Below are 72,089 nucleotides of genomic sequence, written 5' to 3' on the forward strand. Positions count from 1 at the left end.
AATGCGGCATTATCATGGGGTAGGGGAGCCGTTTTTGAGGCATGTACGCTAAATTCCGGTGTAATTTTAAAGATTCCTCTTGCAATGTTCGCAATAATATTACAGAGGATCACAACACTCTTATGCGAATTGTGTAACTTTCATGGAAACCCGCGGCATTTTGGTGACTTTTTCACGGTGCTATCTCAGCACTTTCGCTATATTTTGTTTTTACTTTCACGCACCTTTCGCAATAAAATCGCATCTCCATCGCGAGATTTCGTTATGATGTTTCGCGACAAAGGGGAACCTGCTTATGAAATGGAGTGTAGTCCGGTTCCTAAGTAACCAACACAGCGGGATTGTTCCATCTCTTCGCCTTTGGTCATTAAACGCGACTTGCTAACAGCCCTAATAGGTCCTTAACAAGTCGTTATGATCATTTATACATACGCAGTTATGTTTGGAACCGTTAGGGATGATTGCCTGTGATTTAAGTATTAGGTACAGAGGCTGCGAGCCGTTCACAGAAAGAGGATGTGGAGCTTTCAGGTGCGAATGTTGAGTGCCGGGATTCCTGTTTGCCGTTATCACAAGTGATGATGTTTGATGGGAATACCGTTAATGTTCAATGGTTGCTTTATAATGAATGGAAAAACTGGGTAACGCAAAGTTGTAGATTTGCCAAATCTATGTCGGCTATCTTGACATTCCATTTTACCTTGAATGTTGATCTCACAGTTTCGTTTCCGCGTCAAGTGAAAAGCAATTCGATTTTAGCACCTTTGCATTCATGTTTTCAGATAGTAATAATCCCAATAACGATAATATTAAAAAATAGAATAATAACTATAATAAGAATAATGCTGCGGCTGCTGATGAAGTTGTTGCTGCTGCTGCTGATGAAGTTGTTGCTGCTGCTGCTGATAAACGCAAATTTGTACATCTTTTATTTCACGGCATAAGGTGTATCATGCCCAAAAAATATTTTATTGACTTCAAAGATTCACGAAACCCGATTTAATAAAACTTAATAGGGTGGAGGGAGGTTCGTGAATGACTCACATGTTTACAAGAAGATAACCTTCCCGACACATTAACTCAATAATTTATCCTGATGATTAACATAATCATAAAACAATGTTACTCGCCATGCCATAGAAACAAAAAAAAAACGACCAACACTAATGAAAAACATTTTGTAATTATTGTTTTAACGCATACATGATAACTAAATGCTTTATCTCATGGAGGGGGTACAACCACTGGAGGATAATTTGAATGGAAAAGAAAATATTACCAGTTATTTGACCTTTTAATCTATGAGAACGTTCCCATTCCGCTTCATGCCTGCGGGACGGTCAGAGCCTGTTACTAATCTGATAATGATTTGTGGCAAAAACCGCAGTCGTTACCATTATTTTATCATTCATATATAATTGTTTGGTTGAGCACGGAGCAAGTTTATTGCCCAGGTCACACACATTTTAGTGGATGGTTGAAACAACGCTCCCTCCCCCTTCCTCCCACCCCCGCCGACAGTGACATCATCGCTCCGAGGCTCTGCATCAGAGGGGACCTTCAGTCAGCTAGAACTGTCGGATCAAAAGCCTCTTAGCGCTATACGTCACCACACGGCATGGAGCGCCAACCAACGCCAGCATCCTACTGGGCATCTGCGATATATCTTCATCTACAATTACCTTCGTAACCCGTGTACCTAACTGCCAAAATGTTGCCTAGTGAAAGTACAGCCATTGACACTAGTCTTCTGAAGAATTTCAGAGTCAAAATGTCAATAGATTTTCTCCGCAACCTCAGTGTTTACAATAGCTCTGGGATCTATATTTTCAATGACAATGAGGAAGAACCTGTCATATTTACGCCGGAGACGAGAATTGTTCCCGCTTTGTTTCTGATTATTTTTGTTGTTGGGCTTATTGGAAATGGCCTGCTTGTGTACATCGTCGTCCGCCACGCCGCCATGCGCACCGTCACCAACTTGTACCTTGTGAACTTGTCAGTAGTGGATATTCTGTTTTTGGTGGCATGTGTTCCTCTAACGTCCGTTGCCTATGGAATCACCGACTGGCCTTTTGGAGATGGTCTATGTAAGTATTATATTCATGTTAAAGAATACCTTTTTTCACAGCACGCTGGGGCTGTCGGTTAGCCTAGTGGTTAAAGCGTTCACTCGTCACGATGAAGATCCGGGTTCAATTCCCGACATGTGTACAATGTGTGAAGCCCGTTTCTGGTGTCCCTCGCCGTTGAAATTGTTGGAATATTTCTAAAAGCGGCGTAAAACCATACTCACTCACAGCACGTTGAATGGTATTAGATAGGACTGAAAAGAAAACGTTTGTCGCAATACGATCTATATCTCAATGGATAGATCGCGATAGGATATAAACCTCAACTGATATTTCGAAATACGATATATATCTCAATGGTTAGATCGCATTACGAATAGGTCGTGATACTATGTAAATCACAATGGATTGGTCGTGATACGATGTATATCACAATAGACATGTCTTGATACGATGTATATCTCAATGGATAGATTGCGATTCGATATATATCTCAGTGGATAGATCGCGATTCGATAAATATCTCAATGGATTAATCGCGATTCGATATATATCTCAGTGGATAAATCGCGATTCGATATATATCTCAATGGATAGATCGCGATACGATGTATATCACAATAGATAGGTCGCGATACGATATATGTCTCAATGGAAAGATCGCAATACCATGTATATCACAATAGATAGGTCGCGATACGGTATATATCTCAATGGAAAGATCGTGATACGACGTATTTCGCAATAGATGGATCGTGATACGATATATATCTCAATGGATAGGTCGCAATAGGTCATATTTAGTGACATTTCATTATCATTGGAATGGCTGTGAGTGAATATGGTTTTTCGCCGCTTTTAGCAAAATTCCAGCAATATCACGGCGGGGGACACCAGAAATGGGCTTCACACATTGTACCCATGTCGGGATTCGAACCCGGGTCTTCGGCGTGACGAGCGAACGCCTTAACCACTAGGCTACCCGACCGCCCATGGAATGACCGGTTTTCGATTAACTCCGCTGTGAACATCGCCTAGGGATTCTCAAACGTTCCAAGTAATCCCAGTTGACAATCCACTTTTATACTACATGTCCCCTTCGTGAGCATTAGTATATCGTTTTGTATCGATCAACCAAAAGCTTATGGAGGTTCGAATCTCCACCTTTTGAAAAGTACATACGGACCGAAAGCCAGTGACATTAATCCCACATTACCTCGGAAATACTCATTCTGTACACCCCCTTGTCTGACTGTCAAGTGACACCACTCTCACTCTACCAGGCCGCCTCCGTGGTCTAGTGGTAGAGCGTCCGCCCGGAGAGCGGAAGGTCCGGGGTTCGATCCCCGGCCGCGTCATACCAAAAGACGTTAAACGATGGTACTTGTTGTTACCCTGTCTGACGCTCGGCATTAAGGGGCTAAAACAAGGACTGGTCGACTCGGAGTCAGTATACCGTGTCTGAGTGGGGTATTCATGTTAAACTGTGGCATGGTATCTCAGTGAGCTAGCACTATAAATTGGCATCAGTCCGGACTAGAACAAGCAGCCACACAAACACACACAAGTACATGCTCGTCGCTATATAAGTGCAATAATCTTGGACGCGACGTTAAACCCCATTTCACCACCATCACCTCACTCTACCAAACACAACGACGATCCTTACAGACATATTTCCGTATCCGCGGCTGTCACTGGTATCAACATAATATTTATATAACCTGACTTGTCGTGTCATGCCCTTTGTGACATCATGGCATTTATGAATGATGTTTTTCACAATTTTTACATTCTTGATTATTGTTTTTCAGTTTATGTGAAATGTTTTCGTGAGCTACGTGGCTCCTTCGTACTGAAACTAAATATATCGCAGTACGGGAAAACCGAAATCGTTAGTACTGTTCCTCGGTACATGCGTAGCTTATTGAATTCAATAGTTTATAGATCCGGGGTTTGATTGGCCTTCAGTGAACCATGCTTGTCATGGTATCCCAATTGCGTTGATCGATGCTCATAATGTCAATCACTGGATTGTCTTGTTCAGACTTGATTATCGTTGAGTGCAGCCGGTCCATATTCATACATACCACACATTGGCAGCCAGAGGGTTTTTAAGGACTGGTAACCTTAAGTACGTTTCGTTAAGTACTGCCGTTAAATCCTGGCCTACAAACGTCAACCAATAATGACCTATTTCTTGCCATCTGCGGAAAGAGCACTACAATTCAAGTGTGGAAGTGCTTTCTGATGTGTCTCAAACGGTGAACACATACAGACCAACACTGATGGGGCCGTAAGAGGCAACTGTGCTTGTGAGAGGCGACTAACGGGATCGGGTGGTCAGACTCGCTAACTTGGTTGATCCATGTCAGTGTATCCCAAATGCATAGATCGATGTTCATGATGTCACTCACTGGATTGTCTTGGTCAGATATCTTTTCAAACCGTCCGGGTGTCATATCGCTAGAATATTGTTGAGTGTAGCGTTAAACAACAAACAAAAAAAATAATATTTCCTCTCACTTCTGATACACGGAAACATACATTTTGGTTGTTAATCTTTTTAATAGCATATTTATATTTTTATACATTCATTCAGCTTCAGAAACTGTTTGAAGCATAGATAAACATTTCCTTCCGTGTCTCAGTGTTTACTGATTGTGTCCGTTGTTTTCTCATTTATTTATAAACCTTGGATCATTTCAATTTGGAAAGAGTGAGTGAGTATGGTTTTACGCCGCTTTTAGCAATATTCCAGCAATGGGCTTCACACATTGTACCCATGTCGGGAATCGAACCCGGGTCTTTGGCGTGACGAGCGAACGCTTTAACCACTAGGCTACCCGACCGCCCCTATTATTTGGAAAGAACTTCTGCTTAAATTGTTATTTCAGGTTACTGGTATTTGGGCTCTAGGGGGAACAGGTGGCCCAATCGTCCAAAGCGCTGTACAGAGTTACGCCCCTTGGGCTCAGAAGAATCCTGTGATCGTGGGTTCGAATCCCGGCTCTCCCCAATTGTTTCTAGGTGTGTTAGCACCATACCCGTGGGTTTCACCACAGTGAACATCTGAGTCCTGCATCACTTCGGGCTTTTCCTCCACATTAAGCTGACACGCCGTGACTGAAATACCGTTCACAGCGGCGTTAAACCCAACTCACTCACTCACTAAAAAATTAGGCATCTGTTTGTGTGTTGTCCCACGTGTGTCACATGTGGCCATTACTCACAACATCGATATCCATATCGAGATTACAGTAAGCGAGACGTTTCACTGTTGTGCTTTTTGCCATGCAGTAGAGTTAACTGAATATGCGATGCCTGCATTCTCTCAGAAAATATGGAAACGTGAGATCGCGATCTCCATAACATGCTTGCCTCCCGAGTTGACCCTATTCGCCGCTATAATACAAACACAAGTGGTGAAATATCTCACCTACTCTCATCAATTCGCAAAATATACACTGCATCTGGATTCACGATAGACGTAGTATATGACAAGATATTTCATATTACCCTTTTTACACGGTGAAATCTTGAACATATCTGATAACGTTGAGCTCTTTATAATAACGTGACTTTGAACAAATTGTTTTTTGTTTTATCCTCATAAAAGTGGAAAGTTGTGAACCGTGTGAAAAATAATCATTTCCTGGCAGACTACTTGTATAAAATGTCATCATCTGATATTTTTGTCGAAACTGATACCGAGGCTTCAGTAATCTCCTGGGCGGACTTATTGACCGACCACTTTGTATTCTGGGGGTCATTCAACCAACCAATCATTCAACCATCCAGTCACTCGACCAATCACTCAACCAACAAATTAACCAATCAACCTACCAATCATTCAACCAACCAATCAACCAACTAATCATTCAACCAACTAATCATTCAACCAATCATTCAACATCCAAACACTCAACCAACAAATTAACCAATCAACCTACCAATCATTCAACCAACCAATCAACCAACTAATCATTCAATCAATCATTCAACATCCAAACACTCAACCAAACATCTAACCAATCAACCATATAATTATTCAATCAATCATTCAACCAACTAACCAATCAACCATCTAAGCATTCAACCAATCAACCAACTAATTCACCTACCAATCACTCAACCAACCAACCACCTATTCAACCTACTAATCAATCAACCAACCGACCCCTCATCCAGCCTACTACCCACTCACTCTCGAATCACAAATTAATATGATTATTAAAATAAAATAAATCTGCATACAATCAGATGGGTGCCACTATCATATAGCTGCAATATTGCCGAGTTTGCAATACACACATAAGTCTTATTTAATTTTTCATATTATATACACACTGATGATAAAAGATAATTCGGTTAGTTCGCACGTACAATACACCTGCACAATGCACCTGCACATTACACGTGCACGCCAACTGTGCAATCTGTACGTAACACCTGCGCGACAAATGTGTGATCATCGTTGACAGGGGTTAAATGATCAGTGTCCATCATATGTTGAGTGTGCTTCGTTTTTAGGCAGATCTGACACCAGTTTGTACACACTGTCAACCACTACTTACACGTTAAAGGGGCGGTCAGGTAGCCTAGTTGTTAAAGCGTTCGCGCGTCACGCCGAAGACCCGGGTTCGATTCCCGACATGGGTACAATGTGTGAAGCCCATTTCTGGTGTCCCTCGCCGTGATATTTCTGGAATATTGCTAAAACCAAACTCACTCACTCACTTACACGCTAGGGGAACGTCTCCCACACTCATATCACATACGGTTGTTACAAATGGAGGTCAAGTGAAACGATGATGAATATTAGATTTGTTTTGTATATTGATTTATTGCTTACACAAGAACTACTTGAATTAAATTGGTCAATGGCGTGTTAATAAATTGCTATGTACCCTGCTACAGCAGCGGTTAAGCGGAAACAAAAAAGCTCCGCAGTAAAACGAATGGCGCGTACCTATAAGTACATCACGTACCTTAAGTGTTTCTAAACCCATTGCTAATGTGTGCCTCATTTAGAGCATTTTGGTATGAAGATGCCGGGGATCGAACCGCCTACCTTCCACTCTGTACAGGCAGACGCTCTGTCCACTGGGCTACGGAAGCGGTGAATATCATTTGATAAAAACAGCTCTCAGCGTGGTTCCAACAATGTAAAATGTGTGTGTGTCAGCTAGTGTGTGTATGTGTTATTTATTTATTTAGTTAGTTAGTTAGTTAGTTAGTTAGTGTGTGTGTGTTGCTGCCTGCCCAATCTCATTACAATCAGACCTCAGTTCTCGCTACCGCTACGCCGTGATAAAACTGGAATACTGTTAAAAGCGGCGTTAAACCCAACTCACTCACTCACTCACTCTCGCTACCGCTAAACAAAGATCTGAGGACATCCCGAGATCAGGTTTGTTGGCCTGGATACGTCTGAGGCTGTAAATGGGCCTGTTACAAAGAATTTTGTACGTATCAGTTTTCCATGACGCCCTCATCATCATCATCATCATTATTATTATTATTATTATTATTATTATTATTATTATTATTATTATTATTGTTGTTGTTGTTGTTGTTGTTGTTGTTGTTGTTGTTATTATTATTATTATTATTATTATTTATTTATAAATTACTAAATGTCTGGAAAACAATAGCATCACGGTGCTGATGTCCTTATTTGTAAGTGCCAGTGAGTACAATAACATCCAATAATATATTTAACATTAATAGAAGCAGTGTAACGTATTTCATCGTGATGATACGAATGAAACATGAATGAGAGCGTATTCAGCCTTCTGTGTTTTGTTTTAATGAAAGACACAAACCAATATTAGGATCTAAATGTTAAATGTCAATGCAATAGTGTAGCCCTAGCAATGTTAGTTTCATATTCCACATAGATAGTTGCAATTTTAGTTTCATATTCCACATAGATAGTACCAATGTTAGTTTCATTTAGGGGGCGGTCGGGTAGCCCAGTGGTTAAAGCGTTCGCTCGTCACGCCGTAGGCCCGGTTCGATTCCCGACATGGGTACAATGTGTGAAACCCATTCTTGGTGTCCCCCGCCGTGATATTGCTGGAATATTGCTAAAAGCGGCATAAAACCATACTCACTCACTCACTCATTAGTTTCATTTACCATGTAGATAGTTGCAATGTTAGTTTTTCATATTCCACATAGATAGTATCAGTGTTAGTTGACAATGCCAGCGGAAGATACTTCATTTCGTTGAATGTCAGAGTAAAACAATCAGAATGTTTACTTTAATCATTAACGCTTTTGTCATCTTTATCTTATCCAGTTTGTCGTTTATGCCCAGTGGAATCTGTTTCGGGGGACAGATGAGTCTTGTCATTCTCTGTCGTTGACGTCTTATATGTAAATGAAGCGACAAAATCCTTTCCATATCTCTGAAATTGGCAGAGTCGATTGTACGATTCCGACTATATCATTAGCATGTGTTTATGAATCACTATCAACTAGTAATGATACCAGGTGTTCGAAAAGGTGAACGCAACAGCACTCATTACAATTTGAAAAGGTGAACGTATCCTGCCCCACCGGTGGCACTCGTCCCAAACACATGCACAGACAAGTCAATTGTTCACCTGAAAAACACACCGTAACATATGGTGCAAGTCAAAATAGGGAATTGCATCGGACATCATTTGTGTCACTGATGCGTCAAATTTAGAAATGTCCTCCACATGTCTACCATGAACTTTTGAAAACTTTACTGAGGCCTTGAGTGTTGTAACCTTGATCAAACAACTTCTGAGCAAGAGTCGTATCACGCTCTCTGAAATCTTGGTGGAAAGAGCATGCTCGATTGTATCTCAAACGTTGTGAAATGGAAACACCAAAGGCTGGAACTGCTGGAATATATTTTCGACATGAAGGGAAAGTTGACTATTGGAAAGTTGAAGTCATCCCTCTTGTCATACAGTCTTGTGGGGTCTTGTGGAAACTTCTTGGCCAAATTACCTTGTTTTTTCTTTGCCTATCAGACCAGAAATTCCGATTCATGGGCGTAAAGAAACAGATCCGCAAGAAAGGGTAGGACAATTGGTGCCCATGGGATGCCTATTTCTTGCCTAAATGTATTACCCCCTCATATAAAGAATGGAATGTGTAAATTACTGATGGCCCCTCCCTAATAATTGTTTTTCAAAGCAAAAAATTATAACCTTCAATTTAGGTTGTCAAGCAGTAATTTACCAATGTGACAAATTAATTAATCTTCCTCATCCATGTACAAAGAAGACCACATAATTCACGTAAACGTTGTCACTATGTAGAAATCCAGGGTTAATCATTTTCTTATTTTCTTTATTTCAGGTAAATTTGTAAACTACACAATGGGTGTCTGTCTCGCCGTCAGCGTTATGACCTTGGCCGCCACTGGCCTTGACCGGTACTATGCGATTATACACCCTGTAAGATCAAGGACGTTCAGGTATTTATTTGCATATACAGTTGTTTGTCACTCAAGTGTTTAATAGAAACATGATTTTGATAAATCTTGAAATATGGGGTTGGGGATTTGGGAGGTGGGGGCACGGGTGGCCAAGTCGTCTAAGGCGCCGCGATTCGCTGTGCAGACTTGCGCCCCTTTAACACGCCAGAAACCTGTGATTGTGGGTTCGAATCCCGGTGCGCCCCGATTATGTTTCTAGGTTTGTCAGCACCACACCCGTGCTCGTGGCTTTCACCGAAGTGGTAAACGTCTGAGACCTGCATCACTTCGGGCTTTCCTCCCACATTAAGCTGACACGCCGTGATATAACTGGAATACTGTTAAAAGCGTCGTTAAACCCAACTCACTCACTCACTCAATTGAGTTTGAGGTAAGTGTACTGTTTCGCAAGTGCGGTAAATCCTTGAACTTCAATATGTCATTTAAGAAGATTGAATTCATGATTTGGGCACAATCCTTTGTACGGTCTGTGGTATGTATATAATCGTTAGCTATATTCCACGTGTGACAGGTATATTTTAAAAAACCGATAAGCGACTATGGTGTGTGTCGAATGGCGTGTTATACCTACGTCAAGCTGAAATGCTTTGATGTCAAAGGGTAATGCAATGAACGTGTAGCCTTCAAAGCAACGTCCAACCCAATACTGTCACTCAATCTCACGACTATGATCAACAAGCGTGACGACAAACACCACCACACGCATCACTGAGTTCCCACGAGCTAATTCATTGTAAGTTGATTAAACTCAGAGTGGTAATTAAATCTGTGTCACTCGTTTGTCAACATGCGTGCCACCAATACAACCTCCTTATCACGAAGACTCAGACCATATGATGCTCCATTTTGTTCGTTTATCTCAATCACTTATTTTCATTGATCTACATGCATCCATATACAATTTCCCCCGATATTTGATTTTATCAGTGGAATCTGTTTCGGTGGATTATAGAGCCTGGTCGTTAACGTTCTATATTTACCTTCTGTTATGTACATAACTCCAGTCGAAGATTATTCTATTTACACTGAGACAATGTCTGAATTTCCAAATAGCACTCATTACAATTTGTAAACCAAATCTGGACATACGCAGAAGACCATGGAACGTACTTTAGGAGGTGAGTGAGGTTGGTCTTATCCTGCTTTTTGCAACATTCCAATATCATATGGGGAACACCCGAAATGAGCTTTACCCATTTTACCCATTTGGGGAATCGAACACGGGTCTTCGGTGTGACGGACAAACGTTTTAATCACTAGGCTACCCCACCGCCCCGGAACATACTTAAATCATTCGTAGTTACAAAGTATATCCTGTTGAGACCATCTTTGCATGTTTCAGAACCTCAAAGCGAGCAATGGCAATAATGCTTGGCATCTGGGTGGCATCGGTACTGATAATGGTTCCAAGAGCATTCCTATACGGCCTCAGCGAACTGTGGCACTTCCACGACATGAGGATGTTCTGCAACCGCCACCAGGGGGCGCACGACCAGATTTGGATTGTGCGGAGGAAGGTGGACTCCATCTTGATGTTCCTGGCGATGTTCCTTCTCCCCCAGGTCATCCTGAGCTTCTGCCACTGTAGGATTGTACGGAAACTATGGACAAGCGTCAGACCAGGGTCAAGACCAAATGACATATCCCTGACTGCCCTTAGAGCTAGGAGGAAGATAGCTAAAATAATATTTGCAATTACTGTAGCTTTTGGTGTTGGCTGGTTGCCAATCCATATCGTACGACTTCACGAAGATTTCATTGGCTCGGGAAACAAAATAATTTTCAAAGACAGGGAAGTATTTGCCCTTTGTTTTTCCTATGGAGCAAATGCGATTAATCCAATAATATATTGCCTGTTGAGTGGCAACTTTAGGTATCATTTTAAAATGGCCATAATGTGCAAGAGGCATCCTAGTAGGCGAGTGAGAAGATTTCTTTCCACGTCACAGCGCCCTATGCAGGAGATTAGGAACTTTGACGTCAATCAACCAGGACGTTCGAACAGGCTAAGAGACCAAGATAAGCACTGTTGTCGCAATGACCACCTTTCGCCTGCTGGCTATAGCCACCGAAGGAGTCGAACTCAAGCTATGGCCCGTATTGGACTGGATGGATGCTATGTTCAACAACCACTTTTTGGTGTGTCTTTCCAGCGAATGGATTTACCCTCGGTAGTTTAAAGGTTATCAAATGCATATGTGTTGTGTGAATGAATGACAACCAAAAGAAGAATGGACATACGGTATTATAAACGACCTGCAACAGGTCAGACGGTGTATGGCGTTGACAATCTGCAGTGACAGTGGGGCCGGTGGTGGTGTGTGTGTTTGTGTGTGTGTGTGTGTGTGTGTGTGTGTGTGTGTTTGTGTGTGTTTGTTTGTGTGTGTGTGTGTGTGTGTGTGTGTGTGTGTGTGTGTGTGTGTGTGTGTGTGTGTGTGTGTGTTTGTTTGTGTGTGTGTGTGTGTGTGTGTGTGTGTGTGTGTGTGTGTGTGTGTGTGTGTTTGTGTGTGTGTGTGGGGGGGGGGGGGGGGGACATTTGCTGTGACATATTGCATATGCACTGTATGTTATGTACTACCAGCTGGTCATACGGTGTTCGGTTGTCTTTAAAGTCCGAACTGAGAGTAGGGCGATAAGGCAGTTTGTTTGTTTGTTTGTTTGTTCATTTGTTTGTTTAACGCCGCACTCAGCGATATTCCAGCTATATGACGGCGGTCTGTAAATAATCGAGTCTGGACCAGACAGTCCAGTGACTGACATTATGAGCATCGATCCACGCAATTGGGTTGCGATGACATGCATCAATTAAGTCAGCGAGCCTGCCCACCCGATCCCGTTAGTCCCTCTTACGACAAGCATAGTTGCCTTAAGGCTAGTTAAACAATACAGGGTAGGGTGGAAGGATTATGTTTACTGTCTCATTCATTTGGTTCAAGTCTAAAAAAATGATTCTATTGTACCATCTGTACGAGCCGAGAATTGGGTGGTCAAAGTGTGTGACCTGCCTCATTGTGATCCCCATAGTTGCTCATGCGTTTAATCACTTGTTTGTATGGTTCGGACTCGGTTACTTACAGGCCGACATATTGCTGACATAGAGCTGACAGCGGCTAACACCGACCTTAAAATAATCGCTGGATATAACCCCCCCCCCCCCCCCCCCCGCCCTCCCCCCAATTATTTTGTAGTTGTGATATACATTCCGAATACCCGTGTGTATTTAAGCAGCTCATAGCGAATTGGAATAATGAGATGCTTCTAATATTTGACAGTTGACCGGGAACAAGACTTTTGTGATGTTCAATGTGTATTGTTCTGTTGTGCTGAATGTTAAATATTGTGTTGTGTTGAATAATAATAAAACATTCTGATCATTTGTGTAGCGACACGCTATTGATTAACTAATTGTTATATCTTCATTGTTATAGACCGACCCTGGTCTTGTGGATAGAACGTTTTCCCGGAGAGCGGAAAGTTCGGTGGTTCGATCCTCGGCCGCGTCATTCCAAAAGCCGTTACAATGGTACTTGTTGTTACCCTGCCTGGCAGCTTAAACCCAGCTTACTCAGTGACTCAAGATCACTGGTCCACTTTCATACATACCACACATTCGCTGCCAGACGTTTATTAAGGACTGCTAACGTTAAGTATGTTCCGTCGTATTTACTGCCGTTAATCCCGGCCTAGAAGCGTTTACCTATAATAGCCTAATTCTTGCCATCTGCGGAAACAGCGCTACAATTCAAGTGTGGAAGTGCTTTCTGGTGTGTCTCAAACGGTGAGCACGTACAGACCAACACTGATGGGGCCGTAAGAGGCAACTGTGCTTGTAAGAGGCGACTATGCTTGTCCTAAGAGGCGACTATGCTTGTCGTAAGAGGCGACTATGCTTGTCGTAAGAGGCGACTGTGCTTGTCGTAAGAGACGACTATGCTTGTCGTAAGAGGCGACTAACGGGATCTGGTGGTCAGGCTCCCTGACTTGGTTAATGCATGTCATCGTATTCCAATTGCGTGGATCGATGCTCGTGATGTCAATCACTGGATTGTATAGTCCAGACTCGATTATTTACAAACAGCCGTCATATAGCTGGAATATTTCTGAATGCGGCGTTAAACAAACAAACAAACAAACAAACAATGCTTGTGAGACTGGGCAACACCTGGTCAACGCGTTCTTGGCATAAGCTGTAAATGCTAGGTTAACTGTGTTGTACCTACACGTGTTTCGGTTAACAGAAAGACATTTGATCAACCCACGTAAATTTTATGTTCTGTGCACTTAAAAGAAATGATAAAATGATGAATATAATTTTGCGCCGCTTTTAGCAGTATCCCAGCAACATCCAAACAGGGACACGTGAAAAGGGACCTCACACATTGTATTCATGTGGGAATCGAACCCGGGTCTTCTGTGTGACGTGCAAACGATTCACCAACAACTTGGCTATCCTACCGCCACTGCACGAAATGCTATACATCGTTCATAGGGTATATTATCAGGAAAGTGTCAGAATAATACATGTGCTTCTCACACGTCGCGTAGCATCGGTGCATTAAGCCTATTGTGAATTTCGGGTTTATGGAATATTGCTGAGTGGGGCCGTAAACAAACAAACAAACAAACAAACAAACAAACAAATAAACAAATAAGACGATGTCCTTTTCTGGCATCAGCTGACCCATATTTTTCAACCTTGCGTTGGCGTAGAATCTGGGATTCGAACCCATGATAAGTGGATCCTATAACGGGACGCAACTCGGAACAGCGAACCAACGTCACTCAGATGTATATCACCCCCAGCCTTCTCAATATTGTAGAGAGCATTCATAAGCACACATCTTCAACAAAGAGCAAAATTAAAACAAAGCATTAATACATGACTAGTTTAGACATTTGATGCAGAGTGAAATATACATTGACGTTTTGACCCATGTGATCGTTGTTTGCCAAGGCAGTAGCTATTGCAATCTCAAATTAACCTAATCAACTGGAGTGTTCAAAGGCTATTATCACCCCTTTGCCACAATGAGAGATACTGTGACGGGAGATCACACTTCAAATGGCAAACAAACAAGAGCGACGCGATAAATCGCAAAGAACAATGAAGAACGAAGTTCTATCATGTTCTATCATGACGTCATTTCTGGATAATCGACCATGCGCTCGCAACTTAATGGCGTCATATATTGGACGACGCTATTTTTGAGAGGGGGGTGTCTGGTAACTTGTTCCCCACAGATGTAGCTGGGCTGCGCAGATAAACGCAGTGGCCGAACGATCGCTTCCAAATATGGGAGAGATATGACAATATGTATTTGGACAAAAGGTTCAGATAATTGACGTGAGGATAGTGAGAATATGTGGGAAATACTAAACGTAGCCAACCTGTTCGTGAAATGGACTTTTCCGACATTTCCGAGGTCGGATCCTATTCAAGTCATCATCATTATAAGAATTTGGGGACATACATATGTATTTTTAAAACTTGTACATTTAAGAAACATTCTTAAAGAGGCTGTACATAATGTTGATATTTCATATAACAAATAAACGACTCGTGGTCGTTGTTTATCGTACAATAAAACACAGGGAGAATAAACGTAACCAATCGGGGCTGCGGGGCTCATGGTTTATTCTCCCTTCTGTGTTTTATTGTACGATAAACAACACACACTCGTCGTTTATTTCTTAACTACCGTGTGTACATCTTTATCATTCGACCACCACAGCAAGCCCTCCTTTACAATGATTCTTTAAATACTTCTGTTCCCTACGGTGGCTCATCAGGGACATGGAGTCATGGAGGGATATATATTTTGATTTTTCAGTTACTTTTATCGTAACCTTTTGCAAATTAACACAATTTGCCATACCAATATGTGATAAATCATGTATAAAAACAACCGAAAACATGGAAAATGTACTTCCAAGTAGCTATTGAATCGCTGAAATGTGAAGCGAAAATGTCAAAAACAAAAGCGAAAATGTCAAAAACTAAAATGATAATACAGAAAACTATTTCCACCGCGGATATAATATATTGGAAATGATTTTCTGTATTTTCATTTTAGTTTTTGACCTTTTCGTTTTTGCATTTGACATTTTCATTTTAGTTTTTGACCTTTTCGTTTTTGTTTTTGACATTTTCATTTTAGTTTTTGACATTTTCGCTTCACTTTTCAGCGATTCAGTATCTTCTTTATATATGACTTATCACATATTCGTATGACAAATCGTGTTAATTTGTAAAAGGTTACGATAACAGTAACAGTGAAATATCAAAATATTGGAAAACAGACTCCATGTCCCTTATGGGCCACCGTAGTTCCCCAAGATGAAAGGTTTGCTTTAATGCACAATACAGCTAATTGTCCCTGGTCTGTGAAATTAGTTTTTATTTATCCATGGTACATATGTAGTTGAGTTAGTATGGTTTTACGCCGCTTGTAGCAATATTCTAGCAATATCACAGCCGGGGACACCAGAAATGGGCTTCACACAGGGACGGGGGAGTCAGGCGCGACTAATTAACAGGTAAACATTCTTGTTACATCTTGTAACATATTGATACGGGTGGTAGGGTAGCCTTGTGGTTAAAGCGTTCGCTCGTCACGCCGAATACCCGGGTTCGACTCCCCACATGGGTATAATATGTGAAACCCATTTCTGGTGTCTCCCGCCGTGATACTGCTGGAATGCTGCTAAAAGCGGCGCAAAACCATACTCACTTATTTCTGTCTCATAACTTTCGAAAGACTTTCACGTTAAAAGAACAACCGTTCAAAACATGTTTTCCAAGTCTGTGTTGGTGAAAGGTGTTTGCAGGATTAGGAGTTATTAGCAAACAACAGGATTAACACACATGTTTTGGCAAATAAATAACATATTTTTAAGTGTGAATATTTCTGAAAAAATAATAAAATATGGCTATTGGCTGTTCAACTGGTATATATTCGTATATGAGCCATGCCATCTATTTATGCTGGTGCCAATCTCTAAGAACGGGGTTTTTAGTTTACAAAATATATGTCAGCGCAATATAATGAAACTGGATACACTGGACAATTGGATTTGACCAAAACATTACAAACGTTATCAAAACGTTACTAGGCTGTAAAACGTCGCTGAAACGCTGAAAACTTAAGGTCCAAAACACAACTGTGCGACCCGTATCAAATACATCAGCATCGAATAACCATTTTTTGTGTGTATCATAATAGCCATTATCAAACATGGGTGTATAGTTTTTTTGTCCGGCAGTTCTTGTCGATGTTGCCAACCGCATTCCGTGTTCAGTAGACCTTCCAACAATTCTACATTCTTAGCCACTCGAGTCCACAGATTCGTTCGAATCCGTTTCAGACCAGTCACACTTTTTTATCTAGCATTATGATATGAATAGGTTATGTACTAATTCATCCAGTGTATTAATCACTCACTCATGCGCCAAAGTGTTTGGAGGACTGACTACCTGTCAGTGTTAATGAGAGAATTTATACACGTTCCATTCCAAAGTGGCCCCACTACGATTCGGAGTTAGACCTATACTTGTGGCCTGAGTCGCCTAACGGATCGGAGACTGGTTGATTGCGTGTCATGGTACCCCGACGGCGTGGGTCGTTGTTCATAATATCAATCACTGGTTTGTCAGGATCAGCCTCGATTACTTACATGCTTTGTTTGTTTGTTTGTTGTTTAACGCCGCACACAACAATATTCCAGCTATATGACGGCGGTCTGTAAATAATCGAGTCTGGACCTGACAATCCAGTGATTGATATCATGAGCATCGATCCACGCATTTGGGACCGATGACACGTACATGCTTACATACTGATGGGACCTGTGAAGATTCGGGGTAGATAGGTCTTCAGCTTCAGCTACCCTTGCCTGTCGTACGAAGCGACTAACGGGATCGGGTGGTCCGGCTCGCTCACTTGGTTGTTGCATGTCATTGTATCCCAATTGCGTGGATCGATGTTCATGATGTCGATCACTGGATTGCCTGGTCCGGACTGGATTATTTACAGACTGCCGCCATATTGCTTGAATATTGCTGAGTGCGGGGTTAAACAACAAACAAACAAAACATATTGATGGAATATTGGTGAGAGCGCGTTAAACAACAAACAAGGAAACTCATGATAGTTCATGTTCTGTTATAAGAACACTGACATCACACGGTTTCATAAAAATGATATTAATTGCAATCTTTGTCTCTCCGGGAGGGCAGACATCAGTTAGAACCATAATTCAGAATAACGCCGCGTTTCTGATTATAACAAGTCAATGAAATTCGCTTTATTGTCCTGAAGCTTGAGACATCACGTGATCAATATTCACGCACAGTGTCGCATGGGCACAGATGTGCTGGCGGATTATCTGCTGTGAAATCCGCTCTCATGAGAATTGATGCAAACAGGCCAAGAGTCAATTGTACTGGCGAATCATTCCACTGATCAACAACAAGTCTCGGGATATTGGCCTCAGTGCCCTGGCGTCAAATGTACCCATACGTTTGTATGCAATACAATACATGAAGATATATATGACAAAGCCGCATCTAACATACATCATTCAAAATTAATAAAAAATAATTTCTTTACGAATCCGCAATCAAAAGGAATCTCATTGACGTCCCCGTGCTGTCGTGAATGGAATCGTTTGTCATTCGGAGATATTACCAAATTGTTACGTAAACGCATTACGCCCGAAAGAAACCTTTAACCACAAGCGACGAGAGATTGCCGTGGTATTATATTAGAAGCCTATGAAACCCAGTTAATGCTGACTGTGTTTACGTTTTCTTTGATGATTCGCAATCATAACTGACAATAACGCTGACACTCATTGCTATTGAAGCGCCCTCGGGCGGGAGAGGGCAATGGCTGATAACGGTAAAGAGTGGTATAACGGTAGATAGAATCTGGGACAGACTCGATGTCTCTGGGACACGCTATGGAATGACCATCTATGTCTGTGAGTCTGTTTTTATTGATGTCAGGTCATTGAGTTTGCACAATGTTTTGGCGAACCGTTTGGGCTTTGGGCCAGATAATCATGAGTTATTTTGTTTGTTATTTGTTATTTTTTCTTGGTTAAAATGAATAAATGGAGGAGGCTAAATAAATACAAAATAAATAAATAAGAACTCTTTCCACAATCATAAGTAATATTTGCTTAAAACAGAGACATTCGAACGATTCCGACTATATCAGAAGCAAGTGTTTATGAATCACTACCAAATGTTGATGGTTGAGTTGAGGTTAATTTCTTAAAGAACGCTACTGAAATAAAAGCTAAAACGAAACTTAAAAAATTAAGATGTAGGTGCATTAATTTACTGATTTTCCTCAAAAAAATTAACAGTAATAACTAGAATGAAAACATTAAGATATTATAACAATTCTCTAGATTTCAGTGATTTGTTTTACAATATAATTTTATTTTGGGACATTTTGGGAATTAACACGTGATCGTGGAAGGACCCGGATCTATCAAAACTTCACGAGCTAATTAGCTCATTAAACCACAATAGTTCATTAAACTTAATTAAACTCGTTTATGTTTCTTGAATTAGTGGCGGTATTAAAACAGGCTGCTCGAACACTAATATCAACACTTAAAGATAATGATTCAAAAACAATATTTCCTTTGCGTGTTTGTTTGTTTGTTTGTTTAACGCCGCACTAGCAATATTCCGGATATATGACTGCGGTCTATAAAAAATCGACTCTGTACGGGAGAGCCAATGCTTGTCGTAAAAGGTGACTATGCTTGTCGTAAGAGGCGACTAACGGGATCGGGTGGTCAGGCTCGCTGACTTGGTTGATGCATGTCATTGTATCCCAATTGCGTAGATCGATGCTCATGATGTCAATCACTGGATAGTCTGGTCCAGACTTGATTATGTACAAGACTGCCATCAAATATCTGGAATATTGCCGAGTGCGGCGTTAAACAACAAACAAAAAAGCGATTTATTTATAATTTAGTTAGTCTTGTATAAACGTAGTTACTTATTTAGAATGTTTTTTTCTGAATATATTGGAAGATACCTGTATCAACAACTTTTGGAAATTATGGTTCCAACACGGTGACTGTAAACAAAAGCACGTGCGTACCTGCACTAGAGTGGCCATGGCTAACATTGACTAAAACGGTCATTGAACTTTCTGGACATATGTTAGTGATCTGGATTAAAAGGTGACTATGCTTGTCTTAAGAGGCGACTAACGGGATCGGGTGGTCAGGCTCACTGACTTGGTTGATGCATGTCATCGATCCCAATTGCGTAGATCGATGTTCATGAGATCAATCACTGGATTGTCTGGCCCAGACTCGTTTATTTACAGACCGCCATCATATAGCTGGAATATTGTTGAGTGTAGCGTTAAACAAACAAACAAACAAACAAACAAACAAACAAACAAACAAACTACTCTCAGTTCGGACTTCAAAGAAAACCGTACACTGTTTGGCCATCTTCAGAAACACAAGCTTCACAAAAGTCCGGCGTTAAACAACAAACCAACCAACCAACTATTGCCGAGAGCACGCGTCTGAGGAGTGTGCAGGATAGAAGACGTCGACTTCAGATGGCTTTTATGAGATTTAAAACCCGATTCTAAGGGATATTTATCTCTCAGATTCGGCTTTTAAATCTCATAAACACCCGAGGGTAAGAGATTTATCTTATTTATAAACCAAAAAAAAAGAGACTCAAAACAACATTTATCAACATTCTTATGTTTCAAACATACTGCCATGAACCTTAAGAAGCGGCCGTAAAATATCTGTTGTAGGCGTACAGTTACTTGAAAAAGACATTCTTAAAAGCATTGTGATTTATCAGCGCTTCTGTAACTTATTGGTATACTCACCGGGCGACAGATACGAAGGTTGAATGTTCCATTCGCTGGAATATGAAGAAAACGTTGGTTTTACATTTCATTATATTGTGTTCACATGCAAAATAAATCTTATCGAGAAACATTCATATATTACATAATAAACGGATGTTGTATTGACAAAATCCCGGGGTATCATATAATATTATATAACATATATCCCTGGGATGTTATATCAAAGCCAAGGGATATTATAACATCCCTCTTCGTGATTTGGGGGCACTGCGCCATTGCGTTTACCTGCGTTGCATAGCTAAATCTATGGGGACCAACATACTTGACTTCCCTCTCAAAAATAACAGAGTGAGTGAGGTTTTACGCCGCTTTTAGAAATATTCCAGCAATATCACGGCGGGGGACACCAGAAATGGGCTTCAAACATAGCACCCATGTCGGGAATCGAACTCGGGTCTTCGGCGTGACGAGCGAACGCTTTAACCACTGGGCTACCCGACCGCCCCTATATATCGTTATAACCACGAGTTACTTTACGTGAATGTTTTGAACACAAAGCGGTGATAATGTGATTTATTGCATGTGTGGTGACGTTTCCGACAATATGTTATAGGGAAACCCACGCACATTGTCAAAGGGGAATAATCAATGTATGAATGCCGTTGATAAAAGGCATTGTGATAAGTAGGCGTGGAGACATATTTATAAGATGGTGGCATGGTGTTGACGTCGCTTTCAAGATAAGGGACCAGTCATTTTTTAGAGGGGAGGGGGGGGTCAGAGGGAATCAGGGGAGTGTCACCTAAATATATAACAGTCTCCAGGGGAGGGTTATAAAAAGATATAAACCTATTTCGGGAGGGTCATGCATAGAAAAGTAGGTTCATTTGTCTTTTCAGGGAGGGCCTCCGACTACCCACCCCGAAATTAATAACCGGTCCCTTATAAATGGCTGCTTGTACTGATCCCGACTTGTGCCGGTTTTATAACACTAGCCCCAAAGGCTGGCCTTTCCTTGTTTATCATCTTGAATGCTGAGAGCGAGGCAGGAATTAAGAGAGAAGATACATAACATATATATTCCGTTGCATAAATCTGTTTCTTAATCAAACTGAGGGCGCCATGCTTGATCTAATCGCTTGTTTGAGCATTCGGGTCCCCTCGGCTTATTCCGTTACCTACGTAATATATGGGATCCGAATGAGGTGAACGTTTCGACGTGCAGGCGTACACAGAGGCCATAAATGAGGCCACCTGTTGATGCCACGTGCAGTACAACGTGCCCCCTGGTAGCAGATGGCGTCGTCTAACGGGAACAAACCCGTTGGCGGTTATTATTGTGTACATGACTTAGTCCTTCGCGGTGAGTTAAACAAATCTGAATCAGAAAGATCACTGCCAAGTGACGTGTCTCATAAGAAGCGTAGAAAGCATATTCGTCAAATCTAATATTTTTCATTTTCTTCGAAAATCAAACTGGTAAATAAATTAGTTTGGATGACATTTTTTAACAAGGAGTATTTTGCTCTCATTCATCCATTGTCGGTCAAAATGGCACAGTCGTATAGGGCGAAACAATTTGTAATATAGAGTTGCGTCCCTTTGGCATGCCAGTAACCTATGATCGTAGGACCCAATCCTGGTTGGCCCCGAGTATGTTTCTTGGTGTGCCAGCACTTATACCAAAGTGGTAAACGTCTGAGACCTGCATCAATTCGGGCTTTCCTCACACATTAAGCTGACACATGATGATGATGATGATGATGTTTCAATACTACCCACTCACTAATTACTTCTTGTTGTCAATCACCCCTTTCATGGACCGCCATCAAATAGCTGCTATCTAGATGAACCACAAACAAGCAAACAAAACTTCAACAGACCTCAGTTATTTGCGAAATAGGAATAGTCAATTACAGCCAACTTTAGTTTTGAGAAACAAATCCAAAAGTCACGCCGTTTTCTGTATCGGCAAGTGTTTCGATTTATTCACAATGTGACGACGGATTAATAATAAAAACGTGTCAGTTATTGATAACATTATGAGAAGACTAAAATACTACTACTACTACTACTACTACTACTACTACTACTACTACTAATAAGGCTGTACTCGTCCTTTCATATTCTTTTGGTGTTGTTGATTGGACGAAACAAGAAATTCATGGTATTGACACCCTCACACGAAGAATCATGTCAGACAATAGATCCCACCACCCTCCCTCTTCCCCCAATCGCTTATATTCACCAATCATTACAGGAGGACGTGGTTTGATTGACGTTGGGGCTCTTCATGATAGAATTGTTTTGTGCACTTTTGCACACATTTATTTGTCTGATGATCCTCTTGTGAAGCATGTCAAGACTCATGATGAAAACAAGGCATTCCACAGTTTTCTAAAACGAGCCAAGGATGTGGGACATAATCTCAATGTTGATGGTTCTGTACGGCTGGATGGTACATAAATGAGTGTCAACCAAGCGAAGTGCCATATAAAGTCGGCCCAGACTCAGTTTTTAAAGGAGAGACTATCTGAACGACCACTGCATCGAGTTTATGTGCAGTGTGTTGAGAAGATCAGCAATCCTGCAGAGTCTTTCGCTTGGATGAAGTCGGCTGGCCTGAAAAGTGAAACAGGAGGCTCTCTGTTTGATGCTCAGGACCAGTTACTTCCCACCCGAAACCGTCAATGTGTGATTTTGCATCAAAATGTAAATATGAAATGTAGATTATGTTATGAATTTAATGTGACTGTCCAACACATTGTCAGTGGTTACAATTGTTTTTGGAATAGGCCCATTTACAACCTCAGACGTATCCTGGCCATCAAACCTGATCTTGTCCTTTTTGATAAATCAAATGAAATAATTTATATCATGGAATTTTCTGTCCCCTTTAACACTGATGTGATTGACAAGATTGAGGAAAACATGGCAAATATGCGGACCTCGCTTTCGAAATGTCACGCTTGCATCCCAAGTACCAAGTTGTCCGACTCCCCATTGTTCTCGGTGCCTTAGGTTTGGTACCTCCCAATCTGTTGACTGACATCGGGAGAGTACCCGTGTTTGCTTCCAGGAATACAGCCCTTCTGACAATCTGGATAATGCAGAAGGCTGCAGTGTTGGGGAGTCTTCACATTCTCCGAAAAGGTCTGGGTGGGTTTGACCAGGCAGCGCTTCCTGGGAGAAGTCCCATTCGCTCTCTGGGCTGCGTGTAGAGGGGGCAAGGACTCATAATAATAATAATGAGGAAATACGTGCATGTGTTTGTGACGGGTGCACCCATTAGGCAAGATATGTATTACCACTATTTAATAGTCATTCATAAAATCATTCCACGATATAGTCTGAATAGTGCAATCGACTCGGTTTTGTAGCTTTTATATTAGAGGCCAGTTGTGACCGGATCTGTGCGGATGTTATTCAGATACGTGGTGGTCGAACGGGTTGGTATATTTGGAAGCTGTTTCTCATCATTACACAATGGAATTCAACGGTGTAGCTGGATTTCTATCGCGCTGTTAATATATTCAAGTGAAGCAGCTGTGTATCGTTATCCAGGAGTAACATCGATCAGTTTATATCAATAATATTTCTGGGTTTGGTATGCGGATCTGGAGGGGTGGGGTGGGGTGGGGGAGGGGGGGGGGGGATTGGTGGTGTTGGCGGGTGTGTGTGGGGGGGGGGGGGGGGCGAATATATAGCGTGCACCCCTCCCCTCCCCAATATTGAAGCATACGAATCACGATGATTAGTGGCTGAGTGAGTTGGGTTTAACGTGCTTTAAACAATATTCCAGTTATATCACGTAGTGTAAGCTTCATGTGGGAGGAAAGCCCGAAGTAATGCAGGACATTTATCACTTTGGTGAAACCCACGAGCACGGGTATGTTGCTGACAAACCTAGAAACATAGATTCCCACCAAAACCGTAGGCGCATTTAAATCTAATTAAGTTTCCTCCATTTTATTATCTCGAAGGCACCCTTCATCTTATCCAAACTTCTATGCAGGGCTTCCATTTTTCATGAAATTCTGCATCCGTGCTTGGACCTATATGGCGGCGGCAATACCAGCAATCTCGGTTATTTGACGAAACAGATTCCATTTGGGGTATAAGGCGAAATAATGATGACAAATATATGTGTAGGTGACTTCATAGTTGAACCAATAGAGTATCCTCACACAGAGCAAGGTGACCATGCTTGTCGTAAGAGCCGACTAACGGGATTTGGTAGATCGATGTTCATGATCACTGGATTTTGTTGGTCCAGGCTGGTTCGTAGGAGAAACAGCTGTCTCCAGCCGGCAGTCTATTTTACATTTTGTCCGGTGACATACCTTCCTGAACCTTTATGGAAGATAAGTACCAGCATTAACACATACACACTTTAGAAGTATGGCCAGGAAAACATTTCTGCTGTTAGGTGGCCTTTTCGCCTTGACAGTTCTGTTTTTGTCCTTTTCGGCGACATCTACACGTTTGACTTTTCTGGATCGAGTAAGCCACCTACCGAGGATACAAATACCAGCTAGACAAAATCTTCCGAGGTATTTGTCATTTTCTTTTCTTTTTCTCACTTGTCTACTTTATTTCTAGTTCAGGTGGGTAAATCAGAGGAAGGAAATTGGCTATTTGATTGCTATTGAACATATTAGATCATCTGACTGTAAATGCTAGAACGCTTAACTACCACAAATCATTTTTACCCGACACAGTGCGAATGTGGAATGAATTACCGGATAATGTTCAGTCAAAATATGCTGTAAATGACTTCACTTAATGTATCACCAAGACAGAAAATCCTAAAAGATTTAGCTTTAACTTAGACTATGGTACCCGTTTCTGTCAAATTATCCATTGCCGCCTCAGATTAGGATGCAGTGATTTAAATGCACACACATATCATAGAGTCTACTACCTGCTCCTGTGGATATCATTATGAGGATCCTACAGATTACTTCTTTTCATGTCGCAACTACTGCAATCTGTACTACTATATGATTGGTTGGTTAGTTGTTTAACGCCGCAGTCAGCAATATTCCAGCTATATGGCGGCGGTGTGTAACTAATCGAGTCTGGACCAGACAATCCAGTGATTGATATCATGATCCACGCAATTGGGATCGATGACATGTATCAACCAAGTCAGCGAGCCTGACCACCCGATCCCGTTAGTCGCCTTTTACGACTAGCATAGTCGCCTTTTACGACAAGCATGGGTTGCTGAAGACCTATTCCAGCCCGGAATCTTCACGGGTCGTACTACTATATAAAGGGATATGACTTGGATTCAGTATAATATGGAAATGCTACAACATCTACTAATACTAACCTTTCTATTGTACAATCTGTCCATTTGTTCATTGCAAAATCAAAAAGATTTAAAATCTAAATATGTCTTCATAACGATTACGTCGATCAAATACTTGTTTGTATGTGTGATATGCTGGTATGCTCTTTGTTTATGTACCGATATATGTATTTGTGTATTTGGGTATTTGTGTGTGACTTCTTTATCATCATATCATTTGCAACAGTAGGCACAATCAATCTAAATTTATTATTTTATGTACAGTTTACTCTTATTAATTGTTAAATGTTCTTTGTAGGGAGAGGATGAACCAGTTCACCAATCCCGTTCCTTTTTCTTGAAATAAATATTGTTTAAATCATATCAGATCATCGATATACCTGAAGCTAAAGTTAAACTTCTTGGCTATTCCGATTTATATGCACAAAGAATCAGATCCGCAAGAAGGGGAGCAGCACACTTGATGGCTATGGGAATGCCTACTTCTCGCCTAAATGTCTTACCCCCCAAATGAACAATGATTAGGGCATTTACTGGGCTGTAGTTCTGGGCTGGATAACTTTATTAGGCAACGACTTTAGTAATTATAGTCTTGACCTGTGTTTTGTTTAATATCCCGTTTTCGAAATCAATCCAAAGAAAATTCATTTTTTTACACGGCCAAAATAAACGTTCAATAGTTTCTTTGAACTCTAGACCCGTTATGATCCGGGATAGAATAGATCTTCAGCAATCCATGCTTGCCAAAAAGGTCGTCTAAGCTTCTCGTAAGAGGCGACTAACCGGATCGGGTGGTCAGGCTTGGTTGATGCATGTCATCAATCCCAATTGCGACGATCGATTCTCATGATGTCACTCACTGGATTGTCTGGTCCAGGCTCGATTATTTACAGACCTCGTGTGATAAGGCTCGCTGACTTGGTTGATGCAGGTCATCGTATTCCAATTGAGTAGATCGATGTTCACGATGTCAATCACTGGATTGTCTGGATCAGACTCGAGTATTTACAGACCGCCGACATATAGCTGGAATATTGCTGAGTGGGTCGTTATACAACAAAGAAATAAGTCTTACTGGGGACCTATTAAAACAGGAATAAGATGTGAAAGTAAAAGTCACTGACATGAAAAAAATGCCTTACTCATTTCTTATGATTACATGATTATCATTATGAATACATTTCAGGATCCAATCTTGGAGGAATACTGTGCGACGAATACCTGATTCAAACCTTCATTCAAACAACAACACTCAAAATTTAAATGATTTTCTTCTTAAAATCGTCAAAAGACATCACCTTCCGAATGATTCTTATTTTGGTTACAATGTTTCAATTAGTGACAAACTGCCAATGTACAGAAACTTAAGTGATCGACGCAATCAGAAATGCCGTTACATAAAGTATAATTTGACAGGTCAGGTGACAGTGTCTGTTATAATACCATTCTACAACGAAGCATTGACGCCATTGCTACGTCATATACACACACTATTACACCGAACACCCTCCAACCTATTACAAGAAATCATACTGGTGGATGACAAAAGCACATTGACGTATCTGGGAGACGATTTAGATCGATACTTTCAAATGCTGGACAAGAGAATAAGGATAATAAGAAACAAGAAAAAACAAGGATTGATAAGAACCCGAATGAACGGTGCAAGGCAAGCAAGAGGAGACGTGCTTGTGTTCCTAGATGCACACATGGAAGTGGGCGTAGCGTGGCTGGAGCCCCTCTTGGAACGAATTGTCAGTCAATCACGTATTGTGGTTCAACCCTTGTTCTTAGGCATTAGGTACAGGTAAGTTAAGACTATTTGTAATATTCTTCTGATAATAGTAAATGATATTACAGAATGTAGTGAAGGTAACTTGCATATTAAGTATATAAGTTGTTATGCATTTTGGGAAGTCATTGATGACAAAACTTGATTCAGAGAGAGTACTATGTTTTAGGAATACCAGAGAGTTCGAAATTGGATGCTGTATTGCATTCTATCACGACCTGACTCTGAAACACTCGTCAGTGTCATGTCAGTGCTAGGCATCTAGGACCTGCAACACACAGTGATATAACTGAAATATTGTGAAATCTCAACTCACTGGCATTCTTGATTTATTCGATAGTGGATATATATTTCATTCACTTAATATCTGTCTTCATATCAATACCTGAAAGTGACATAATTGAGTTGACACAAATATGGCTGAAAGATACTGCCTTTGACTACAACATGGTTCTGGTGATGTTTAGGTGAACACCACGTTAAGATAAGGAATCATTCAGCGTTCTTCTGCACCATCAGGCAAGGGCGCTTTGCAATGATCTGCGGCGCTGTTATATGTCGATTGCATTCGTAACTTTCCTGGATTAATTATTTGAGAATGTAATCCAAGATACATTTGTAAGACTCGCTGTATAGTCTTAGCTCTAAACCCATACTTGTGGATTTCTTCAAGGCAATAAGAAAACATACAAAAATATTGATAAGAACTTCTGGTTTATTGTATTTAGAGACGTTTCGATGTAGATACGTCAAAGTTTTATTCATGTACTTCGTCACTCACTTACTGTTTCAGTCACCCAAAACCAATTACAAATTCAGTTGCCAATGAGGAGGAATTTGACAGTGAAGCAAATGATTTTGCCAGGCCTGGCATGTCGTGGGACCTGAGGTAAAAATAAACCAATGTTTAGTGTGGTGCGTTCATCTATCCCTGTTGTGCCAAACAAATTAAATATAAAACGTCAACGCCACTCTCAGTTGTCTTCCACTTGGAGTTAAAGTTCAAACAGTAATGGAAATTATATGAGCAGAATGCTGAAAATCAGTGATGACGCCAGATGTCCACGAATAGGAAAGCATGTCCTGCTCCACCTGTGGCACCCGACACTCAACATAGGACAGCGGCCTGTAAATCCAGTGATAGAGTCTGCACCAAATAATACAGTGCCATGATAATGCTGTTTTGAAGTAGCTATTATCAAAGGGAAACGTATCTGGGGGCCACAATGAGCTACAGGTTGATCAATATGTTGTGTTCACAACAACCGCTTATCAAGAAAGTGAGTGAGTGAGTGAGTATGGTTTTACGCCGCTTTTAGCAATATTCCAGCAATATCACGGCGGGGGACACCAGAAATGGGCTTCACACATTGTACCAATGTCGGGAATCGAACCCGGGTCTTTGGCGTGACGAGCGAACGCTTTAACCACTAGGCCACCCGACAGCCCCTTATCAAGAAAGACCACAATAGGTTAATACCCATCAATATATTGCATCCTTTCCTTTCAATTTTTTGTCATTTTCGAAGAGGCAAATGAAACTATCCAGACATCTAACCAGTACTCATAGAACACATTAATTGAATTCTGAACTAATTAAGGTTCAAATGAAAAGTTCCCTAAAATGAAAATATCTTTAGAACACGAATTCATTTCAAGTTTCAAAGGAAATGGTTTTCAAAATATATCATATAATATGATAAAAAATCTGATCACAAATCCTTTTGATCTTATGAATGAATATAGGGGAATGTCCTTCCTTTTGTAAATGTCATTGTAATCTCCATTTAATACTTACGAAAATAAAATTGTATCCACAAATCGTGTACATATTTTAACGTGATATTTATAATTCACTTCAATGAGTTCTACGAAAACACGATGTACTTTTACCAGGAACAATAAAAAAAAAAGAAAAAAAAAAAAAAAGAAAAGAAAGAAAATCACTTCATTATCACCTGTCCAGATGTAAATAGACGAGAGATAATACAAGGAATGACATCTTTGCAGGCAAGACTGGTTCCCGTTCCCCCCATATCTGTACCAAGTTGGATATAACCAAAACAGTGCGATGCCAACACCTGGGTTACAAGGGTCGTGCATTGTTGCTCGAAGATCTTATTTCATGAGCATCCGAGGATTTGATGAAGGACTGAACATCTGGGGAGGAGAACAGCTGGAACTGGCATTAAAAGTTTGGATGACTGGAGGAAGAGTTGAGACCGTGCCATGCTCTCATATTGGTCATGTGTTTAAAGACAATCCTAACATACAAACAGAAGAAGAGAATGATATTTTGATCAAGAATTGTCTACGCATTGCTGAAATATGGATGGATGAATATGCAGAGTTTGTGTTCGCAAGTGCTAGAGCAGGTTCTCATTCAACAAGTCTACCTACCTTCACGTCGAAAGAAGTCCAATCCATTAACGAGGGTAGGGTTTTCAGGGAAAATATTGGGAGTGAAAGCTTTGAATGGTACCTCACGCATGTATTTCCTGAACTGAAAGTACCATCAAGGCATGACATATTGTGGGGAGAAATCAAGAACAATGAAATGTGTCTGTTTGTCAAGGATAATCAGGTTATTGATATTGACAATGTATGTGAGTCATATGGCATTTCATGCAGAACAATCTTTTCTCTTGATCAGTTGGGAAGACTCAGGAATGATGACCAGTGTTTTGGCTTGGATGCAGACACTATGAGTATTGAGACGGTCACGTGTGACGAGGCTGAACCCGGGGGCGGATGGGAATATACAGAGCATGATCAACTGATGTACAACAGCCCTCACGGGGCATATTGCATAGGTTATGTTAAATCAGAGAACATCATACACTTGGAACCTTGCAAACCTACAAATGATCACCAGTCATGGGACTTTCAGATACGGTTTGAATGGGATTAAGCGTCACAAAGTTCGAACCTAGAGTTGAATATATGGAAGTTTGATAAATAGAGGTTATCACGCGAGTGTGTTTGGGGATGGTAAATATCCTGCATTAGGAATAAACACTATGTATTTAGCTCGCCAAGAATCGCTAAATACAATGTCCCCAAACACACAAGCGTGATAACCTCTTTATCAAATAATATCATTCTTTAATTCTGGGCTTGAAAATCGCTTTCCCTCTCTCACAAACATTACCTAAAGTTTTCCTGGAATGTGCGCATTAATATTTATTACGTCACAGGGTAAGTGATGTGTCAGTCGGACAGTGACTGGAGCCAATATAGTTCCAACTGAAATCTGTTTCTTATACAGTGGCGAAGCAACATATACGCAAAACATCAACTGTTTTTACTTGCATTTCGCGGCAATCCATCGGTCTGTCCGCTACAGTAACTGCCCTTTGTCAAAGGGAAGCTACTCTAACCCTAGTCTATGAGACGTCACGGCCACGTTCAGACGTTGTTGATAGTCGGCCTGTCCTGTCATAACGTTAAAAAGTGATGTACACACAGCGACAAAACGAAACAAGGTAACAATTCACACACATTTCGGCCAAATCCAGCTATTTTAGTTTGTGAAAAGGTTTCAAGCCGCAAAGGTCTACAAGCACAGATATGGCTACTGATCCCGGTTGGCTAGGCCTAGCCCCTCGCAAAATTGTTTCGAAATTATTATATTATATTAATAATATATAATTATATCTCCAAAGTTGCCAAAACTTATAAAATGCCTTAGCGACGTCACAGTTAGACACTGATTGTAAGTATATTAGACTGTTCTTTTGATAATGATAGCAATTATCTCTGTAGTTTATCCAGTTTCACTGGAGTGGTACGGCGTTTATAACGTCAGGCTTTCCTCACAAATAAAACGGACAAATGATGATGATGATGATGATGATGATGATGATGATGATGATGATGATAATAATAATTGCATTTATAATGCGCCAGATTCCATTCACCAAGTGGATGCTGATAGCGCTACACTATTTTTACCCCGGTCAATGGATCAGTGAGCACTCGATTTTCCTTCTCAGCTCCCTGCGGAGTATACAACCCAAGCTGCCAGTGAGGCGCTAGAAGGTTAACAACCACATTACCATCTCATCCTACCGGATAACCACTCACTGCTGGGTGAACAGAGGCACATTTCGAACAAAGTCACTTGCCTAAGGAGACGCCACATATGTACATGTGCTTCAGTGTGGGGCAGGACCGAAGCCCTAGAAACTCTCAGGAGGCAAGCTGCTAAACGTGGTCACCCATCTTACTACAATACCGTTCAAAGCAGCGTTAACCCAACCTCAATCACTTCAATGTGGCAGAAAATATCCCGAGACCATAATCAGCGTAAAAATCCATATCTTGCGTCTGTTTGAAACACATGTTGGATGGGACACGAAAAATATATTTTGGAACCACAGTCTAGGAATATTTCATGCACTTTTATCGAGAGGGAGTCTACTGGTTTGTCTGCTGCAAATTCAAGAAAATCAGAGCGCTTTAAAGTGTAGAACCTTGTGACGTCAATACAGTGATAGTGTTACGTACTTCATAAGGGAGGTCTATTCAATGCCTAGAAAAACACTCCAATGTAACAGCATGCGTATGACATGTATGATAACAACAACGACAGAATGATCGATATTGCGCTGTTATTTCTTAATTCAGATCGGAAAATTATTCAAAATGATTTTCTAAACCATTGCCAACCATCACCTTAAGAGTCTGAGTTTGAGTATAGTTTTGTTGGTAGATAAACTTACAGAATATTAAATGCAGATCTCTTGACATTTGAATCACTATTGATTGAACTCAACACCATCAAATCTTAAGATAATGTTACTCAGACATACATAATAGTCCAATCTGTGATTCAATAGCTGTGGGAGATGAATTTCACTATTTATTCCGATGTGAAGCTTTTCACCAACAGTGATAAGAACTCTTAAGTAAGCAATATCTTCAGTTTCAAAACATGTCCCAATTTAAGAATACTATGACCACAAACAGTGTAAGAGATCTAAAAGGCTTATCTAAAATCCTTAACAATGTGTTCAATTCAATTGGTAAATTGTGTCAGTACCCACGAATCCTATTCTTGTTAAATGCTGTCATTGTGTACATGAACAAGATTGTATATAATTGTATCTCATGTACCACCGTGGGTGGTTTTTCTGAGAATAAATGAGTTTGAGTTTGTATACATTGTTGTTTGTTTTCAGCGTATGTCTAAGTTGGTATTTCTGCTATTCAAAATGTCTTATTGTTGATATAAATGCAATGTTTGATAATGCGCGCAAAGACCACTCGCATTTTTCAATTAATTAACGCTCGCGTTAATTTCAAGATTTACAGTAACTCACTGAAAATACAGTATCATATTGTATAATGTAACTACGTTTCGTCATATGAGATTCATGAACAACCACAATCATCATAATATAAATCTAAAATGTGACCAAAACTAGTTCCGTTTACATGACTTTGTCATAAATAACACAGAGACAATAGTGTTTAAGTATCCAACATCAATTCTTCTTTGTAACGAGCCATTCGTTGGTATTTCTAGTCCCTATAATAGAAACCCGCGAAATCAGGTAGATGTATAATGTCAAAGAGACCGAATGCATTATTCATGTTTCTCTACAATGATGAAGTAATCAATACGTAAGAGAATACGTAGTGAATAGGTGTGACACACGCAGGCGAACCAAGCCGATCCATGAACTGTTGTCGTCGTGGCAAAGTCGTCTGAGCACAGTACGACAGAACTTTACAAGCTGACTGAAAAAAATCTATATACACAACGCATGAAAGACGATCTTACATTGTGTGGCTGTTTTGCACTCCAGTTCTTTAGGACCCCCCGAAAGATTTAACCGAAGTGGAAAATGTATGGGATCACATCCAGTAGGAACAGGAAAGTAGTTAACCAAGGAATGAAAGAAAGTATAAAGAAAGTATGAACAATTTAATGTTTGACGCAACATCCACACTTCATAGAGCATCCTTTTACTTTCTGGTCACTATTTGAGTCAACACATCCATTGTGACACTCAATGTGCTGGTATGTTCACAGGGCATCATAGACAATACTTTTGACGTACAAATGTACTTTCTGAAATTAACCCGTTGCGACCTGATTACCACAAATTCATCTTGTCAGTTGAAACGACACTACATGGAATCAAACATTTAACAGAAATAGATCAAACACAATTACAACTTAGCCTAGAATTATTGTCATATCCATTTTATGTAAATAGTTAAAAAACTGGAAACTATACTTATTTTGATATAATGGCTGAAGTTTTATCTAATTGTATTGAAAAGTCGCATGATGAAATACAAACATTAGGAGCAAAGAAAGTATATTTATTGTGGCTGAGAAGGCCAAATAATGAATTGATAATGTAAATATTCACAACAAAAACAATTCCCAAATCATAAAATCTTTGCATGAAGTCCAGTGTACGATTCCGACTATATCATTTGTACTGAATGACAATCACACAGGGATGATGCCAGGTGTTCGTGTCAAGGTGGGCGTACCCTGCGCTACCGGCGGTGCCCATCACAAACACAATCAAAGGAAAGACACCTGATAACCCCATTGGAACATATGTCAAAATAGGGAATAACATCGGATATAATCACTGTCATTGATGCGTCAAGTTTGAAACTGTCCTTCAAACGTCCGTCATAAATCTTTATGAAAGCTTTCTGAGGCGTTAAATGTTGTACCATGAACAATTGACTTTTGAGCATGAGTGAGTGAGTTGGATTTAACGCCGCTTTTAACAGTATTCAAGTTATATCACGACGTGTCACCTTAATGTTGGAGGAAAGCATGAAGTGATGCAGGTCTAAGACGTGAAACCCACGAGCACGGGTATGGTGCTGACAAACCTAGAAACATGACTGGTGCCAGCCGGGATTCGAACCCATAATCATAGGTTTCTGGCGTGCCTAAGGGACGCAACTCTGCACAGCGAATCGCGGCGCCTCAGACGACTGGGCCACCCGTGCCCCCCTTTTGAGCACGAAAGTTGAGGAGATAACTACATCGGAAATCATTTATCGGGGAGAACGGTTTGCGGGACACAACTAGATAGATCGGCTCCCAGTTTTCAGATTGCTTCCGGTACGTTTTCTGTCTACTGTGTAGAAAACCGTTTGAAATAAAATTATTCTGAGCTGATCACCAACGTGACTCATCCCTGTTGGGTTGTATCCTGCCAGGGATGAGGGCCGAATGAAACAACCCCCGGTTTCACAAGATTCATATTCCGCTTTTTGAAATATAGGTATATATCAAAACGATCAACACTAGAATCAAAGAGCATAAAACCTCCACCATCAAATCCGACAGCAAATCAGCCATCTCGGACCATATCATCAACTGTCCCAATCACATCATCAACTGGGACAACGTCCAAATCCTCGCCAACAACCTCCATGATTTCACCGAAAGAAAACTAACAGAAGCAGTCCACATTCGCCGCCACAAGCCTTCAATCAACAGAGATCAGGGCTATTTCATCCCATCCGCCTACTATGAACTCATCAAACAATAATCACCTGTTTATTGGCTTCATGCCCCATTGGCTTCTAGCTATGTGTTTTCTGTTTTCTGTCGTGTTGTGATAGCATCATCCTTGTTGTCACACCTACCTATGTTATCCCTACCATGCATGCCCTTGTTGTTACTGCTAATCCTCTACTTGCTATATATATTCTGCACTATGTCCCTCATTCAGTTGACACTGCTTTAACATCAGAAGTCACTAAAAGAGAAAACCCAACCCTACTACGATCAGTAGCTATCACTAAAATTCAAACTACCTGGGACAGCTGGGCCCATATATACACTGATGGATCCAAGAATCCTATCAACAACAGTGCTGGTTACGGGATCCATATCCACAGCTCCAAACCTCAAGCACATTCAGTTCGCTTGCCTGATGGTCAGTCAGTATTCACGGCTGAATTGGAGGCAATTCATCATGCACTCAAACTCATACCGGAACTCCCGGAAGCAAAGGCAGTCGTCCTATCAGACTCGCTAAGTGCACTTCAGGCCATCAGTGGGAGAAACTCAAACTCCAGGCCAAACACAGTCAACAATATTCTATACGAATATACAAAACTATCGGACCAAGGGCAACAGGTGGAGCTGTGTTGGATCCCCTCTCACACAGATATTCATGGAAATGAAAAAGCAGACTCACTGGCGAAGCTAGCTCTAGACAAAGCGGATATACAGCCTATTCCCTTTAGTAAACTAGAGATAAAAAGCAAAATCAAAGCCTCCATAGCAAAAAGATGGCAAGCCCAATGGGACGCAAGTAAGATCGGCAGATGGCTATACAAAATTCAACCCAAGGTCCAACAAAAGCCAAACTCATACTCAAATGAAAGGAAAATTGAAACTGCTATCTCACGCCTCAGACTTGGTCACAAAAAGCACTATGACAAGGTTTGCTCATCTTGCAATCAGGCTGAAACCATTGACCACCTGTTACTAGAATGTCAAGACCATGCCCCAGCCCGGGCTAGGTTAAAACAAGAATTGCAGTTAGATCCGCTATCTGTCATAGATCTCCTAAAGCCAAGAGATGCAATAGCGAAGGCCAAACTAACTCTATTTCTGAGAGATGGACAGCTGCTCGAACGTATATAAACAGAGCAGCCAAGGATAAAAATGAAATCATATCAATATAAGAAAATAGAAATCATATCAATGCAAAAACAGAAATTATGTGAACACCGAAATCACAATAGATATGTGAACCCTTCTCACACACAGGAGTCCCAAAGAGGGACAGGTCAGCCGAAATTGCCTAGGCAGAAGGCGACCTCTTAAACACCTAATGCAACAACAACAACCTCATTCAGCCTTGCTTGACAACGGTATAAGGATCTATACCGAAACGTTGCTTTTCCCAGTATTAAAGAAGTTGTTATCCATAAAATATAGGTATATAATAGTATGCTTGATTGTACCTCAAACGTCCTGAAATGTAGACAAGAAAGGCTGGAGCTACTGGAATAATGCTCAACCTAAAAGGAAAGTTGACTTTTGGAAAGTTGACGTCATTTCTCTTGTCCACAGTCTTGTGGATAGTTTTTTGTCAGTTTAGGGAATGTGTTATTTGATGGTTATTGAACAATATGAGTCTATCGAGCAAACGAAGTGTCAACGTCAATGTATTGAGTCTGTTTCCGGCATCCCAAAGACGTCGATGCGGTCATGGTCACAAGAAAGGATGATACCATTCACTGAGATATTTGATGCCCCTCACGCAGGAACCGTTCTGACTGCAGTCATCTGACTACATGACACCTTGACATCACATATCAGTCTTGCTCTGTGCATTCCGTGTGCGAAATACGCATCAGTCGGAAAGCGCACGTAAAATCTCCAAAGTAAGTAAGTAAGTAAGCATTCCAGCGAACAGACGTGGCAATGGCCACGAGTGAGGTTGAAATTAGCCACTGACTTAAGCAATCTCTCCAGTATTCTAAGCAGAATAGAATCAAGTATTTTAGCAATCAGTGAACGTCAGAATTGCTTAGAAGATTTAAGTTGTTGTCAGGTACGGGTGAGGGAAGTAAATAAAACACAACGTGCCGGAGATGCACAAGATGGCGACCCCGATCCCGATCATCCCTCGTGCAGGATACTTCGGGTTGAGACCTAGAATTGCAGGGTGAAATTCAGGCGATGAAAGATGAAAGACACCTTTCAGCGAATTATAATGCCATCGAACTTGAAACTGACTGAGAATCGACGTTGAATCAAAGCAGATCGACCTATCTTAAACATCATCTGAAATCAGCCCGTAATGCGGAAACAGCATTGAAATTAGGTGGCAGTGCCGATAGTTCTGGCAGCCTGGTGGCTAGAGCGCTGGAAAAACATTGTATTGTGCTGAACACACGTATTAAGTTCATACAAGAGCACTACCGACTAACATGGCGAGCTATGGCTTGGTGAGCAGTTATTGTACAGTTACTTCCCTTGACAATGGTTTATTTACATCATGAATCATGGACGAAGGTCAGCGCTTCCCCAGTGGTAGTGACTAGATAGCTGACGGCACTAGATTACCTATTTAGAGTCTACCTCAACCTTTTGAACTTACAAATCCGCTTTTTACTGACACGTAGGCTGCATTTATTGATAAACAAATGTCTGATTTATTACTTGAAGGGTCGAAAAAACAGTGAGTATTGACGCCTCTGAATGTATCGCCAATAGAGTGCCTTTCGAAAATGAATGGACAATTTCGGTTGATTCACAATCTAAACTAGTAAATTAGTTTTGTAAAACGCCATTCTATAGGAATGAAGATATTCGTACTGTGGCCGAGGTGGTCACAAATGAAAAAAATCCACCGTTTTATGCTTCTGTTTTCTGTGAGGTGACTCGTAGACTCTGTTGGTCCAACCTAGGCATTTGTGATGATGGTTTTATTTGCAATTGCCTGTGTAACGATAAGAACTTTATGATGATGTGTTCAGAGATTATTTGTAAAGATTTACCAAGGGCAATGAACTCTGCTAGTGAAGGCTCACTATTCAAATTCGCGGAAGAGAACTCATATTTAGCATGGCCTTTTCATTCGAAGAGAGTACTGTCCTGGAATTCTCTTGTTCCTGCGATGATTTGGATCCTACGAGTTGACGAAAGAAATACTTCGAACGTTGAGAACAGATGATTCTTCACTAGTGGGAAATGAACCATCCATCTTACATGGAGTGTAAATCTCACTGAAGGTGTGTAAAAAGTCGTCTCACATTCGGACGTCGACAGAAGGTTGAGGAGCTTTGAGACGTCTTCGAATCGTGTCTGCTGGCACTGCTCTCATTTGTCCTTGAACTTCAGCTGCTGTTCTTGTTGCTGTTCGAGTTGTTGTTTCGGAGATGAGTGATCCTTAAGAGGTAGGGAGTTGGGTAGGTGTTGTAACTGGAGGTTGGCCAGGATCAGGCTGATCAGCCATGGACCTTTTTTGCTTGAGACGTGGCTCAATGATCATCACTCAGAGAATGGCGTTGTTCTTTATCGCTGCTGTTGCTTCTGTAAAAGAATGTCTTGACACTTGCTCTCTGTTCCCCTCCATGTCCAATGACGCCTGATCATCACTCGGAAATTGACGTCGTCTACACCAACTCACCTTTTATTATCTGAAGACAATCCAGATAATAAAAGGCCAATGCCACCATTGTATCCTCTATTTATTTTTTGCTGTCAACTTCCACCTAAAGTTAAATAACTGCACCTTCTGCAATACACAGTGCAGTAAATGCTTGTATTCTACATTATCGGTTGTTTCTAATGTAATGAGAGGTTGGTGAAGCCCATTTACTGTGATGATAGTTCACAGGTTTAGTCACCAACTGATATATATATATATATATATATATATATATATATATATATGTTAGGAGCCAACAAATCTATTTGATCGCCTGTCAATAAACAACTCACCTTGCCCTCTGGGAGCATAACGATTAAGTGGGCTTATATCTGATCAGATATATTTCAACTTAATTACTGGATTAATCTTTGATAAAGTCGGGCATGCAGGTCATGCACTCGCTCACTGTAGACAACGATGTCTCGATATTTGTTTTCTTCACATTGAAGAACTCCGTTAAAGTACTTGACATTTTTTTTGGTGGTTTTCACTGGGGATATATGATGCAGGAATCCCATGTAATCTTTCCTTTCGGTTGATTCGTGAGCTCTCTTTCGTGGTGTTCTTTCTTCCATTGTTTTGGATTGGCGGTAGAGTACTAGAAAAGAAGAAAACAGCTTTTATCAACTTGTACAGTAATCTTGATGAAATAATCAGTATACTAGTACTTGAGTGAATAGGAAAAGAAAGAATGTACACATTCCTCAGCTTTTAATGAGTGAGTGAGTGAGTTGGGTTTAACGCTGCTTTTAACAGTATTCCAGTTATATCACGGCGTGTCAGCTTAATGTGGGAGGAAACCCCGAAGTGATGCAGGTCTCAGCTTTTAGCATGTACACTATTTTGAAAGTGATAGGGCTGATTTAAATCTGTTATGTATTTCACAGGGTACATTGAGTCACAGGAACTCGATGATAGCGTGTATAACACAATATATTCGGAAAGAGGAAAAAAATCACACCCCTCTATAAACATTGAGACAAGGAGTGACACCCGCCATCTTGGTTCTTATTCAAGATTTCGCACTCGGTTCGAATCACAACTCGATATCGCATGAAATATGAATGTCACTTATTTGAACCTAGTGGCACCTGCTAAACAAACCATAGGCTAAACAATTATGTTCATCTGTGGTCACCTTACTTCCTATTTATCTTAAAACAACCATCAAATGTCACCTCTATACTCCGCCACTGAGGTAAAGAAGTAAAAGGTGGACGGTGCTACACTCAGCGAACGTTTCTGATTGGTTAGAATGTGTATCATAATAGTTCAGTGGTAGCTGTTAATTCTCAAATTTCAAGAAGCAAGAAATGTTTTCCCCATGGAAGAAAACAATTGGGAATTGTAATTGTCATGAATACTTTTTTTATCATCCAAAGTTTGGGCTGATGGTATTTTAGAAATTAACAATGCATTCCTCTCATCACTCTATATTATAAATGATGTTATCCTGCATGGTACTCAGCTTGCAATCGTCCAAGGGCTTGGTGTCGCTAAATTTCTTGTCAATCTTGGCATGTGGTAGCAATTCAATAACGAATGAATGTTATCCGATCTGGATGGGTTTTCATAGCGCAAGAAATGGGGAACGCATGTGCATTTCAATTTGCACGGAACTCACGTGCATCGGGTTACCATGGCCGTTGCCGTGATGCGTTTGCGCGATCGGTTTTATTGTCATCTACTTTGTTTTTTATCATCAAATTTCATTTTTCTGGAAAAGGTAAAGTTAAATTTTATAAACTTTGCCAAAAAGTACCCAAATATTCAATGATAACTTTTCATGCAATGTTACGTGGGGTGACGTTCAGTATATATTGCTTATATATTGCTATTGTAGCTAGCACTTTTGTTTTCGTTGCTGAATTTAAAGAATTTTTCAATTTGACGGAGGATTTTTTTCGGTTCATGGCGACTTTGAAATAGGTATGATAATGCCAAGTCCACCACCTGGATTGTGTACTTCCTGCATGAAAAAGTCTTTGTTCAAAAAGGACATGTTTTACTTTTTCCACTGGATCTTGCCACACTTAGCTCGGTGTAGATACACGTTCTGTTAAACATTAATGAACGTCCATACAACTATCACTTTCTGTGTCGGTGGTCAAGTCAGCAAGCCTGACCACCCAATCCCGTTAGTCGCCTCTTACGACCAGCAAAGTCGCCTTTCACAGCAAACATGAGTTGCTGATGAGTTATTATTTTTCGTAATTAATGTTTTCAAAGTAATAGCTACAAATTTGCAATATTATTTAATAATGAAGTAGATCTGCATATGGAGACATGCAGACATTGTTAAAATTGAAACCCACAACGTTGCGAGAGCGTTTTTAATTTTTTACCATGAGCCATACTTCTCTATGAGAGCTACCTCTCTAATAGTAATAGGTTTACTCCTGTAGCCTGACACGTCAACTACTCACACTGTCCAAAAGTGCCAAAATATCTTACTGCACGGAAATGGGTCAACTTTTCCTGCATAGCGACATACTCGAGGTCTTTCTACGTCCCTCTCGACAGACCCGCTTCAAGAAAATGCTGTATGGGGAAATGGGTTGATGGAGCTTAAATGGTATTCTGCCCTTCGCCTCCTAGCGGCTGCATTTGCCGAATGGAGGTGCTCAGTCAAGACGATCTGATCGACCAAAATCTGCATGTGAAAATCCGAACTGTTTACGAACCGGATGTCCATTTCGTTGCGAGATTTGATTGGATTGTTCATAGACTCGTTAGTCCAGACAAAATAACTCCATAATTCCAGCCTAGATCGGCAAGGGTAGAAACTGGACTTTTTCAGTCAGTTAATTCCCTCGACTCGGGAAGATGCATGTACTTTGATCTGATCTAGTTTGCATTATCACCATCGCCTTGATACTCTACAGATGAGGTGGAAACCTTTCTGTGTTTGGTCACAGTATTAGGAGTAGGAACCAGCACGTCGGGTGGCGTCACTCATGACCGTTGTGTATTGCAATCTTCAGAATAGACAAAATGCATCGATTTGATGCTAAAAAGGTACGATTTTAGGGTATGTAAGATAAATGAATGAACAGACGAGTGTCTGTCAGATACCACTTATCTTACAACGAGTTATTTCAAAGCGTGTCTCTTTTGCACAGATATTGAAATCGTAAAGAAATAGAAATAGCAAAACGCTAGCGATTCCTTTATTATTCAGTGCATCTGCTATCGTTGAATATAACGGCAGCAACAATATCGATTTGTTGATGTGCAGCTGTCCATGAATTTAAATTTTATAAAGTATGATAATTTGGACCAAATTTATCTTAGCGACGTTAGCACTCACATATTTTCATCTACACCCTACTTCAACACGGTCTAAGTTTGAAATATTGCATTGCACGGGACATACGTTTTGCACCTAAACAATACACAAATTTCAATATATTTTGAACAAACATGGCCAAGTGATGTCCATAAATAGAGTTTGCAAAATTGCCTTAGGACGGATTCGAAGCCATGGAAGAGATTGGGGTATCATCATAGGTATGTACAAGCATGTTGCATTTCAGCATTATTGGTCTTTTAGTTTCTGAAGTGAGGATGTTTATAGTGTGAGGTAATATATTCAGAGAGAATTGAGGAGCATGGAGCAAGTGAAAAGCTGAAAAGATGTACTGGACAAAATATAAAATATCGTACGAAAACGGAACATGTGTTTCGTCCCAATTCTAACTACACATGTATACCAAATTTCTCACATTTGGAATAAATTTGTTGAGTAATGGCCATAGGGAATTTCAGGTGACAGGACGGTCCAAGTGAAAGGTAAAAAAAGTCTGAAGACATGTTTAACTACACATTTACCAAATTTCATTTCATCTTAAAACAAATAACTGAGTGATGGGAGTAAAACGTTTTCCAACAAGAATTGTTTGCTGTAGAGAGCTGCTGCAGGGGGTCCAGCCTCTGGACAAGAAGGAAAGCAATAATGCTTCGACAGACAGTAGGAAATCCTGGTCCTCTGAATTGGTTATTTTCTTCAAATGTCAGAGTGAGGCTCAGGTTGATAAGTATTATCCATGCAAAAACGTAGGTTGTGCGAGAGAATAAAAAGTATGACGTCATTCATTTTTGATTGTCAGATACACTGAAGAGATGTCATGTGACATTGAGAGTATTATGTCTGAAACTGATATAAAGAAGATGTTGGACTAACGTGAACTTTATTTTTTTTATTATATATTACATGTACACCGAGTGATCAACTAGGTATCTAAGATTAAGCACTTGCTCTACTCCAATGGTTTTGGCTATATTTGGGAACCTCGATATCTTTCGGTAACGTTCTTACATTTATTTCAGAATTTACATTTCGTCTAAAGTCTTTCTACGAACAAAACTGGCATGACGCCCTCCAAAACAGTTAAAAACGTAAAGTTATTCTTTGCATAAAACGTCATTTGGTCTTGAAATGTTTCTAAATGTCTTCAGTATCTCTACGTTTAGAAAGTGTCTTGCCAAACTAAGATGTCGTTCCCATCTGTTAAGAATTGAAACCGGACAACAATGCAAACAACCACGATGTGACAGAGTATGTTTACTGTGTAACAAATTGTAAAAAGAAGATGAGTACCACTTTTTAGTTTGTGATATATATTAATCCATCACGAACTAATATATACTAACAACATTCTGTGTCAATCCTTCTATAAATAAATGTTATGCCCTCATGTCAAGTAAACATGATGATATTTTGGAGCATATTGCAATGATGAATATACGCCTACAGAACTAAGAAGAGCTGTGATGGAACTATTTCATATGGGCTGCTGAATTCAACAAACATACTTTTATAAGGTATCACTGAAAGATCAGGTTATTAAAAACATAATAATTGCCTCCTACTTGAATGTGAATTGCAAAAGAATTTTCATATCATTACTTATGTTTTCACAAACGTAATTACGAATGGTAAAAGTGGGCAATGTTAGGTTGAAGATTTGAGAGTATATCAAACATTATCTATGTAGATCTCTGTCGTTAATGACCGATAGGGATAGGAAACAGATTTGCCCCCTTATCTTCGAATTTATATTAGGGCATAGGTTCATGATCATCTCAATTGATTTATTACTGATATATTTCAATAACATCGAGGACATCGTTGACATTTCTCTATATTTGTCACATAATCAACCACTGCTTGTAAGTACCGTGTGTGTTCATGTGCGCCTATCAGCTAGAACATCAAAATGCAATTGTGTTCTTAAATGACCATTATTTCTCTTCCAGTAAGTAGTTCGCTGGTTCATTATGATGTGTTGAGGACATCTTCCCACTCGGACAATTCACCACACTGACATTTCAAACAATGTTTTTTTTTCCCTCAAACTGAATAATACAAATTATATAAAACAACAGACATGTAATTTTCAATACAGTTTGCCTCTGAATAGGGATGACACTGGAGCTCCAATTATGTTTGGATTCGGAAGGTACGAGAGTTTTTATTACAATTTTTCGCACTTGGTATTGTAATTTGCCGCAGTTTGTTACAATTGGCCGCACCTGCCTCTCAACAGGTTTCAGACTGTAGCTCGAAATATGTTTGGAATCGGAAGGATGCAGAAATTTTATTACAATTTACCGCAGTTTGTTACAATTTGCCGCACCTGCCTCCCAACAGGAATGACAGAAATTGAAACAAAATCGTTTGTTATATTTCCGTTAACATGCTGGAAGTTGGAATTGATCTTGTTAATGTCGTACAAACACCTGAACTCGAATTCTGTTTTGAATCGGAAGGATTGTGAGATGTTATTACAACTTACCACAATTTGCCTGAGTTTGTTACAATTTGCCTTTTTATCATTTCCTTAAACATGCTGAAGTTTGGAATTGATCGTGTTAAGTTCCAGCAACACTTTAACTCGAATTCTGTTTGGATTAAATACATATATAAAATATTCAATGCATAATAGTCTTTATCAATTCAATCTTTTCAAACTCCGGATTTTGATATCTAAACATCTTAGTAGCACATTTTTAACTTCATGAGTGTTTCTTTGTATATTAACAAATGAATAATATTTTATTACAATTTACCGCAGTGCAGTTATTACAATGTACGAAAGTTTGTATTACAATTTACCGCAGTATTACATTTTACCACAGTGTTATTATATTGTACCACAGTATATTACAAATTAAGTCGTACCAGTGTGACTCAACAGTCTGTCTACCAGATGTCACCACAAATTTCACAGGGCAAACTTTTTGAAATTGACATAAAAAATGATGTTTCTTTTCAAACATGACATAATCAAATGAGGGTAGTAGCCTGTATTCCACACACCAGTGTCTGTAACAACATAAAGATATTCAACACGTCAATGTCTGTAACAACATAAAGATATTCAACACGTCAATGTCTGTAATAACATAAAGATATTCAACACGTCAGTGTCTGTTATAACATAAGCACGTTTTCTTGCCCCAGGGATTTTGCTGTCTTGGCTGCTGTTTGTCCTATTTTGTTCCACAACATCTGCGGACATACTTGATCACCTCCACATCTCCTCCCTCAGAGGCCCAGTGAAGGATGTTATTACCAGCTTCATCCACGAGTGACACATCAGCTCCTTCACTCAAGAGTAACTCTACCACTTCCTTATGCCCATTCACTGCTGCCAGCATTATAGGTGTCCTCTTCTTCCATCCTCTACTGTTGATGTCTACCATGTCTTGTGAGAGGACATACTTGACGACCTCCACTTGTCCTCCCCGACAGGCACAATGAAGGAGGCTGTAACGCTTCTTAGATAAGAGTGACGTGTCAGCTCCTTCACTCACGAGTAACTCTACCACGTCTTTATGCCCATTCACTGCTGCCAGCATTATAGGAGTCCTCTCCTTCCATCCTCTACTGTTGATGCCCACCATGTCTTGTGAGAGGACATACTTGACCACCTCCACATGTCCTCCCCGACAGGCACAATGAAGGAGGCTGTAACGCTTCTTAGATAAGAGTGACGTGTCAGCTCCTTCACTCACGAGTAACTCTACCACGTCTTTATGCCCATTCACTGCTGCCAGCATTATAGGAGTCCTCTCCTTCCATCCTCTACTGTTGATGCCCACCATGTCTTGTGAGAGGACATACTTGACCACCTCCACATGTCCTCCCCGACAGGCACAGTGAAGGATGTTGTCACGTCTGTCATCCACGTATATCACATGAGCTCCTTTACTGACAAGTAATTCAACCAACTCTCTATGTCCGTTCTCTGCTGCCAACATCATCGGTGTTCTCCCGCACCTTACTTTACCATCGATGTCCAGCATGTCCCGTGAAAGGACATACTTTACCATCTCTACATCTCCTCCCATACAGGCAGAGTGAAGGATGTTGATACCGAATCTATCTTTGAGTGATATGTCAGCTCCTTCACTCACAAGTAACTTAACCAATCCTGTATGTCCTTTACCAGCTGCCAACATCACCGGTGTCCTACCAATCCACTCTTTACGGTTAATGTCCACACGTCCCTGGGACAAGATGAGTTTCACCCTTGACAGGTCCCCGGCTTCTGAGGCATTATGGAGTTCCGTGAACGATGGTGCTGTAACACAATGTTTTACTCATTTTGGACAACATTTGAGGTGAAGACTTAACCTACAAGACATATAGGGGCGAGAAAGAAGGGATCCGTAATCATGAACACGTTCTTTTCTGTATATGTTCATTGGACGAAATAGTGATCGAGAAGTCTAACTGAACATCCAACCATATGGCAACTTGTCCTAAATGCATGTCTATTATCTGGTGTGGTGCGGCAACGCGACGAAGAGCTGTAGGGGTCAGCTTTTTGATACTGACACACGCGTGCATGTTCGAGTGGGGACACAACGTTTACTGTTCAACGCAACGTTTGGAATCTAACTTGACAGCTTAAGTAACAAAGATATCAGGCTTGGGATAATTGGCAGTCTCAGCAGTTGGATATACCAAAAAATAAAGTAAATTCTCTTTTGTTTGTCTGTTTGTCATTTGATGAGATGTATTTGTCTGTGACAATTGATGACAAATGTAATTGCACAGAGACATTGTCTCAGTTTGACACTACACTAATCACACCTTATCAGTCTATACAATGTACCTGGACCGAACATGGGCACCAATTCGTGGAACGCAAATAAAAGAAATAGTAATCATCCCCGCTACTGCTTCTATTATTTTAAATGGCAAAGATAAACATACTGCTATGTCAATTACAAGCTCATAGTTTATACACATTATTGAGTGATCCCTGTAGAACTCAATCGTATCATTATTGCCCACGTACATATCTGTGCCGAAAGAAAGGAAGAACATTGGAAGGAATAGTGTGAGAGAATACAGAGATCACAAAGCTTCGATTTCTTCATACAAAAACTTTCTCTGAAAATTATAGAATGATGCAATGTTATTGAATCTATCTGGCATTCATTGTCATGACAATACATGCAATTATACATGTTCAAATACACTTTTATGATGAAATAGCAGGACACCAATAACATGATCCCTCACACTGTAATGAAATGACTGCTCTCTGCTACATGGAACTTTACAAATGTGAAGTTTACACATGAACACTGAGGTTAAGAATTTGCAAAATATGAAAACATTTCCTTCATTAGAGAGCACCTCTACAACGCAAATAGGATACACGAGGAAAATAATAATTCGACTTTGCAGTAAACGGAACAAATTCACTCACAATAGCGTTTAATGTTACATGTATGTCACACAAAAGTTTCTGTATCTGAAGCACGGACCCCGGCCGTGTATCCCACTTCCGTCAGGTAAAAACTCAATCAATACACCAATAAATAAGACGACAAAACACGTCTCTGCCAATACCCTTTCATTACAAAGAAATATGAATAAACATTATACTTTTTGCACATAATCAAGAACGCATTATTATATCAGTTAGTCTCAACCTTGACAGGTTAGTATTATTTTATAGTTTTGTAATGAAGGTAACTCGATCCGCGCTGACTTGTCAATATTCCATTCCAAGTCCATATCCATTTAATGTACAATCGAGTATGCTCTTTCTACCAAAATTTCATTATGTTTGATTAAGGTTACACTATTCAAGGCCTCGGGAAAGCTTTTACATTTTAAAACTTTACACATCAGTGACAAGAATGATGTCGAATGCAATTCCTTATTTTTACTTGTACCATATGCTCGCTGTGACGGGTGCCACCGGTTTGGAACGATACGCTCTCCTATTCGAGAAAACCGGGAATCATTACTATTTGATAGAGTTTCATAAACACATGCTCATGCTGCTTTTGTGATAGATTTCTTATGAATATGGAAAGGGATTTGTTGCTTCTATTATCTGCACTTCTTACCTTGCACACACTTCTTTCCACATCCCGTCTCCAAACATCGGGAAGTCTGTTTGCAGAGCTTAGATCCACAGGGTTTAGTCGGGGTCTTTAGATAGCAATAAAAAACAAATCAACAAAGAGTCTATCTATGACTTCTGTGAAAATCAAGTGAAAGTTTGTTTGTTTGTTTGTTTGTTGTTTAACGCCGCAATCAGCAATCTTCCAGCTATATGACGGTAGTCTCTAAATAATCCAGTCTTGACCTGACTATCATGTGACTGATATCATGAACATCAATCCACCCAATTGGGATCGACGACATGCATCAACCAAGTCAGCGAGTCTGACCACCCGACACTTTTACGACGAGCATAGTCGCATTTTACGGCAAGCATAGGTTGCTGAACACTTATTGAACATTTATTAAAACTAAGCTGCGATACATAAATCCTTTAATTCCTCAAACAACGGCAGTTATCGGAATTCCTGACTATTTGTCTTGGTTTCAATGAGAAACATAGAAACACCAAATAGTTCCCAAATTGTCAGAATATTTCTGATTACTTGCATGTCACTTTTATGTATATACGATGCCTGAATCAACGAAAGCCCTTTTGAAAAATCCCGCATACTTTTGTAAAAGTCGGTCACCGCCAGTGATGTCAACATTGTTGTACATATTTGGTAAATTTTTGGAGGAGTAGGTCCTTAAATGAAAGTACACATAACATTGTATCCTGCTGTTTACAATTTCAAACGTGATGTAGAATTTGCATATCTTTTAAACATTGTTTCCCAACTTCAATTTCACTATGGTTATTTATCAATGTTCGATGGGATATTTGTAGATATAGGCCACAAACTGTTCGAACCTTTGATAATCTCCTGTTTGTTTGAACACTGTTTTTATGAGTTATTGATAAATTAATTGTGTCGTATTCGAAATTTCTTTCTTTAGACAAGAGTTAGAAGATGAACATCATGAGCATCGATGTCACTACCAAGCACAGTCACCACATAATAATGAACAAAGAACCTCCAATATTGAATATCAGTCAAAGACATAAAAGCAATAATGACGTAAGTAAAATGGTGTCATTTTAATAGTGATTTATTACAGTTGATGACACAGCTAGAGCTCCATTAATAATGGTGCAACATTAATAAAATTGTACTTGCACATTCAGGAGAATTTTGGAACCGAAGGACTAATTTGTAGATTAATTAGTGACATCCAGATCGCTATTCTTTCTTTTAATGAAGCTCGTTTTATCATTTCTTTCGGTTTTGTTATACCAAAATGTATACAGTTTCAATATCGATATTTGTGATGGAATGGTTTAATGCCTCTGGAACATAACACCACGAAAATATATTGTCCTTATCCACAGCTAATTCTCGCAAATACACACACACACACACAGACACACAGGCAGACACAGAGACACACTCACGGAAACACACAGGCACATTTACACACATGCAGATATACACACAGACACAGACGGACAGACAGACAGACACACAGACAGATAGACACACGCACACTTACATAGATTAGATACCATTGCTAGTCAAAGAGTTCTAACCTTCTGACAAGAGCAACAATTGCGAAAGTGTTTTTAAATCTAGTTTTTAGCATAATCTCCCTGCTTTTGTCGATGCAATTCTCACATCGATAGTGAAGCTTTTCAATTCCAGTCAGGAAGAAGTGTTCTGAAGTCAACCCGAAAAACCCATTTACGGCAGCTATTTAGGTCATAGTTGTCGTCATAGTGCTTTCCATGAGGGTGTTCTTTCAGTTCAGGAAACAGGTGGAAATCACTTGGTGCCAGGTCTGGCGAGTTTGGAGGGTGAGGAAGCTCTTCGAACCCACAAAACTACACACATGTACACACACCGACACACATCTTCACATTTGTACACAAACACACATATTCACAAATCTACACACACCGACACACAAGTACACAAATCCGAACCCTCTTACGTGTAACTACACATATTAACACAATTACACACTCATACACATCAACTACTGACATACATTTACACATTTCGACAAATAGTTAAACATACTGAGACACACTGACACAAATCTACAGATCTACGGACATACGCATATATCTACGCACACCGACACGCATAAATAGATATCATACTTGACATGAAAATAACTTACATTGGGATGAATCCTTGAGCGTACACAGGTCGTCTTCCCAAACTTCTCGGATTCATCATTTGATTTGAGACATGAGGCGAAAATAAAAATATCATTGATACATGTACGTTGGCACAAATCGGTGTCAATATTTCTGAAAATGACAGATCTGTCCTTCATTTTATCTGACAACTGAAGTCTACATTCCTTTGTGCTGCATGTGGAAAGTTCCAACACGATGTAAACAGTTGTTGCTAAAGCCAGCTGCAGACTGCTACTTGAAAACAGCGTCATCATCTTGACGTGTTCACAGAGAACAGGGTCACTATATTGGTCAGACGACTACCAGAGACTGCAACACAATGGCTCAAGGAGCATTTGTGGTTGGAACTACAGCACTCTGAGTGGGTGGAGCTTATACGAGTGATCTGACAGGTCAATATGACGCCATGATAACACACAAATTTCATTGGTTAAGGGGTAAACGGGTGACGCCATGTAAACACCCACCCACGTGGGCCGTTTGACAAGAAGGACGTAAGTTTTAATGGTAATAAATAGCCATCAAACGATTCCAAGACTTTTCAAAAAACGCGTAGGTCTTTGGTTTCAAAACCTACCTGTCGTCTTCACATCTTGATAAAATGATATTGTGGAATGTCAACGATTTATCCAACACAGTCCAACACAAATTATAGTTCTCCCATGTTCTTTGGACGAGAACGGAATACGTTTGTCTTGATGAATAAGAGCAGCGTAATTGAACAAAAAAACAAATGTATCACGACACCAATCGTAATCCTGTGGTGTACGGTATCTCTGCAGTTTATGAATAGCATTTCTCACAATATAAACGGCAATCGGTGATTTCAACAGTGTTTTTCCTTGTGTTCGTCATGCCTTCTTTGGCAAAGTCACAGTTGTCCGAAGGCTACTCAGGCCGAAGTCATTCGATCCGGGAAAGTTGGCGGGTCCCAGTGACCCAGTTTTCCTATTGACCGGCATGCCAAGTGTAATTTACACAAAGGCCATCCATATTTGTGTGTGTGTCTGTGTGTGTGTGTGTGTGTGTGTGTGTGTGTGTGTGTGTGTGTGTGTGTGTGTGTGTGTGTGTGTGTGTGTGTTTCTCCCCTCAAGCATCAACTAGAGAGCGGGCGGACGAAATAAAATATATTGCTTATTGAAAAATGTCTTTAAATAATTGGGTTAGTTATTTTATGACATTACAAAAATAATTTAATCACTTGGTACTAGAATCTAGTCTATGAATTAATCTATTGCTTCGGAAACGAATTGTTAATATAGAAATAATATTAGTAATATAAAAGAAAGATCAAGTTGACCTGGTTCTTTTATGACTGTGCGATGCTAGATCTGGTGGAATTTCTTTTATTAGATCTGTGCGCAATTTTCCACAGTGGCAGGAAAAATTGAGACACGAAAACCTTATATTATTTCACGTAGGAATGGAGATAAAATACGGACAGCCTCACATACTTCGAAACGATGTTCAGATAAATATTTGATCACATATCATGTGCACGAACATTGATTTCAACATTATTATTATCATCAAGCTTATTCAGGTCGTTGGCTACACAGATCGTCCTCTCTTGTAAACTACTTCAGCGTGAACACGTTTGGTCTCCAAGCTAGAAAAAAGCAATGTTTCTCTCAGATGCAATTTGTCTCTATCCATGACAAGCACCAGTCATATTGTCAATGCCGCGACAATCTTCCTGGTCAGTTGATTTCAACAATGTAATACACATGGCCTCATTCATGGCGTCATCACAATAAACCTTCCAAATAACCACACACGTGATCAGGGTTACGAGCTTGGGATGAATTAAAACATTAATTTGCATTCGAGAAGAAATGTTTTCGTGAATGTTGTATCAAAAAAACCTCCTTTACATGGTACTTTTGGATTGCACTGCGGATTTCTTTTATTACTTTCTAAACCTTCCCCCTTTCTGACCATGCGGTCTCCTAGCAACCATGCCCCATCAGTACATCCGAGTTGGTTTGCTGCTTAGAACTGAAACGAACTTTGCAACTTCGCGTGTCTTCAACGTGAGCAACAAAACATTTTCATGTGGCGCTTAATTTGACAGAGTTGTTCGATCAGGGAGCCTTTGGTTATTTCGATTATGACATTTGTGACTTTATCGTTGAGAAAGTTCCAATTCAAGTCATTCCCATCATTCAGTGCCGATTTTTGGGATTAGTGGATCAGTGTCACAGCCAGATTTCCTTGTGGATCCAGACGAAGGCGAATGTGTCTGGTCTGTTCACACTTCTTTTGTCAAACATGCGTGTTAGAAAATGGTGCGGCCACCGTGTTGCAGATAATCCTCGATTCGAAAACGATGCTACCATTACTTCTGTCCCATCACCTACACCATCATCAACCCAACAGTCCCAGGACCTACACCACCATCAACCCAACAGTCCCATCAACCACACCACCGTTAATCCAACAGTCCCATCACACACACCATTTCTCTCATTGTCGCAATTTATATCGTAGTCCTTGGCGTTCATCATTCAAATTAGCAAAACGATTTAAAAGGAGGCAAGATAATAGACAGCCCCATTTAGACCTAACAGTAAAATATTCAATAGTGCATCCATTTATCAGCACACGACTTCTGATATTTTCGTACAATGTCATTAAACATTTTGACTTTTATCACCAAATCCTCAAGTTTTGTCTTTCTATGGAATATTTTTTCTGCTAAACTTTGCGGGAGTCATAGATAGCTACAATCGATATCGTTGTTTCACGATCCAAACACAATCGTCGTTTCTAAAATACATTCAGATAAATCAGTCATGGATAATTCATATATTTTCGTCACCCCCAAAACAGATTCCACAGTACAACTTGTAAATAGATGTAGCTTATGATCCTCTATGAAGGGGGATCAGTTTGATAACTGCCTGGCGACTTTTGAATAGGTTTGATAACGCCAGGTACCCCACATACAAAGCTGGTGTACTGCCAGTAGTAAGAGGTCATTAAAGAATTGGGACATGTTTTACTTGTTCAATAGGGCCTTGCCACATTTGTTTATCAATCTCGTCATTTTTGTCTGCTTTGATATATATATACTGAACCGCAAAAGAAACGTCACCTTGGATAGATATATGAGAAACCTTATTTGTCCAAACACTGTAAACTTACTTTAAGACATATCAAAAAGATGAAACTTGGCAAACCCGATCATCAAGGTTGAAATAAAAGTGTCAAATGTTCTTAAAGTGAAACACAACACTAGTCTCTGAGAAACTGGTATCACAAATTAGTATTTCGTGTGTCCGCCATGTGCATGGATGACTGCCGTGCAACGTCGATACATGGAAGGAATTGGGCGGTTGATGAGGGCTATAGGCACTTGAGCCCAGACTCTGAGGAACGCCTGACGCAGTTCAGCTGCAGTTGTCGGCCTTGGTCGGACGTCATTCAGCCATCTTTGAATCTCGTCCGACATATGCTCAATGGGGTTTAACTCGGCACTGAGGGCAGGCAACTGCATGGTTCTGATGCCATTCTGCTGGAGTTAGTCTCTCATTGCTGTCGCAGTGTGGGCACGGGCGTTAGCATGCTGAAACTCATGCTGCGACGTGCCAAATGTGTGGTCTCAATGTACCGAGCTGCTGTGAAACCATTGCCTCTTCCTGGACCGATGTTCTGAAAGACCACAGGGCCGACCCTCCTTTCAAGACCAATTGCACCCCATACCATGATCCTCGGCCACCCTACTAGTCTCTCTCAACAACACAAGCATCGCAATAACGTTCCCCACAGCGTCGCCAGAAAATCTCTGCCATCTGCTGTTGAGGTACAGTAACGGCTCTGGTCTGAGAAACAGACTCTTCTCCAGTGCTGGTGGCGCCAATGCTTGTGCTGTGTTGCCCACTGAAGACAGTCCCGGCGATGACGTGGTGTCAGAATGTGTCCACAGTGTGCCCTGTGACAGTGGAGGTGTCTGCTCGTTTATCGTCGACGCACGATGTCCGCACTAATGTGTCGTGGTGTGTCCCCATGGTCTGTCGAGCAGTTTCCGCAGCAGTAACAAAGCGATCTTGAAGATGCTGTCGCACAATCAGACGATCCTGACGTCGGATGATGACCCTTGGTCTTCCACTTCGTGGTCGGTCATCTGTAGTGTTGGTTGTCTGGTACCGTTGCTGGAGCCTGTATATGGTCCTTACGAGGACTTGAAATGCATTGGCTACAGCTTGCAATCGTCCAAGGGCTTGGTGTCGCTGATTTCTTGTCAATCTTGGCATGTGGTAGCAATTCAATAACGAATGAATGTTATCCGATCTGGATGGGTTTTCATAGGGCAAGAAATGGGGAACGCATGTGCATTTCAATTTGCACGAAACTCACGTGCATCGGGTTGCCATGGCCGTTGCTGTGGTGCGTTTGCGTAAAAGGTTTTATTGTCATCTACTTTGTTTTTTATCATCAAATTTCATTTTTCTGGAAAAGGTAATGTTAAAGTTTATAAACTTTGACAAAAAGTACCCAAATATTCAATGACAACTTTTCATGCAATGTTACTTTGGGTGACGTTCAGTATATATTGCTTTGCTTTTTCCACTGGACCTTGCCACATTTAGCTCGGTGTAGATACACGTTCTGTTAAACATTAATGAACGTCCATACAACTATCATTTTCTGTGTCGGTGATCAAGTCAGGCAAGCCTGACCACCCAATCCCGTTAGTCGCCTCTTACGACCAGCAAAGTCGCCTTTCAAAGCAAACATGAGTTGCTGAAGACCTATTCTACCCCGGATCTTCACAAGAATGACTTGTTGAAACATTTATTATTGTTTTCAAGGAACATGGGGTATCAACTTGACACAATCACAGCGATGTAGATGCAACTGTTGACATTGGTATATCTACAGTGGTAAAGTTATTATTATTTTTCGTAATTAATGTTTTCAAAGTAATAGCTACAAATTTGCAATATTATTTAATAATGAAGTAGATCTGCATATGGAGACATGCAGACATTATTAAAATTGAAATCAACAACGTTGCGAGAACGATTTCTCATTTCCTTGGCCCCATGTAACTTCATCAAACTCATAACAAAAAAGACAGATGGGTACGATGTGTCAAGCCCATTTCTGGTATCATCTACCCAACAGTCCCATCACCTACACCACCATCCACCCAACAGTCCCATCACCTACACCAGGTAGCACGAAATATGAAACTTAAATTAAATGAATTACAATGATAGGATAAATGTCGCACAATCAGGCACAACGACGACGGTAGTTATCTGCATTTCTGACTAAATCTCTTGGTTCCATTGGGAAACAAAAAACAAATAAAAGCATGCAGATTGTTTCTGATTACGTACATGACACATTTATGTGTATACAATGCCTCAATCAACGAAAATTCTCCTATGAAAACCCGAGTACTGTTGTCAGTGAACAAGCCATCTTTTGAAAGTCGGTTAAATGGTGTTGATGTCATACGGAATTAAACATTGATATACAAATTAATTTTGGTAATTTCTTTGAGGTGAAAATTGTTTACTTCGCATCAAGCGGGTCAATACATGTTCTTCATCTTCCCGAGGCAAGGGAGTTAACTGACTCTAAAAGTCCAGTTTCCACCCTTGCCGAACATGGCTGGAATTTCTGGTCTCGATCGTAGTGCAGCCAGTGGTTGTGACGGAGTATGTTCCTTCTGTTCCTCTCCTACAGACCGATCAGATTCCACCTCTCATATCACTTGCATTTGCAAAATGGAGGTGCTCAGTCAAGACGATCTGATCGACCAAAATCTGCATGTGAAACAAAATTTGACATTAACAATATATTTGAAACTGTATAAAATTCTGCCGACGAAGGGCAGTATAATAACTAGAATATCACAGATTTTCATAAAACTAGTCAGAGAGCATGTTAAAAATATATTAACAGTTGACAATACAACATAAAAACAGGCTATAGATCGCCAACAACTGAAGGTAGATCACCACGCAAGGGTCCATGGGGACTTACAGTACTTTTGCTACCTGCATGGACCCCAGCAGGATTTACACCATCCCTTTAGTGATTGGCGATTATTGTCTATTTAGCCGAATTAAAAGAACATATATTCTGCGATTAAAAACATGGTTGTAATAAATATACTGTGAATGACGGGGACTTACGTACCATCTCCGGGGGACAATCATTTTACACTACTTCAACCCCCTTCGAGGTACAGCCACTGACAATCTTAGTTATCCAATTTATTCGACCAGTATTAAAAGATAATTTATTAATTACAAAACACATTTATCAAAATTTATGTACAAGTTCTATTTCTTTTAAAAAGGTAATTATTAAATGAGACGAAACATTATTAAAAAGATCCATTATTAATGTTGCACTGAAATATTTATCCCTTGTGATGGAAAAATCAATACAGTCAAGCAGGACATGCTTGACCGTGATTCTCTCATCACAAAGGATACAAAACGGAGTATCCTCACCTTTCAATAAATATTCATGCGTGTATCTCGAATGGCCAATACGACATCGTCGCATAATGACCTCTTCAAATCTGGACTGACAGCCCAAGTAGGTGTAACCAATATTTGGTTTAATTTCATGTAACTTATTGAGACCTACTTGGGTGTCCAACTTCTTTTGCATCAGATCACGGATGTAACATCTAATTATAGGTTTATTATCACTGTATGGTAAAAGAAGTGGTGTCACAGATTTGTTGAATGCTGCTTTTGCAGCAGCATCAGCCATAGTGTTACCAGTAATACCAGCATGGCTTGGTTACCAACAAAAGACGATGTCATATTGGCCAGTAGTAAGATCATTAAATAACTCAAGAATTTCAATTAAAAATGGATGTTTACAGGAAATATTGTTAATAGCCTGAAGACACGAAAGTGAATCTGAAAATATAATGAATTCTTTGTGTTTGGATTTGTTCTTGATATATTGAAGTGTGCGTGTGCTTCTGCTGTGAATACGGAACTATTATCAGGCAAGCGTGAAGATACTGTTCTGGATCCAATGACGGTGGCACTAGCAACTGCGCCACCATCCTTGGATCCATCTGTAAATATAGATTTATAAGTGTCATAAGTGTTTCGTAATTGATTGTATTCTTGTTTATAAATAAGTGGATTTGTATCAGATTTTTTTAGTCTAGTTAATGTGAGGTCTACAGTTGGTCTTACCATCTGCCAAGGAGGCGATGAAAAAAGTTTTGAGGGAGCTATATCCTGAAAGGTAATGTTCGCAGCATAAACGGCTGATTTAATTCTTATTCCTAGTGGTGGAACAAGAGGTGTTTTCTTATTGTAAATATCTTCGTAAAGAGAATTAAATACGCAATTAAAGGCTGGATTTGACTGATTGGAATATAATTTAGTGATGTATTGTAAAGAAAGTTTCAAACGGCGTTGTTTTAGAGACGGTTTATCTGCTTCAACAGACAGACTTGGAATAGGAGAAGTGCGAAAGGCTCCAAGGCAAAGCCTCAGTCATTGGTGATGTATAGTATCAAGTTTTTAAAAATTACTTTTACAGGCTCCACCATAGACGAAGGAGCCGAGATCAAGTTTTGAACGGATCAGGGACCGGTACAAGTGCAAGAGTGTTGTCTGATCCCCTCCCCACTTTGAATTAGAAACGACTTTCAACAAATCAAGTGCCTTCAGGCATCATCGATTTGATGCTAAAACGGTTCTATTTTACGGTATGTAAGATAAATAAATAAATAAACAGACGAGTGTTTGTCAGATACCACTTATCTTACAACGATTTGTTTCAAAGCGTGTCTCTACTGCTCAGATATTGAAATCGTATAGAAATAGAAATAGCAAAACGCTAGTGATTCCTTTATTATTCAGTGCATCTGCCATCGTTGAATATAGCGGCAGGAAAAATATCTATTTGTTCATGAATTAAAATAATATTTAATGTGATAATTTGGACCAAATTCATCTTAGCGACGTTAGCACTCACATATTTTCATCTACACTCTACTTCAACACGGTCTAAGTTTGCAATATTGCATTGCACGGGATATACCTGTTGCAACTCAACAAATACACAAATTTCAATATATTTTGAACACACATGGCCAAGTGATGTCCATAAATAGAGTTTGCAAAATTGCCATAGAATGGATTCGAAGCCATGGAAGAAATTCGTGTATCATTATTGGTGGGAACAAGAATGTTGCATTTCAGCATTATTGGGCTTTTAGTTGCTGAAGAGATTATGTTATGTGAGGTAATATATTCAGAGAGAATTGAGGAGCATGGAGCAAGTGAAAAGATCAAAATATATTCAGGACAAAATATAAAATATCGTACGAAAACGGAACCTGTGTTTCGTCCCAATTCTGATTACACATATACCACATTTCTCACATTTGGAATAAATTTGTTGAGAAATGGCCATAGGGAATTTCAGGTGACAGGACGGTCCAAGTGAAAGGTAAAAAAAAGTCTAAAGACAAGTTTAACTACACATTTACCAAATTTCATTCCATCTTGAAACAAATAACTGAGTAATAGGAGTAAAACGTTTTCCAACAAGAATTGTTTGCTGTAGAGAGCTGCTGCAGGGGGTCCAGCCTCTGGACAAGAAGGAAAGCAATAATGCTTCGACAGACAGTAGGAAATCCTGGTCCTCTGAATTTGTTATTTTCTTCAGATTTTCAGTGTGAGGCTGACAGTGTTTACATAACATGAAAAAACGTAAGTTGTGCGAGGGAATAATCAATTATATATTTACATAGGGTATCTTATCACGGCACTCAATGCTTTTTGAACTTGTCTTTTGGAGAAGACGGTCTTAACTGTTCATCGAAAGCTGCTGATATCTTCCGATATTCAAACAGCCACTTAAAGCTCATTCATAGAGCAGTGCCAGCTCTTCTAATCGTTCTGTCTCCATACATTGTTGTCCATTATTGTTGTTTCTGGATGTTATTAATACGCTCCATCCTTCTATCAGTTTTACTATGGAGTTAGCGAGAGTAAAAAACCATTTCTGGACGTCCTTGTAGTTAAGGAAGATACTAAACTAAAACCGATATCTACTTTAAACCAACGGACACAGATCAATTCTTACAATTCGGTTCATGTTACCCCAGGCATACAAGAGCTAGCATTCCTTATTCACTTGCACGGAGAGTATGCACCATTGTGTCAGAAACAGATTAATGAGACTTAAGATTGAAAGAATTGACAGAGTATCTCAGGAAGCTAGGATATCCGCTTCGCGTCATGAATGACGCTATAGAAAAGTCGTTAAAAAATTCCAAGACATAGTCTTTTGAGACCTAATGAAAAATCTGTTGGTGATCAAATTATTCCGTTTATATCCACCTTCAATCCTAATAACTGTGACTTCATGCCAGCTATGCGGGACAACCTCCCAATTCTACAGTAAAGTGTTAAAATGAAACAAGGACTAAATAAATTAAGAATTATAAAAATTACCAGGCAACCGAAAAATCTCAAGCAAATTCTTCTTTGTCCATCCAAATATTCTTGTACAGAGAGTGTATCATGTGTAAGTAGATGTAACACACCAAGATGCGGCACATGTAACATCATAAGTGAAGGTACTACTTTCCTTTTTCCTAATGTTCGATGCTTAAGTGTCAGCAAACACATTGATGATTGCAGAAACGTGAAATGTTTTTTTCTTTTCCGTTTTATAAATTGTATACTAGTAACAAGCAGCAGAGACTGGAAAAAGAACAAATGTTTATCCAATTGATGAAACCCAAATTTAACTCTAGAATGTATTAAAACATTAATACATACATTTGTCATTTCAATCATAAATGTTACACTGCTACTTTACAAAAACTATGTATTTTAATTCAAATGTCTTCCTGCAATTGTTAAGTTACTTGGTGTCGTCGCTGGAGTGTGTAAATACATTATGACGTCACAGTTGTAAATTATGACGTCATAATAAGTCTGACGTCATTAATTGTTATTGTCAGTTATACTGAAGAGATGTCATGAGACAGTGAATGTACAATGTCTGAAACTGATATAAAGAAGACGTTGGACTAACCCTGACTTTATTATTTTTCTATATATTACAAGTACACCGAGTGAACATTTGCCTCATTTTTGTATACATATTATATTATATGTTTGAAATCAGTGAAAGTGCAGTAAAATACTGGTGTCGAATTGTATAATTTTCCTAAAAACGATATGTAAATAAATGTTACAATATGTTGTTGTTATCTGTAATAACTTAAAGATCAACTAGGTATCTAAGATTAAGCACTTGCACTACTTCAATGGTTTTGGCTTTATTTGGGAACATCGATATCAATCTTTCGGTAACGGTCTTACATGTATTTCAGAATTTACATTTCGGCTAAAGTCTACCTATGAACAAAACTGGCATGACGCCCTCCGAAACAGTTAAAAAACGTAAAGTTGCTCTTTGTATAAATGTCTAAATGTCTTCAGTATCTCTACGTTTAGAAAGTGTCTTGCAAATCTAAGATGTCGTTCCCATCTGTTAAGAATTGCTACTGGACAACAATGCAAACAACCAAGATGTTACAGAGTATGTTTACTGTGTAACAAATTGTATATAGAAGATGAGTACCATTTTATCCGTGTTTGCGACATATATAAATCCATCACGAACTAATATATACCACCAACATTCTGTGTCAATCCTTCTATGAATAAATGTTATGCCCTCATGTCAAGTAAAAATGAAGATATTTTAAAAGCATGTTGCAATGTATGAATATAAGTCTAAATAACTAAGAAGAGCTGTGATGGAACAAAATAACTCTGTCCCTCTGTTGTATCGCTATGTGATGTGTGCTGCTGGACGAATTCAACAAACATACTTATATATGGTATCACTGAAAGCTCGGGTTATTAAAAACATAATAATTGCATCCTACTTGAATGTGAATTGCAAAAGCATTTTCATATCATTACTTATGTTTTCACAAACGTAATTACGAATGGTAAAAGTGGGCAATGTTAGGTTGAAGATTTTAAAGTATATCAGACATTATCTATGGAGATCTCTGTCGTTAATGACCGGTAGGGATAGAAAACAAATTTGCCCCCTTATCATTCGAATTTGTTTTAGGGCATAGGTTCATGATCATCTCAGTGGATTTATTACTGATATATTTCAATAACATCGAGGACATCGTTGACATTTCTCTATATTTGTCACATAATCAACCACTGCTTGTACCGAGTGTGTTCATGTGCGCCTATGAGCTAGAACATCAAAATGCAATTGTGTTTTTTAAAAGACCATCATTTCTCTTCCAGTAAGTAGATCGTGGCTTCATGATGATGTGTTTATGACATTATCCTCCTCGAACAATTCACCACATTGACATTTCAAACAATGGGGTTTTCCCAAAACTGAATGATACAAATTATATAAAACAACAGACATGTAATTTTCAATCCATTTTATTTACAAGTTGCCGCGCCTGCCTCTGAATAGGGATGACACTGGAGCTCGAATAATGTTTCGATTCGAAAGGCATAGGAGTTTTTATTACAATTTACCGCACTTGGTATTACAATTTACCGCAGTTTGTTACAATTGGCCGCACCTGCCTCTCAACAGGTATCAGACTGTAGCTCGAAATATGTTTGGAATCGGAAGGATGCAGAAACTGTATAAAATTTACTGCAGTTTGTTACAATTTGCCGCAGTTTATTACAATTTACCGCAGTTTGTTACAATTAACCGCACCTGCCTCCCAACAGGAATGACAGAAATTGAAACAAAATCGTTTGTTTTATTTTCTTAAACATGCTGGAAGTTGGAATTGATCTTGTTAATGTCGCACAAACACTGGAACTCGAATTCTGTTTTGAATCGGAAGGGTTGTGAGATGTTATTTCAAATTATTGCAATTGGTATTACAATTTGCCTGAGTTTGTTACAGTTGGCCTTTTTTCATTTACTTAAACATGCTGAAGTTTGGAATTGATCGTGTTAAGTTCCAGCAACATTGTAACTCGAATTCTGTTTGGATTAAATACAAATATCAACAACTTAATGTATACTAGTCTTTATCAATTCAGTCTTTTGAAACCCCGATTTTTGATTTTTAAACAGCTTAGTCGCACATTTTTAACTTCATGAGTGTTTCTTTGTATATTAGCAAATAGATACTATTTTATTACAATTTACCACAGTGCAGTTATTACAATGTACCACAATTTTTATTACAATTTATCGCAGTATTACATTTCACCACAGTGTTATTACATTGTACCGCAGGATATTACAAATTAAGTCGTACCAGTGTGACTCAACAGTCTGTCTACCAGATGACACCTCAAATTTCACAGGGCAAACGTTTTGAAATTGATATAATAAATGATGTTTCCTTTTAAACGTGACTAACGTAATTAAATGAGGGTAGCAGCCTGTAATCCACATGTCAATGTCAGTAACAACATAAAAATATTCAACACGTCCATGTCTACAATAACATAAAGATATTCAACACGTCAATGTCTGTAATAACATAAAGATATTTAACAGGTAAATATCTATAATAACATAAAAATATTCAACACGTCCATATCTATAATAACATAAAGATATTCAACATGTCAATGTCTGTAATAACATAAAAATATTCAACACGTCCATATCTATAAGAACATAAAGATATTCAGCACGTAAAGGTCTGTAATGACATAAAGATATTCAACACGTCAATATCTATAATAACATGAAAATATTCAACACGTCCATATCTATAATAATATAAAGATATTCAACACGTCAATGTCTGTACCAAACAAAAGATATTCAGCACGTCAATGTCTGTAATAACATAAATATATTCAACACGTCAATGTCTGTTATAACACAAAGATATTCAACACGTCAATGTCTGTAACAACATAAATATATTCAACACTTCAGTGTCTGTAATAACACAAAGATATTCAACACGTCCATGTTCGTTACCACTTGAATATATTCAACGCGTCCTTAAAGACACGAATGTTTTGAACACGTCAATGTCCGTAAGAACATGAATGTATTTGACACGTCAATGTCCGTAACGACGTGGATGTATTCAACACATTCTCTTTCATAATGTGAATGTCTTTGTAAACTTGTCACATATTACATGAAAGCCCCACGTGACAAGAAGATCAAGCACGTCTTCTTGCCCCAGGGATTTTGCTGTCTTGGCTGCTGTTTGTCCTATTTTGTTCCACAACATCTGCGGATATACTTGATCACCTCCACATCTCCTCCCTCAGAGGCCCAGTGAAAGATGTTATTACCAGCTTCATCCACGAGTGACACATCAGCGCCTTCACTCACGAGTAACTCTACCACTTCTTTATGTCCCTTCTCTGCTGCCTCCATCACTGGTGTCCTCTTCTTCCATCCTCTACTGTTGATGTCTACCATGTCATGTGAGATAACATACTTGACAACTTCCACGGCTCCACCCTCAGAGGCACAGTGAAGGATGTTGTCACGACCTCTATCCACGAGTGACACATCAGCGCCTTTACTGACGAGTAACTCTACCACTTCTTTATTTCCATGCAATGCTGCCACCATCACTGGTGTCCTCTTCTTCCATCCTCTATGGTTGATGTCCACTTTGTCTTGTGAGAGGACATACTTGACCACCTCCACATCTCCTCCCCGACAGGCAGTGTGAAGGATGCTGTTTCGTCTGTAAGATAAGAGTGACAAGTCAGCTCTTTCACTCACGAGTAACTCTACCACTTTTTTATGTCCCTTCTCTGCTGCCTCCATCACTGGTGTCCTCTTCTTCCATCCTCTACTGTTGATGTCTACCATGTCATGTGAGATAACATACTTGACAACTTCCACGACTCCACCCTTAGAGGCACAGTGAAGGATGTTGTCACGAGCTCTATCCACGAGTGAGACATCAGCGCCTTTACTGACGAGTAACTCTACCACTTCTTTATGTCCCTTCTGTGCTGCCACCATCACTGGTGTCTTCTTCTTCCATCCTCTACTGTTGATGTCTACCATGTCATGTGAGATAACATACTTGACAACTTCCACGGCTCCACCCTCAGAGGCACAGTGAAGGATGTTGTCACGAGCTCTATCCACGAGTGACACATCAGCGCCTTTACTGACGAGTAACTCTACCACTTCTTTATTTCCATGCAATGCTGCCACCATCACTGGTGTCCTCTTCTTCCATCCTCTATGGTTGATGTCTACCATGTCTTGTGAGAGGACATACTTGACCACCTCCACATCTCCTCCCCGACAGGCAGTGTGAAGGATGCTGTTACGTCTGTAAGATAAGAGTGACAAGTCAGCTCTTTCACTCACGAGTAACTCTACCACTTTTTTATGTCTGTTCTCTGCTGCCACCATCACTGGTGTCCTCTTCATCCGCCCTCTACTGTTGATGTCTACCATGTCTTGTGAGAGGACATACTTGACCACCTCCACATGTCCTCCCCGACAGGCACAGTGAAGGATGTTGTCACGTCTGTCATCCACGTATATCACATGAGCTCCTTTACTGACAAGTAATTCAACTAACTCTCTATGTCCGTTCTCTGCTGCCAACATCATCGGTGTTCTCCCGCACCTTACTTTACCATCAATGTCCAGCATGTCCCGTGAAAGGACATACTTTACCATCTCTACATCTCCTCCCATACAGGCAGAGTGAAGGATGTTGATACCGAATCTATCTTTGAGTGATATGTCAGCTCCTTCACACAAGTAACTTAACCAATTCTGTATGTCCTTTACCAGCTGCCAACATCACCGGTGTCCTACCAATCCACTCTTTACGGTTAATGTCCACACGTCCCTGGGACAAGATGAGTTTCACCCTTGACAGGTCCCCGGCTTCTGAGGCATTATGGAGTTCCGTGAACGATGGTGCTGTAACACAATGTTTTACTCATTTTGGATAACATTTGAGGTGAAGACTTAACCTGCAAGACATATAGGGGCGAGAAAGCAGGGATCCGTAATCATGAACACGTTCTTTTCTGTATATGTTCATTGGACGAAATAGTGATCGAGAAGTCTAACTGAACATCCAACCATATGGCAACGTGTCCTAAATGCATGTCTATTATCTGGTGTGGTGCGGCAACGCGACGAAGAGCTGTAGGGGTCAGCTTTTTTATACTGACACACGCATGCATGTTCGAGTGGGGACACAACGTTTACTGTTCAACGCAACGTTTGGAATCTAACTTAACAGTTTAAGTAACAAAGATATCAGGCTTGGGATAATTGGCAGTCTCAGCAGTTGGATATACAAAAAGAAACCCTCTTTTGTTTCTCTGTTTGTCATTTGTCTGACAATTGATGACAAATGTAATTGCACAGAGAGATTGTCTCAGTTTGACACTACACTAATCACATGTAATCAGTCTATAAAATGTACCTGGACCGAACATGAGCACCAATTCATGGAATGCAAAAGAAAGAAATGGTAATCGTCCCCGCTAATGCTTTTATTATTCTAAATGGCAAAGATACAGATACTGCTATGTCAATTACAAGCACAGACTTTGTATACATTATTGAGTGATCCCTGTAGAACTCAGTCGTATCATTGCCCACATACATATCTGTGCCGAAAGAAAGGAAGAACATTGGAAGGAATAGTGTGAGAGAATATTCATACAGAGATCACAAAGCTTCGATTTCTTCATGCAAGAACTTTTACTTTTTCAAGTTCTGAAAATCATAGAATGATGCAATGTTATTGAATCTATCTGGCATTCATTGTCACGACAATACATGCAATAAGCCATGTTCAAATACACTTTTATGATGAAATAGCAGGACACCAATAACATGATCCCTCACACTGTAATGAAATGACTGCTCTCTGCTACATGAAACTTTACAAATGTGAAGTTTACACATGAACACTGAGGTTAAGAATTTGCAAAATATGAAAACATTTCCTTCATTAGAGAGCACCTCTACAACGCAAATAGGATACACGAGGAAAATAATAATTCGACTTTGCAGTAAACGGAACAAATTCACTCACAATAGCGTTTAATGTTACGTGTATGTCATACAAAAGTTTCTGTATCTGAAGCACGGACCCCGGCCGTGTATCCCACTTCCGTCAGGTAAAAACTCAATCAATACACCAATAAATAAGACGACAAAACACGTCTCTGCCAATACCCTTTGATTACAAAGAAATATGTATAAACATTATACTTTTTGCACATAATCAAGAACGCATTATTATATCAGTTAGTCTCAACCTTGACAGGTAAGTATTATTTTATAGTTTAATAATGAAGGTAACTCGATCCGCGCTGACTTGTCAATATTCCATTCCAAGTCCATATCCATTTATTGTACTATCGAGTATGCTCTTTCTACCAAAATTTCATTACGTTTGATTAAGGTTACACGTTTCAAGACCTCGGGAAAGCTTTTACAAAGCTTTATGGTGGACATGGGGAGGACATTTTAAAACTTTACACATCAGTGACAAGAATGATGTCGAATGCAATTCCTTATTTTTACTTGTACCATATGCTCGCTGTGACGGGTGCCACCGGTTTGGAACGATACGCTCTCCTATTCGCGAAAACCTGGAATCATTACTATTTGATCGAGTTTCATAAACACATGCTCATGATATAGTCAGAATCGTACAATCGACGCTGCTTTTGTGATAGATTTCTTATGAATATGGAAAGGGATTTGTTGCTTCTATTATCTGCACTTCTTACCTTGCACACACTTCTTTCCACATCCCGTCTCCAAACATCGGGAAGTCTGTTTGCAGAGCTTAGATCCACAGGGTTTAGTCGGGGTCTTTAGATAGCAATTAAAAACAAAACAAGAAAGAGTCTATCTATGACTTCTGTCAAAATCAAGTGAAGGTTTGTTTGTTTGTTTGTTTGTTTGTTGTTTAACGCCGCAATCAGCAATCTTCCAGCTATATGACGGTAGTCTCTAAATAATCCAGTCTGGACCTGACTATCATGTGATTGATATCATGAACATCAATCCACCCAATTGGGATCGACGACATGCATGAACCAAGTCAGCGAGTCTGACCACCCGACACTTTTACGACAAGCATAGTCGCATTTTACGGCAAGCATAGGTTGCTGAACACTTATTGTAACCAGGATCTTCACGGGTCTCAAGTGAAGGGGTCACAATTGATCATTCCAAAACGTCGCCAATAAGCATAGAATCGTGTACAATGTTTTGGATAATACGCAAACACGAACGCCGAAATGAAGCACGTTATCAAACACGTTTCACGTATGCCGGTAAGGAGACGCCTGTAACATCACGTATTAAAACTAAGCTGCGATACATAAATCTTTAATTCCTCAAACAACGGTAGTTATCGGAATTCCTGACTATTTGTCTTGGTTTCAATGAGAAACATAGAAACACCAAATAGTTCCCAAATTGTCAGAATATTTCTGATTACTTGCATGTCACTTTTATGTATATACGATGCCTGAATCAACGAAAGCCCTTTTGAAAAATCCCGCGTACTGTTGTGAGTGACGCCATTTTGTAAAAGTCGGTCACCGCCAGTGATGTCAACATTGTTGTACATATTTGGTAAATTCTTGGAGGAGTAGGTCCTTAAATGAAAGTATACATAACATTGTATCCTGCTGTTTACAATTTCAAACGTGATGTAGAATTTGCATATCTTTTAAACATTGTTTCCCAACTTCAATTTCACTATGGTTATTTATCAATGTTCGATGGGATATTTGTAGATATAGGCCACAAACTGTTCGAACCTTTGATAATCTCCTGTTTGTTTGAACACTGTTTTTATGAGTTATTGATAAATTAATTGTGTCGTATTCGAAATTTCTTTCTTTAGACAAGAGTTAGAAGATGAACATCATGAGCATCGATGTCACTACCAAGCACAGTCACAACATAATAATGAACAAAGAACGTCCAATATTGAATATCAGTCAAAGACATAAAAGCAATAATGACGTAAGTAAAATGGTGTCATTTTAATAGTGATTTATTACAGTTGATGACACAGCTAGAGCTCCATTAATAATGGTGCAACATTAATAAAATTGTACTTGCACATTCAGGAGAATTTTGGAACCGAAGGACTAATTTGTAGATTAATTAGTAACATCCAGATCGCTATTCTTTCTTTTAATGAAGCTCGTTTTATCATTTCTTTCGGTTTTGTTATACCAAAATGTATACAGTTTCAATATCGATATTTGTGATGGAATGGTTTAATGCCTCTGGAACATAACACCACGAAAATATATTGTCCTTATCCACAGCTAATTCTCGCAAATACACACACACACACACAGACACACAGGCAGACACAGAGACACACTCACGGAAACACACAGGCACATTTACACACATGCAGATATACACACAGACACAGACGGACAGACAGACAGACAGACAGACACACAGACAGATAGACACACGCACACTTACATAGATTAGATACCATTGCTAGTCAAAGAGTTCTAACCTTCTGACAAGAGCAACAATTGCGAAAGTGTTTTTAAATTTAGTTTTTAGCATAATCTCCCTGCTTTTGTCGATGCAATTCTCACATCGATAGTGAAGCTTTTCAATTCCAGTCAGGAAGAAGTTTTCTGAAGTCAACCCGAAAAACCCATTTACGGCAGCTATTTAGGTCATAGTTGTCGTCATAGTGCTTTCCATGAAGGTGTTCTTTCAGTTCAGGAAACAGGTGGAAATCACTTGGTGCCCTGACTGGCGAGTTTGGAGGGTGAGGAAGCTCTTCGAACCCACAAAACTACACACATGTACACACACCGACACACATCTTCACATTTGTACACAAACACACATATTCACAAATCTACACACACCGACACACAAGTACACACATCCGAACCCTCTTACGTGTAACTACACATATTAACACAATTACACACTCATACACATCAACTTCACACTGGCATACATTTACCCATTTCGACAAATAGTTAAACATACTGAGACACACTGACACAAATCTACAGATCTACGGACATACGCATATATCTACGCACATCGACACGCATAAATAGATATCATACTTGACATAAAAATAACTTACATGGGGATGAATCCTAGAGCGTACACAGGTCGTCTTCCCAAACTTCTCGGATTCATCATTTGATTTGAGACATGAGGCGAAAATAAAAATATCATTGATACATGTACGTTGGCACAAATCGGTGTCAATATTTCTGAAAATGACGGATCTGTCCTTCATTTTATCTGACAACTGAAGTCTACATTCCTTTGTGCTGCATGTGGAAAGTTCCAACACGATGTAAACAGTTGTTGCTAAAGCCAGCTGCAGACTGCTACTTGAAAACAGCGTCATCATCTTGAAGTGTTCACAGAGAACAGGGTCACTATATTGGTCAGACGACTACCAGAGACTGCAACACAATGGCTCAAGAAGCATTTGCGGTTGGAACTACCGCACTCTGAGTGGGCGGAGCTTATACGAGTGATCTGACAGGTCAATATGACGTCATTATAACACACAAATTTCATTGGTTAAGGGGTAAACGGGTGACGCCATGTAAACACCCACCCACGTGGGCCGTTTGACAAGAAGGACGTAAGTTTTAATGGTAATAAATAGCCATCAAACGATTCCAAGACTTTTCAACAAACGCGTAGGTCTTTGGTTTCAAAACCTCCCTGTCGTCTTCACATCTCGATAAAATGATATTGTGGAATGTCAACGATTTATCCAACACAGTCCAACACAAATTATAGTTCTCCCATGTTCTTTGGACGAGAACGGAATACATTTGTCTTGACGAATAAGAGCAGTGTAACTGAACAAAAAAACATATGTATCACGACACCAATCGTAATCCTGTGGTGTACGGTATCTCTGCAGTTTATGAATAGCATTTCTCACAATATAAACGGCAATCGGTGATTTCAACAGTGTTTGTTTTTCCTTGTGTTCGTCATGCCTTCTTTGGCAAAGTCACACTTGTCCGAAGGCTACTCAGGCTACTCAGGCCGAAGTCATTCGGACCATCACTGGGCGGGTCCCAGTGACCCAGTTTTCCTATTGACCGGCATGCCAAGTGTAATTTGCACAAGGCCATCCATATTTGTGTGTGTGTGTGTGTGTGTGTGTGTGTGTGTGTGTGTGTGTGTGTGTGTAGGTGTGTGTGTGTTTCTCCCCTCAAGCATCAACTAGAGAGCGGGCGGACGAAATAAAATATATTGCTTATTGAAAAATGTCTTTAAATAATTGGGTAAGTTATTTTATGACATTACAAAAATAATTTAATCACTTGGTACTAGAATCTAGTCTATAAATTAATCTTTTGCTTCGGAAGCGAATTGTTAATATAGAAATAATATTAGTAATATAGAAGAAAGATCAAGTTGACCTGGTTCTTTTATGACTGTGCAATGCTAGATCTGGTGGAATTTCTTTTATTAGATATGTGCGCAATTTTCCAAAGTGGCAGGAAAAATTGAGACACGAAAACCTTATATTATTTCACGTAGGAATGGAGATAAAATACGGACAGACTCACATACTTCGAAACGAGGTTCAGATAAATATTTGATCACCTGTCATGTGCACGAACATTGATTTCAACATTATTCTCAAGCTTATTCAGGTTGCTGGCTACACAGAAATCCTCTCTTGTAAACTACTTCAGCGTGAACATATGTTTGGTCTCAAAACTAAAAAAAAGCAAAGTTTCTTTCAGATGCAATTTGTCTCCATCCATGACGAGCATCAGTCATATTGTCAACGCCTCGACAATCTTCCTGGTCAGTTGATTTCAACAATGTAATACCTCATGCACGGCGTCATCACAATAAACCTTCCAAATACCCACACACGTGATCAGGGTTACGACCTTGGGATGAACTAAAACATAACTTTGCATTTTAGAAAAGAACTGTTTTCGTGAATGCTATTATCAAAAACATCCTGTACATGGTACTTTTGGATTGCACTGCGGATTTCTTTTATTACTTTCTAAACTTTTTTGTTTTCCCCCTTTCTGACCACACGATCTCCTAGCAACCATGCCCCATCAGTACATCCGAGTTGGACTGCTGCTTACAACTGTAAGAACTTTGGAAGTTCGCTTGTCTTCAACATGAGCAACAAAACATTTTCATGTGGCACTTAATTTGACGGAGTTGTTCAAGATGATCAGGGTTTTATCGTGGAGAAAGTTCCAATTCAAGTCTTCAGCTGCTGGCGATCTATAGCCTGTTTTTATCTTGTCTCGTTATGTATCGTGCTATTTTCTTTTATAATTCCTTACTAGTTTTATATCTTTTTCTGTGATGAATCTAGTAATTTTACTGTCCTTCGTTGAAAGGTTTTTATACAAGTTTCAATATATGTATTATGTTTAACTATTGATAGTCACGATATGCCTGAAATATTGCCGATGTGACTTAAAATTTAACTCACTCACTCCAATTCAAGTCATTCCCATCATTCAGTGCCGATTCTTGGGATTAGTGGATCAGTGTCACAGCCAGATTTCATTGTGGAACCAGACGGAGACGAATGTGTCTGGTCTGTTCACACTTCTTTTGTGAAACATGCGTGACACAGGACAGTCAATCGCAGTTAGGGAATGGTGCCCGCCACCATGTTGCGGAAATTCGTCGTTTCGAAAACAGTGCTACCAATACTTCTGGACTGAGCTAAACTGACGAAGTGCTGGAGAGATCGTAGATACACGGACATGAAAAACCCCGAGCAAAAGTACATAGGACGGGCGTGGAACTAATGATGACTCAGTTTGGTGTGCAAGAATTCTTTGA

The 72,089-nt window shown here is 39.8% G+C and overlaps 3 protein-coding genes and 1 pseudogene across 3 annotated transcripts; 2 read left to right on the forward strand and 2 right to left on the reverse strand.

Moving 5' to 3' along the window:
• The first annotated feature begins 1,711 nt into the window (after positions 1-1,711).
• Positions 1,712-11,735, forward strand: LOC139476980 (allatostatin-A receptor-like). Its single transcript, XM_071259527.1, has 3 exons — positions 1,712-2,090; positions 9,417-9,534; positions 10,898-11,735. Exons 1-3 carry the CDS (start codon positions 1,712-1,714, stop codon positions 11,733-11,735), a joined length of 1,335 nt encoding a protein of 444 aa, XP_071115628.1.
• A 15,415-nt stretch (positions 11,736-27,150) lies between these two features.
• Positions 27,151-30,487, forward strand: LOC139477058 (polypeptide N-acetylgalactosaminyltransferase-like). The gene is made up of 3 exons (XM_071259619.1): positions 27,151-27,547; positions 28,326-28,421; positions 29,543-30,487. The coding sequence occupies exons 1-3, from the start codon at positions 27,333-27,335 to the stop codon at positions 30,441-30,443; spliced, it is 1,212 nt and encodes a 403-aa protein (XP_071115720.1). The 5' UTR covers positions 27,151-27,332; the 3' UTR covers positions 30,444-30,487.
• A 14,705-nt stretch (positions 30,488-45,192) lies between these two features.
• Positions 45,193-50,512, reverse strand: LOC139476950 (ankyrin repeat domain-containing protein 50-like). Its single transcript, XM_071259508.1, has 3 exons — positions 50,237-50,512; positions 48,076-48,160; positions 45,193-46,286 (listed from the first exon to the last, which is right to left on the reverse strand). Exons 1-3 carry the CDS (start codon positions 50,510-50,512, stop codon positions 45,193-45,195), a joined length of 1,455 nt encoding a protein of 484 aa, XP_071115609.1.
• A 12,739-nt stretch (positions 50,513-63,251) lies between these two features.
• On the reverse strand, positions 63,252-69,642 carry LOC139476951 (ankyrin repeat domain-containing protein 50-like; annotated as a pseudogene).
• Positions 69,643-72,089: the final 2,447 nt, after the last annotated feature.

This window comes from Haliotis cracherodii, unplaced genomic scaffold, assembly GCF_022045235.1.
Source record: "Haliotis cracherodii isolate W230 unplaced genomic scaffold, xgHalCrac1.p SCAF_30, whole genome shotgun sequence".
NCBI classification, from domain to species: Eukaryota; Metazoa; Mollusca; class Gastropoda; order Lepetellida; family Haliotidae; genus Haliotis; species Haliotis cracherodii.

Coding starts and splice junctions, on each gene's coding strand:
- LOC139476980 (XM_071259527.1), top strand. CDS start 1,712: ATGTTGCCTAGTGAAAGTACAGCCATTGACACTAGTCTTCTGAAGAAT. Junction 2,091..9,416: donor GCCTTTTGGAGATGGTCTAT/GTAAGTATTATA, acceptor TCTTTATTTCAG/GTAAATTTGTAAACTACACA. Junction 9,535..10,897: donor GTAAGATCAAGGACGTTCAG/GTATTTATTTGC, acceptor TGCATGTTTCAG/AACCTCAAAGCGAGCAATGG.
- LOC139477058 (XM_071259619.1), top strand. CDS start 27,333: ATGCTGGACAAGAGAATAAGGATAATAAGAAACAAGAAAAAACAAGGA. Junction 27,548..28,325: donor TTCTTAGGCATTAGGTACAG/GTAAGTTAAGAC, acceptor TTACTGTTTCAG/TCACCCAAAACCAATTACAA. Junction 28,422..29,542: donor GGCATGTCGTGGGACCTGAG/GTAAAAATAAAC, acceptor ACATCTTTGCAG/GCAAGACTGGTTCCCGTTCC.
- LOC139476950 (XM_071259508.1), bottom strand. CDS start 50,512: ATGATGACGCTGTTTTCAAGTAGCAGTCTGCAGCTGGCTTTAGCAACA. Junction 48,161..50,236: donor GCTCAAGGATTCATCCCAAT/GTAAGTTATTTT, acceptor TGCTATCTAAAG/ACCCCGACTAAACCCTGTGG. Junction 46,287..48,075: donor TGGAAAGAAGTGTGTGCAAG/GTAAGAAGTGCA, acceptor ATTGTGTTACAG/CACCATCGTTCACGGAACTC.